The sequence below is a fragment of the Coregonus lavaretus genome, assembly GCF_964263955.1.
Source record: "Coregonus lavaretus genome assembly, chromosome: 13".
In the NCBI taxonomy this organism is placed as follows: domain Eukaryota; kingdom Metazoa; phylum Chordata; class Actinopteri; order Salmoniformes; family Salmonidae; genus Coregonus; species Coregonus lavaretus.
Genome location: NC_140000.1, coordinates 26,689,609 through 26,761,500, shown reverse-complemented (window position 1 = coordinate 26,761,500; position 71,892 = coordinate 26,689,609). Strand labels below are relative to the sequence as shown.

General features: G+C 43.8%; 3 protein-coding genes and 1 long non-coding RNA gene across 9 annotated transcripts; 1 reads left to right on the top strand and 3 right to left on the bottom strand.

Moving 5' to 3' along the window:
* Positions 1-19,238: 19,238 nt before the first annotated feature.
* LOC311140861 (putative transmembrane protein ZNF593OS) lies at positions 19,239-30,408 on the bottom strand. 3 transcript variants are annotated; one of them, XR_014614187.1, is made up of 3 exons: positions 30,339-30,408; positions 24,062-24,179; positions 19,239-20,756 (listed from the first exon to the last, which is right to left on the bottom strand). XR_014614187.1 is itself a non-coding variant. In XM_084176133.1 (3 exons), the coding sequence occupies exons 1-3, from the start codon at positions 25,447-25,449 to the stop codon at positions 20,592-20,594; spliced, it is 492 nt and encodes a 163-aa protein (XP_084032259.1). In that variant the 5' UTR covers positions 25,450-25,523; the 3' UTR covers positions 19,476-20,591. The 3 variants fall into 3 exon arrangements, 2 of the variants coding, with proteins under 2 accessions (XP_084032259.1, XP_084032260.1); XM_084176133.1 differs by lacking the exon at positions 30,339-30,408 and adding an exon at positions 25,241-25,523 and having other exon boundaries at positions 19,476-20,756; XM_084176134.1 differs by lacking the exon at positions 30,339-30,408 and adding an exon at positions 24,937-25,521 and having other exon boundaries at positions 19,476-20,756.
* Positions 30,409-32,697: 2,289 nt separating this feature from the next.
* Positions 32,698-36,517, bottom strand: LOC311139442. The gene is made up of 6 exons (XR_014614085.1): positions 36,313-36,517; positions 34,920-34,940; positions 34,484-34,513; positions 34,325-34,378; positions 33,970-34,020; positions 32,698-33,364 (listed from the first exon to the last, which is right to left on the bottom strand). It is a non-coding gene; the product is annotated as an uncharacterized lncRNA (long non-coding RNA).
* A 1,384-nt stretch (positions 36,518-37,901) lies between these two features.
* Positions 37,902-53,110, bottom strand: LOC311139200 (dehydrodolichyl diphosphate synthase complex subunit DHDDS-like). Of its 4 annotated transcripts, none has more exons than XM_084174094.1 (10): positions 53,057-53,110; positions 52,357-52,536; positions 43,526-43,606; positions 43,278-43,394; positions 42,891-43,033; positions 39,648-39,764; positions 39,295-39,396; positions 39,002-39,116; positions 38,602-38,709; positions 37,902-38,356 (listed from the first exon to the last, which is right to left on the bottom strand). In XM_084174094.1, the coding sequence occupies exons 3-10, from the start codon at positions 43,586-43,588 to the stop codon at positions 38,114-38,116; spliced, it is 1,008 nt and encodes a 335-aa protein (XP_084030220.1). In that variant the 5' UTR covers positions 43,589-43,606; positions 52,357-52,536; positions 53,057-53,110; the 3' UTR covers positions 37,902-38,113. The 4 variants fall into 4 exon arrangements, with proteins under 4 accessions (XP_084030220.1, XP_084030221.1, XP_084030222.1 ...); XM_084174095.1 differs by having other exon boundaries at positions 52,357-52,499; positions 53,057-53,108; XM_084174096.1 differs by lacking the exon at positions 52,357-52,536.
* A 1,018-nt stretch (positions 53,111-54,128) lies between these two features.
* On the top strand, positions 54,129-71,603 carry LOC311139483 (protein argonaute-1; the record flags this gene model as incomplete). Its single annotated transcript, XM_084174366.1, has 19 exons — positions 54,129-54,190; positions 58,634-58,820; positions 61,567-61,687; positions 61,867-62,048; positions 62,706-62,842; positions 63,332-63,466; positions 64,258-64,345; positions 64,871-65,018; positions 65,131-65,250; positions 65,512-65,634; positions 66,893-67,026; positions 67,435-67,619; positions 68,269-68,428; positions 68,652-68,742; positions 69,546-69,740; positions 70,060-70,194; positions 70,394-70,495; positions 71,061-71,260; positions 71,495-71,603. The coding sequence occupies exons 1-19, from the start codon at positions 54,166-54,168 to the stop codon at positions 71,601-71,603; spliced, it is 2,577 nt and encodes an 858-aa protein (XP_084030492.1). The 5' UTR covers positions 54,129-54,165.
* Positions 71,604-71,892: the final 289 nt, after the last annotated feature.

The following is a 71,892-nucleotide window of genomic DNA, read 5'->3' as shown; positions in this document are numbered from 1 at the left end:
GCAAAGTGATATACAAGCCCATTTTTGTGTTGGTATCATCTCTCAAACAGTTGATGTGTCCATGGAGAAACTGAGTGACCCATATAGCGAATAAGGACTAACAGATCAACACGTCTTTGTGGTACTTTATCCCCATCTCTTTATCCATACACACATGGATCCTCAGACTACCGACGTATGGTGTGTTTCGCTCATCACCAAAAAACTCTAACCAAACTGAAGTCATCTGATGACTCCTCACCGTGCACTCACATACACCATGATCCATTACCCAGAACGCATCTCAGAGTTAGCGGAACACCCACACACCATGGGCTACTGTAAGACCAGTCGTTGTTTATGGCTGTGTGCAAAGTATCCACTTCCATACACCTCATAGCATTGCTAAATTGGTATGTGGACCTTTGCAGATGTCAATACATCTGTGCTCCTCCCTTTTTCCTTTACCTTTCGTTATCTGAATCCCAAATCATACCTCAGCTCCTCCTTTCTAGTCTCTAGGCACTAATGGGGATCGGAAGGGATTGGATAGGTGTTAGCAATATGGCCAAATTCCACTCAGTCTAATAAGGTGAAGCAAGTGTGTAGAGCAGGGTTCTTCAATTCCGGTCCTGGAGGTCTGAATTAGCCCCTGATTAGAAGGAGAGGATGAAAAACAGAGGTGTTTCGGCCCTCCAGTACCGGAATTGAACAACCCTGGTGTAGGGTGATGTTTCCCCTAGATCTTGAGTCAGTTTTGCATTTTCCCATTAATGGAAAAGGTTGGGATTGGGAAGATGATACTAGATCTGTACCTTGAGGAAGCTTCACCCCAGAGCAGAAGCAAGTACCATACTGCTTATACCTAGCCTATGTAAAGAACGTCACGCTGCTTGCTTAGCAAGTACCGCTTCCTCCTGATTCGGCTCACACCGAGGCTCGAACCCAGGACCTCTGCCTTGCTAGCTAGTGTGAGGTGTCTTACCAGTCAGCGCCACGCGAGAAGCTAGCTATTAGCTGGCCCAAGTGGGGACACTTCAGGCTGAGGAGTACGTTTCACGCCCCCATAAGCTACACCTTCACCTTTAGATCTAGGAGTGCCCAGGGAGCAGGAGCTGGAGGATGATTTGGGATTCAGCTTATCTCTCCCTTTCTCCACTCCATCCCATCGGTGTTCATTCTGTGATGTCGCTGTGACACTGTCACACAGACCCTCTTATTGGTCCCCTATGATGAAATTGACAAGCATGTGCATGTACGACATGGATCCGCATTTAGCATTCTGCACCTGGCTGTTACTGTAATGTACATACAGTACATTCACCATCAGTACGTGCACAGAATGTTCCCCATCGAAATAGCACCTTATGTAAAGAGAGCAACCGTGGAAGGATTCCAACTGGCTGACCCTCCTCTCCATACCAAACACAGTATGGTTCCTATAGTCAGAGCCTAGTGGCTGGATTGGACTGATATCAACTCTTCCCAGGGGGTCCTGACAGGCTGCATCCCACATTGCACCCTGTTCCCTTTATAGTGCACTACTTTTGACCAGGGCCCATAGGACTCTGGACAAAAGTAGTGCACTAGGGAATAGGGTGCCATTTGGTACTCAACCTTGGGTCGTCCTGTGTGTCCAGTGACAACTTCCCCATCAACATGTTGATGCTAAAGACAAATATAGATGGAAAACCAATGCAAACCAATGGTGGGTTTGTTCTGCACAAAATTACCATTAGTTTGCCATCTACTGTATATATGAATACTTAATTATTGCACAGTAATTGCCATATACAGCTATATCAGTTGATAAAGTCATAATCCAAGATGATAAACAGGATATTGGATAATCAAAGCATTGGAACACAGAGTCATAGAGTTTATAATGATTAATAAACAGTAGCTGTTTATGATCAAGTTGATATTTCTTGTCATATGACTGACATTCAAACCTACTGTGTTTAGTTTCAAATAAAATAAAATAAAATAAAATTGTATTGGCCACATGCGCCGAATACAACAGGTGTAGACATTACAGTGAAATGCTTACTTACAGCCCTTAACCAACAATGCATTTATTTTTGTATAAATTTTTTTAAATAAAACAACATCAAAATAGTGTTGAGAAAAAAAGAGCAGAAGTAAAATAAAATAACAGTAGAGGGGGGTACCGGTGCAGAGTCAATGTGTGGGGGCACCGGCTGGTTTAGGTAGTTGAGGTAATATGTACATGTGGGTAGAGTTAAAGTGACTATGCATAAATAATTAACAGAGTAGCAGCAGCGTAAAAATATGGGGTGGGGGTGGGGGGGCAGTGCAAATAGTTTGGGTAGCCATGATTAGCTGTTCAGGATTCTTATGGCTTGGGGGTAGAAGCGGTTGAGAAGTATTTTGGACCTAGACTTGGCACTCCGGTACCGCTTGCTGTGCGGTAGCAGAGAGAACAGTCTATGACTAGGGTGGCTGGAGTCTTTGACAATTTTGAGGGCCTTCCTCTGACACCGCCTGGTATAGAGGTCCTGGATGGCAGGAAGCTTGGCCCCAGTGATGTACTGGGCCGTACGCACTACCCTCTGTAGTGCCTTGTGGTCAGAGGCTGAGCAGTTGCCATACCAGGCGGTGATGCCACCAGTCAGGATGCTCTCGATGGTGCAGCTGTAGAATGTTTTGAGGATCTGAGGACCCATGCCAAATCTTTTCAGTCTCCTGAGGGGGAATAGGCTTTGTCCCTCTTCACAACTGTCTTGGTGTGTTTGGACCATGATAGTTCGTTGGTGATGTGGACACCAAGGAACTTGAAGCTCTCAACCTGTTCCACTACAGCCCCGTCGATGAAAATGGGGGCGTGCTTAGTCTTCTTTTTTTTCCTGTAGTCCACTATCATCTCCTTTGTCTTGATCACGTTGAGTGAGAGGTTGTTATCCTGGCACCACATGGCCAGGTCTCTGACCTCCTCCCTATAGGCTGTCTCATCGTTGTCGGTGATCAGGCCTACCTGTCACGATCGTATCAAGGAGCGGACCAAGGCGCAGCGTGATATGCGTACATCTTTTTAATGTGTACTTAGCAACACGATACAAACAACAAAAACAACAAAACGAAACGTGAAGTCCTCGGTCATAAACACACAAACCTACACGGAACAAGATCCCACGAATCACAAGTGCACAAACGGCTGCCAAAGTATGGTTCCCAATCAGAGACAACAAGCAACAGCTGATTCTCGTTGCCTCTGATTGAGAACCACCCCGGCCAACATAGAAACACATAACCTAGAACAGAACATAGGAAACGAAACATAGACACTACACAAAGAAACTAACACCCTGGCTCAACATACAAGAGTCCCCAGAGCCAGGGCGTGACACTACCTCTGTTGTGTCGTCGGCAAACTTAATGATGGTGTTGGAATCGTGCCTGGCCATGCAGTCATGGGTGAAGAGGGAGTACAGGAGGGGACTGAGCATGCACCCCTGAGGGGCCCCCGTGTTGAGGATCAGTGTGGCAGATGTGTTGTTACCTACCCTTACCACCTGGGGGCGGCCCGTCAGGAAGTCCAGGATCCAGGAAGTTTAGTTATATATTTACTCAATTTACTGCATACCTGCTGTATTTACTACCATCAGAGTGCTATATTCAACCTCACAGGCTAAATGATAGTCAATGAGGTAAGAACTTCATTGGAAATTCTTTATTGACACTACCACCTCAGGCAATGCATGTTACACAAACAAGTCACATACCATGTAACTATGATCCATAAAATAGGAGTAGGACAGCACTCCTAATATATTTCAAAGATTGATTTTGACATGCATCTACGCTCTACTCATCTTTACAAACACGTAGAGTCAAACATACACCCAGCACAGGAGGCTGCTGAGGGGAGGACGGCTCATAATAATGGCTGGAATGGAGCGAATGGAATGGCATCAAACACATAGAAACCATGTGTTTGATGTTTTTGATACCGTTCAACCATTCCGCTCCAGCTATTACCACGAGCCCGTCCTCCCCAATTAAGGTGCCACCAACCTCCTGTGACACCCAGTAACATGTTTGCTGTGAGCACACACAACATAGATGCAGAGTTTGCAGGGTCCAAGTTCTCCAAACCTCCCTGTCCTTGGCTCAGCAGAGAGTTTTAAGTAACTGCTTCGGGGAGGCAGCAACATTATTAGATGCCACACATCTGAATGAATGAGGAAAACAAGTACGCTGTCACACTCACACTCTTCCGTGTATTTGCATAATGCTCCACATGGGATGCCAAGAAATAGACTGATAGAGGAGCGTTGTACTGTAGTTAGTGGTCCTCAATGACTGTGAGGATTGTCACTTGTGTTTTCCCATTGAACTGGTATCGTGGTGTTGTCGGACAAAGATAGTGTTGATTCTTTAACCTGCGTAGCCCATCTATGTCATACATCATGACTCATTAAGAATGATTGGAACACTATGATAGGGGTTCTGTATACATACAGTCCCCTATGTATGTTTTCGGACAGTGATGCAGTTATAATTTTTTTTGTCTCTATACTCCAGAATTTGAGATTTGAGATCAAATGTTTCATATGAAGAGACAGTACAGAATGTCACCTTTTATTTGAGGGCATTTTCATACATATCTGACTTACCGTTTAGAAATGAAAGCACTTTATAGATCATTTGATGTCATAAGTATGTGGACAGATTTCACTTATAGTGTACCAAAGTAGTCCAAAGTTTAGCATTTGTTCCAATATTCCTAGCACGTAATGACAACATCAAGCTTGTGACTCTACAAACTTATTGGATTCATTTGCAGTTTCTTTTGGTTATGTTTTGGGTTACGTTTTGCCCAATGAAGAGCTTGGGACTATGAGGTTCTATTTGCATTTTTTAAAAAATTGAGTCATTGACATAGCCTTGTTCTGTTCAATGTTCTCTACCTGTATATGATCTTTGTCCCTCTGTAAATGTCTCACTCATCATTCACGATTCATTCATGATTATCCATAATCATGGTAGCATCCACATTCATGTACACACATAGGATCTTAATTTGAGCCAGTTTGCTACAGCAAAAAAAGAATCCTACAGCAAATGTGAATTATTATGTTGATTATAATTAATGGACATTTTTGTAGGGGTTGATACATTTTTCATAAGGGAAAAATCTATCTGAATTTTCTAAGTGGAAATTACAAACTTCAGAAGCCTTTTTACACTACAAGTAAAACAAGTCCTGCATAGCAGGAAAATTCTCCTGCAACAGGATGATCAAACATCTTATTTTCTTACTTACAATAAAAGTGACCCCCAAATGATACAATACATTATTCACCATTCACTTCCTATTGGACAAAACATCCGAAACACAACCAAAACAAGCTGTAAATGCATCCAAGTTTGTAGTAGAGTCACAAGCTTTATGCAGTCATCGTGTGCAAGGAATATGGGATGAAATACTACACTTTTGACTACTTTAATACACTATAAGTGAAATTTGTCCAAATACTTAAGACATCTTCAAATGGGGAGACTAGATATATAAAGTGCTTTCATTTCGAAACGGTAAAACAGATATGTATGAAAATACCCTCAAATAAAAGGTGACATTCTGGAAATGCTGGTATAGAGACAAATTAAACATTTTAGCATCACTGTCCAAATACATACATAGGGGAATATACACAACATGTATCACAGCCCATGAACAGAGTATGTTCCGTATGTTTAGAATCTGTAGAATGTATACAAACCTATAAATTCACTCGGGAAAACATGATTTTGGCATTATAGTACAAGTTTATGTAATCTGAAATCGCAAATCTTGATGGAAAGTACAACAAAAATGGATGTCTGTTTTGGGACGATTAGAGAGGTGAATGGGCACTTCATAGTTTGTTACGCAACAGTTGGAATAGTAGTAGCTAGGAAAAGAGCTAATTCTACTGCCATTCCCAACAGGCACTTAAAACATGAGCAGCCACACAGCATACTGCTGTAGAAGTGTGTGAGTGTGTGTAAACCTGTTTATAGGACACAAGCACACGTTTGTGTTTGCTTAATCACACAAACGCACACACACACACACGCACACATGCGCGCACACACACATGCTGGGTCCAAGAGTCAACTGTGGTCAACACCCCTTGCATAGTGGATCGGGCACTTACCCACCTACCCACCCAGCTGGACTGTGTGCCAATCTGTATAAACTTCAGCCAACTCCATTGTCGTTGTCAGGCCAAACCTGTTTGAGAACCCGGGTTACCGACCATGACCATAATGCCATTGCCAACACTCGTCCCATATAGCCCATAGGTAACATACCTCCAGACCTCCAACCCCTGTGTTTACCCCAAAACACACCCACAATCCATAAATCAGGAGGCAAAAATAAGCCTGGACGAAAGGTAAAGAGACTGAGGGAGTAAACAATGGAGCATTCTGGGTGAGAGCCTAAACGGCTGACATTAGTGCCCTTTTCATCACAATAATGACCACTCACAGAGTTACTACAAACACAGGAGACATTCCTCCAGGCCCAAGCTACTGATCTGTGGAGGTATACTCAAACACTGTCCGGTGTGTAAATATACACGTCTTCCTGCCCCTCACCCTATAGGGCCCCTGTGAGTTACATTACTAACCATCCCCCATCTCGTCCACCTTGACGTGAAGTGTATGTAGCCTATATGTGAACTTGTTGACATGCAAGGGAAAAGTCTGCATAGTGAAATCCTAGCCCGTCTCCATAGGCATTAGGAATACAGCGACTCGTCCCTTAACCTCCTCGAGTCCAGGCTGCAAGCTGGAGAATTTCTTATATGCCTGGTAACATTCCGTCACTTAAAGTCATGCTCCTGAGTGACTTTCCCCATCTTACATAAAACTATGAGCACTTGGAGCGCTTGTAAAAAGCACTATATCAACGCAGTTTATAATCATTATTCCCTTTCTAGATGCAATGAAGAACTAATAGTCCTTCAAGGATCGCTCATCTGTCACAACTGGCCTTCATTCACATCATCACAATGTTTCTGGCAGGTCATAAGAGAACATTGGCGTCAGGTTTGGCTGGGGAAAGCGGCTCAACCTTTGTGGGGGTGTTTATTTCGGTGGAGTTTACTGGGGTGCACATATGTGTTCCTGTGTTCCTGGACAAGCTGGAATGACCTTTGTGCTAATTTGACAACTTGTTGAGGGAAACAACGGGGTGAGATTCAGGGGTTGCAGTAGCAAAATAGCCCACAGTAAACTGAGAAGCTCTGTGTTGGCATCTCTTCGTACTCTAGCCCCCCTCCTCTGCTCTGTTTTTCCCTTTCGGGATAACTTGTTCAAACTGGCTGAGGAGGGGCGGGTTACACAGCAAGTTTGCCTGCGTAGTTACACGTACATATCCTACACCGGGCCCTCCATCTATGTCTCAGCACGGTTAACGTCTCAGTGGCCGTTATTGAAAATCACACACACATACTGTATTTTACTGTACAGACTTCCAGATACACACACAAACACATATGGGTACAGTGAGTTATGACCGCAGCCTTGGCCCAACTGTTTACGGTAATGTATGTTTAAAGAGGCCCAACGCCAGCTGAATAAAGGTGCTCTCCATACGTGACACACAACATGCATAACGCATATGAGCCTGGCTCCCCTGTACATGTAGAATCCTTCCTCTACATTCATACGTGTCAGTGGGTAATATTACCTTGTCACATGGCTGTAGAGTAAGGGTCATATATGTGGGCTGTGAACTATGTTATATTATATGACTGCATGCACAAAACATGAATTGAATATCTTGATATCCAATTCTAGAAAATTCTTATCTGACCAGCCCTCTTGACATTGAAAAGCACAAAAAGGGCTATATACAGAAACAACTACACCGTACAGTTAAATTCATCCTAATTCATTTTATGTAAGGCAAGTGACCTTTGGGTGACACACTTAAAGCGAGAGTTCCTCAAAACCATCCAAGCCCTTTAACTATGTTGGTATGCCTCAGGGCACTGGCTTATGTTTATACTGTCATCACACTATTCACTTTGATCCTTTGAAGGGATTTCACAAAGAATTTGGTTGTCCAAACTATTTCTTTGTAGGTGACATATCCATAACAAGATAAATAGTTTGTTAGAGAGAGAGAGAGAGAGAGAGAGAGAGAGAGAGGAGCCATGATAAAGAGACAAACCGGTGCAGACTATTCAACATCGTTATTTACATACAAGACAGATCCATAGATCAGATTAAGCAACACAACCATGTGATTCAACTCAACCAATCATTTAACTCCTATCCAGCCACAATGCATGTCTTCAACTGTTGTTGGCTTAATGGAGCACATGCAAACACCAATTCCCTTCCATTCCCAGCCAGCCAATCCTGACAGATCTGCTTTTAAACATATTCATGATTAACAGCTCTCTGGACCAATAAGGAGGCAACTCAGCCCACAACAAAGGTATCGGCATCCAGAGAATGGCTGTAAATCCCTTGGGCCCGCTTTTAGAGATCTCTGCTGCTGCTGACTGTCACATTTGGCTACGCTCCCCGGGTGAACAGTAACTGCATCTCTGCCTCTCCCTCAACATGCCGTCCCTACATACGGGTCTGATCCGATGTCTATCAGATGGCCATGTGCACCTGTCCCCTTCACATGTGCTTTCTAAAATAAACCAGTGCTGGTGTGGAATAAATCACTCAAGAGAGCAGTGCCAGGTGGGAGATGGGGGGAGAAAGGGCTAATATGTATCTTTCAACTCCTCATCCTCATCATTGTACTTGCATCTGCAGTTGTTGGAGGCGGGGGTTACTGTGGTGCATATTCAGGTCTTTGTAGAATGACCAGGGGCCATGGAAATGGACAAAATGACAGGAAATTGTGGGAAACAATATACATGCACGCAAACACACACACACACGCCTGCTCACACACACACACACACACACACACAGATCTACACAAAGATCTACACTCTGCAATCACAATATGCTGTAGTAATTACGCTCCACAATACAAAACCCACACAATCCTGGTGGACTAGGTGCCTTTGTTTTCCCCTTAGTCAGCAGTGAGGAAACCAGAGTACTCAGCAATGTCAGTCTATGTCACTCTCTTTGGGGAAAAGACTGCCTGGCATGGGGAGGGCTATATACTGCACAATGGTCAAACAATGATCATTGCTCACTGCTGTCCTTCATTTTTATATAGAGGGGAATGTTGTTGTAGCGATGGATGTTGTTAAGTGATCACTTGAGTAATCCTCCATTTATGAAGCAATGTGAGTAATGCCACCCCAATGAAAGACTGTATTTGCATAATTAGGGGTTATGGCAACTTGTGCTAACCACAACCACTTCAGTTCAGTTTAGCAGTATGTTCGATTCTACCACATGTACAGTATATACAGGTGAAGTTATACTCTATACTGACTGCTCTCTTAGCTAAATCTATTGCATGCCTTTGCTCATGATCCAGATAAACGGTATATTCTAAGTATATGTCCTGCAACTATAATGTAAACCTTACTGTAACTAGGCCTACAAGAAGTATAGGGTTTGGTTCCATGTTGTCGTATTAAAACAAATATAGATCAGGGTACATATAGCAGGTGTGAGTGAGTGCTACTGTCATGTCATAACCAAATCAACTGGATCCATATCATTTTGACCCTACTGTAGAAACTAGGCTGCCTTCCTAAAGGGTATGTGGGCAATGTATGTCCTGTATATGTCAGCTATTGACAATGACATGTTCTAGAGTCAAGGGGGAAAGAACAGGCTTTGCTGATCTCCCTAGCAAGCCACACCCTCCTCTCACATTGCAGAGACTTTTCAGTCAACTCTTTGAACTGGGCTGGACGAAGCAAACTGTTGCTGCTGTAGACTAGAGAACTATGTTCTTATGTTTTCATGTATATCAAAAGTGAAGATGTTTCTTACATGAACTTATTGAGATACACAAAGCCTCCAACATTCCTATCTACAGTGCAAAGCTAATGACCCTACTTAGACACAGGAATATCATTTGATTTAACAAGCATGTCCAAATAAAAAGGAATCTTATAATGACTGTAAGCCACAATGATAAGGCTGTTTTGCTGCTATACTCAACCACCTTCCACTGGGAATTTCAACAGCGTTTAAGAAATATATTACCTTCAACAGTGTTACCTTGTGATCAAGCCATCAATGTTATGTGATTATTGGTGTCGTAAAATTTTTATCTAACGGGTTAGCAATTAGCATGTTTGACATTTCAGTGGAAATACTACTATTATCAGCTTTTTGATAAGCGGTTTAGCAAAAAAATATGTCCCGTATTATCGGCATACGGCCCCCAGTTATTGGCCACCTTACTATTTTGTTCAATTACAAGATATATCCGTTTAATTTTGTTCAAAAAAGAGACATAATCAAGGTGTGAGCCCAAGTTTAAGAGATTAGACAGTGTGTACCTGATAGATGTTATCGGTAACCTTTTACTTGAAGAGGGTGTACATAAGGCATTCATAACACTTTTATGACACCAGTCATAGCACCTCGTTTTGGTATCATAACAAGCTTCATAATGCATTTATTCAACATAATTCATAAGGCATTTTCCCCCTTCAAGTGCAGTAAAGTGTTACATGTCACCTATTTAGGGTCGTTTGTAGACACGTATCTGAGAACAGAATCAAATAATGAATGATTGACTCTACTCTAAGTTTCCAAACTTGTTATTAACTGTTGAGTGGAACTGAAGTCTTGTTCTTCGGCCAGAATTAAGAGCTGGTGTATCAGATTGTAGGGTGTCAGGTGGTTGTGATTTGTCATGTCAGAGCACTTCCTGATCAGGTTTAGCAACATGTCCTGGCAATGTCTCTCTGCCCCTTGTGTTTTCTCTCATCTCACTTACAAATGTAGTTGTGCTCATGAAATGGCTGTGATGAAGGAGTTATGGGAGGGTTACCCAGATGGTCACTTTTTGTATGCTCATACTTAAATCCCTCAGTGCATGAATTCTTACGAAGAAACAGGGGAACATTGTAAGGACATTTCCCAGCCCAACATTGACATAAGATGTTTGTCTTGTGGAATCTTTGTTCAAAAATCTTTTGAACAAGGATGGGGTTATCTGCGCCAAAGATGACAACTGGCAAGATCCCATTCCGTCCTTAGGCCAATCTGGTTCATTGTAGAGGTAGATTTACACCTAACCAATAATCACTTTTAGAACTGTGATCTTGATTCCCAGTAGAGGCTGCTTTCTTTTTCTTTATCTCTTTTCCAGTAACAGGTACCAGACAGTAGCTAACAAGACTAAAAAGAAAAAGCATAAAAAATAACCACAAAAAAACGGAGATATATGTATACATTTACATATGTGGTTCTAATAAAAACCATGGGAAAACCATACCAGGCCATAAATAGATGAGAAAATAAGGTTTGAGTCCGGAGAAATAAGCAGCTTTCACAAAATACTGATGAAAAAGTAGTGATAGACAGATCGTAAAAAACAGTTAGATTATGAGGGGGAACATGCTGCCCTACATTAATGGCTCACCAGGCCAAAGGCTGCCATGGCAGAGGGTGGAACTGATCTAAGGTCAGTTTTTGTATTTCACCAGCTAATGTCAAGATTTGGGCAGGGTGCACTGATCCTCGATCTGTGTCTTGGTAACAGAGTAACAGTGGTGGTGATGCCGTCAGGGTCGTATTCATTAGGGCCCACTGTAGCAAAACGTTTTGCAAAAACAAGCATTTCTTCTTGGACTAGTTTAGGTAGTCCCTCCCCTTTCACTTGGTGCCTAAAGAATAGCATCATTTAAGGACAAAGAGGGGCTCAGTTCAGTATGTTCCAGACAGAGTGGCAGACTGCAGTCACAACACTGGCAAACTGTCACCCCGGGCACTGACTAGCCCCACTTCTACCCCAACTCATCACATGCACTAGCCTGGCACATGCGTCTCGCCGTCTCTTCAGCTCCACTATACTGATGCTAGCAGTGGAGGCTGCTGAGGGGAGAACGGCTCATAATAATGGCCGGAATGGAGCAAATGGAATGGCATCAAAAACCTGGAAACCATGTGTTTGATACAATTTTACTGATTCTGCTCCAGTCATTACCACGAGCCCATTCTCCCCAATTAAGGTGCCACCAACCTCCTGTGGATGCTAGAGACTGACCGGATGGGGTGTGGGTGCGTATTTGTGAAAATAAAGGTCTGTCACGATCGTTGTAAGAACCGGACCAAGGCGCAGCGTGATAGGCGTACATCTTTTAATGAGTACTTACACAATAAACAAAACGATACGTGAAGTCCTAGGTTAATACACCAACACAAACCTTACGGAACAAGATCCCACAAATGACAAGTGCAAAACAGGCTGCCTAAGTATGGTTCCCAATCAGAGACAACGAGCCACAGCTGTCTCTAATTGGGAACCACCCTGGCCAACATAGAAATAAACGATCTAGAAAGAAACACATAGAAAACAAAACATAGACACTACACACCCTGGCTCAACATTTAAGAGTCCCCAGAGCGTGACAGTACCCCCCCCCCAAAGGCGCGGACTGCGACCGCGCCACACAAACTCAAGAGGGTAGGGGCTGGGTGGGCATTCCGCCTCGGAGGCGGATCCGGCTCCGGGCGTGACCACCACTCTCTAGCTACCCCCCCATAGCGCCCCTGGTCTGGTCTGGCCCCGCTGGCTGGAGCTGGACTAGACATCGGTGGAGCGGATTGCTTAGGCTCCGGTGTGGAGCAGCTGACCGGTACCTTACCAGGCACCGGTGGAACAGGCACGGGCCGGACCGGGCTGACGACGTGCACCACTAACTTAGTGCGGGGAGCAGGAACGGGTTGGGCCGTACTGGGAACACGCACCCCTAACTTAGTGCGGGGAGCAGGAACGGGTTGGGCCGTACTGGGAACACGCACCACTAACTTAGTGCGGGGAGCAGGAATGGGTCGGGCCGTACTGGGAACACGCACCACTGGCCTTGTGCGGGAAGCAGGAACGGGTCGGGCCGTACTGGGAACACGCACCACTAACTTAGTGCGGGGATCAGGAACGGGCCGGACCAGACTGGTGACACGCACCACTTGCTTGGTGCGAGGAGCGGGACTGGGTTTCCTCATAAACCTCCGCTCCCTCACCAGTTCCTCTCGCCGTGCCTCTACACTCTCCTTCTCCCTTATCGCCTCCAGTAGTTCCTCCCTCTGACCAACTAACTCCTGCTCCCTCATGACCAATAGCCCCCGTAACCTGGTGGCCTCCTCTCCTATTCTGCAGATTCGCCCTGTAGCTGCCTCCTGCTGCCCCGTTGTCCAAGCCGTGTGCCCCCCCCCCCCCCAAAATGTATTGGGGTTGCCTCTTGCGTGTCCGACGTCGGCACGGTTGGCGCCGCTGCTCCTCTCTATGGCGCGCCTCCACAGTCTCCTCCCACGGACGGCGATCCATACCGGCCTGGATTTCCTCCCAAGTCCAGGATCCCTTCCCAAGTCCAGGCTGTCTGCTCCTGGACACGCTGCTTGGTCCTGTTTTGGTGGGATCTTCTGTCACGATCGTTGTAAGAACCGGACCAAGGCGCAGCGTGATAGGCGTACATCTTTTAATGAGTACTTACACAATAAACAAAACAACAAAACGATACGTGAAGTCCTAGGTTAATACACCAACACAAACCTTACGGAACAAGATCCCACAAATGACAAGTGCAAAACAGGCTGCCTAAGTATGGTTCCCAATCAGAGACAACGAGCCACAGCTGTCTCTAATTGGGAACCACCCTGGCCAACATAGAAATAAACGATCTAGAAAGAAACACATAGAAAACAAAACATAGACACTATACACCCTGGCTCAACATTTAAGAGTCCCCAGAGCCAGGGCGTGACAAGGTCTTATAAAACACTTATAAAGTCAATAAGTACATGTCTGTGAGCAGATACTGTGTCCTTTTGAGCGGTATTCATTTTGCAAGCCTTTTCACTGTCCCATTAGCTATTAGTTTACTTCATCCATTTGTTTTAGCCATGTTACAATTTTTTTGAAATAACAAAAACTCAGGACTAGAATCAATGATCACAGATACAGAGGACTAGCAATACAACAAATCGTTTCACAGGGAAAGGGCCAGGGTTTGGCCAACCCAATCAGGCACCTCAAAGTAATATAGCATTTGCACAAAACACACACACCACCCCAAAAGATGGAGGAATGGGTATATGGTGCTTCCACACATTGGTACCATAGAGGCTGGGCTAACAGAGGGAGACCGATACTTCATGAGCTAGACAGGCCCATAGGGACATTTTACATTTTAGTCATTTAGCAGACGCGCTTATCCTGAGTGACTTACAATTAGAGATGGCCTAGAGACCCCCTTGTGGATTATTCAGTGTTGGCATTACAAACCTTACACAAATTCCCCCAAAGCTCTCTCCATACTTCTCATTCAAACTCCACTGCTTTGTTTGGGCAGAGTATTTTACACAACTACAACAGAGAACAAACTTTTGACGTTGCATACACAAAATCTATACCATTCACACAAACAGTATTTCAATGTCTGGGGATAGTTAATTCATTTAGAAATAGTTCAATGATTGGATACAAACATAAGTGGATGCATTTCAATAATTGGATACAAACATAGGTGGATGCAGTTCAATGATTGGATACAAACATAGGTGGATGCATTTCAATGATTGGATACAAACATAGGTGGATGCATTTCAATGATTGGATACAAACATAGGTGGATGCAGTTCAATGATTGGATACAAACGTAGATGGATGCATTTCAATGATTGGATACAAACATAGGTGGATGCATTTCAATGCTTGGATACAAACATAGGTGGATGCATTTCAATGATTGGATACAAACGTAGGTGGATGCATTTCAATGATTGGATACAAACATAGGTGGATGCATTTCAATGATTGGATACAAACATAGGTGGATGCATTTCAATGATTGGATACAAACGTAGGTGGATGCATTTCAATGATTGGATACAAACATATGTGGATGCATTTCAATGATTGGATACAAACATAGGTGGATGCATTTCAATGATTGGATTCAAACATATATAGATGCAGTTCAATGATTGGATACAAACATGGATGGATGCATTTCAATGATTAGATACAAACATAGGTGGATGCATTTCAATGATTGGAGACAAACATAGGTGGATGCATTTCAATGATTGGATACAAACATAGGTGGATGCATTTCAATGATTGGATACAAACATATGTGGATGCATTTTTCATAATGATCTTTACACTTTTACCCCTTGGCTTTCTTCATGCGATGGACAGTTTCAGCCAAAGCTAAGCCACTTTTACATGAGTGAAATCGGGGTTGAATTTACATACCTACAATCATCTACAAAGCCATTTCTGGAACTTTATCTTACAAATCCTCTCACTCAAGAATTGTTACGTTTAGACTTGGAAGGCCACTTTGTTCTCACTTCTCTCCTAAGTGCTATTCTTTGACCTCCTTCCTCCCTTATGGTTAAAAAGGAAACATGTTGGAGCATAATAGCCGTAAATGTTTCCCCCGCCCTGAATCCCTCCCACCAACCTGAACCCCATCCCTTTGTCTCTGCGGCTCATATCTGGGCCGATTTCTGTGACGCTTCACCGGATAGCCAATGGGAACGCTGCTTTTAGGTTTGTGTCCCAGGCTTGCATCATGGAGACACCAAAGTAGTGTTTTTGCCCAGTGATGGGTGAGACAGGATGGTAGGGCGGAGGGAGGGAAGGAGCTAGGGCCATGGGCAGAGGGGCACGTGTCACCCAACGAGGCCCTGTCCCTGGCCTGTCACAGGGCATCACATCTGCCAGTGAGCGTCTGAGCGAGCAATGAGCATGCATTCTCTGGCTTTAGCTTTCGCCCCCGCCCTGACTCGTTAGTTGAAGAGGAAACGTGCAGAAAAGCAGGCTCCAATCTACCTTCTCTGGGCTTACCACAAATAAACAAAGCGATTTTGGTGTGATCCCCAGTTGATCAAGCTATACGCCTGACTGGAGATAATTCGGAGGGAAAGCGACAACATTTTGTCTACTGCTAAAAGTGCTAACAGTTCCATTATTGCTAATGGTGGCTTGGGCATAAACAACAGAGTAATCTATCAGACTGGTTTCTAAAAGACAACCAAAACAAAGCCAATTCAGACTTCTCCATTATGTGACAAGTTAAACAAATTCATTGAACTATTTGAACACAGATTCCTAAAACTCAACATGGAACATTCCAACACTACACGTACTTTCTCCTAGTTCTGACAAACATCACTTAAAAGCAAGCAAGCCAACAAGCAAGCAATGATCCTTATATCTTTCAGATGTCTTCAGAGGTCAATATCTATCTCCTATATACCAATCTTCCTAAACTTTAGAGGGGGGCAATGAGGAAATAAACTATTCCTCAGACCCATTGTGCCAACGCTTGAGTGTGCCATTCAACTAATTTTCTTATTTAGTACTGACAAGACTTCAGCATTCTTCAAAATAACCTGTATCAAGAACTGGACTGGTGAATCAACAAGCCGTACACAAACAGCTTTCAACCCCTGTCCCTCTTATCTGAAGTCCTCATGAGTCACCACTACCCTATCCTCTCACCCTCCCTAACATGGCCATTCTATAAGTACCTCAGGATGCATAGCTTCTATACAGTCTACCCAGCTATAGAAGAGAACATTCTGTAGAGATAACATGGAACAGACAACGAGGGGCCTCAGAACAGCTGATGTTGAACTGGTGCATGAGTCTTCCTCCAACCCTCAAATATACTGGGATGGCAGGATTTCTCAAACATGGATTTTGTAGAATCTGCACACGTTCTAAAATGCGTGCCATTGGAGAATATATCAATTCAAATTTGACTGTTTTTCTGTATTAATAAACTGTCTGACAGTTAAAGCAAAATATACTCAACAAAAATATAAATGTAAAGTGTTGGTCCCATGTTTCATGAGCTTAAATAAAAGATCCCAGAAATGTTCCATATGCACAGAAAGCACATTTATCTCAAATTTTGGGCACAAATTTGTTTACATCCCTGTTAGTGAGTATTTCTCCTTTGCCAATATAATCCATCCACCTGACGGGTGTGGCATATCAAGAAGCTGATTAAACAGCATGATCATTACACAGGTGCACCTTGTGCTGCAGACAATAAAAAGCCACTCTAAAATGTGCAGTTTTGTCACACAACACAATGCCACAGATGTCTCAAGTTGAGGGAACGTGCAATTGGCATGCTGACTGCTGGAATGTCCACCAGAGCTGTTGCCAAATAATGTAATGTTCATTTCCCTACCATAAGCCGCCTCCAACGTCATTTTAGAGAATTTAGCAGTATGCCCAACAACCGCAGACCACATGTATAAACGCCAGCCCAGGACCTCCAAATCCAGCTTCTTCACCTGCGGGATTGTCTGAGACCAGCCACCCGGACAGCTGATGAAACTGAGGATAATTTCTGTCTGTAATAAAGCCCTTTGTGGGGAAAAACTAATTATGTTTGGCTGGGTCTGGCTCTCCAGTGGGGTGGGCCAGTCTCCCAAGTGGGTGGGCCTATACCCTCCCAGGCCCACCCATGGCTGCGCCCCTGCCCAGTCATGTGAAATCCATAGATTAGGGCCTAATGAATTCATTTCAATTGACGGATTTCCTTATAACATACTGTAACTGTTGAAATTGTTGCGTTTATATTTTTGTTCAGTAAAACATTACCCTGTGATTTTGCCACCACTGTTAAATTGGTGCAAGAGGGGTTACGGATTTGAGGGCAGACTGGTAGAGACCACAGTCAGCTACAGATGCCCCAGTTATGAGGAAGACAACGGCTGTCTGGAGCCCTGAACACTTCCTGTTGTGTGCAGACGGCACGCTCCTGCGGACACCAGACATCCTATGATACAGGAAGTGGTGCAACAATGCAGTCTAATATGCCAAATCCAACCAAGCAGCTATTGAGCTGAACTGGTGGGGCAATAGCATTGTTTCACAGAGAAACACCATAGTGCCCTCTAAGCTCATCACTAAGCTAAGGATCCTGGGACTAAACACCTCCCTCTGCAACTGGATCCTGGACTTCCTGATGGGCCGCCCCCAGGTGGTAAGGGTAGGTAACAACACATCTGCCACACTGATCCTCAACACGGGGGCCCCTCAGGGGTGCGTGCTCAGTCCCCTCCTGTACTCTCTGTTCACCCATGACTGCATGGCCAGGCACGACTCCAACACCATCATTAAGTTTGCCGACGACACAACAGTGGTAGGCCTGATCACCGACAACGATGAGACAGCCTATAGGGAGGAGGTCAGAGATCTGGCCGTGTGGTGCCAGGACAACAACCTCTCCCTCAACGTGACCAAGACAAAGGAGATGATTGTGGACTACAGGAAAAAAAAGAGGACTGAGCACGCCCCCATTCTCATCGACGGGGCTGTAGTGGAACAGGTTGAGAGCTTCAAGTTCCTTGGTGTCCACATCACCAACGAACTATCATGGTCCAAACACACCAAGACAGTCGTGAAGAGGGCACGACAAAGCCTATTCCCCCTCAGGAGACTAAAAAGATTTGGCATGGGTCCTCAGATCCTCAAAAAATTCTACAGCTGCACCATCGAGAGCATCCTGACTGGTTGCATCACCGCCTGGTATGGCAACTGCTTGGCCTCTGACCGCAAGGCACTACAGAGGGTAGTGCGTACGGCCCAGTACATCACTGGGGCAAAGCTCCCTGCCATCCAGGACCTCTATACCAGGCGGTGTCAGAGGAAGGCCCTCAAAATGGTCAAAGACTCCAGCCACCCTAGTCATAGACTGTTCTCTCTGCTACCGCACGGCAAGCGGTACCGGAGTGCCAAGTCTAGGTCCAAAAGACTTCTCAACAGCTTCTACCCCCAAGCAATAAGACTCCTGAACAGCTAATCATGGCTACCCGGACTATTTGCACTGCCCCCCCACCCCATCCTTTTTACGCTGCTGCTACTCTGTTAAGTATTTATGCATAGTCACTTTAACTCTACCCACATGTACATATTACCTCAACTACCTCAACTAGCCGGTGCCCCCGCACATTGACTCTGCAACGGTACCCCCCTGTATATATAGCCTCCCTACTGTCACTTTATTTTACTGTATATATAGCCTCCCTACTGTCACTTTATTTTACTTCTGCTCTTTTTTTCTCAACACTTTTTTTGTTGTTGTTTTATTCTTACTTTTTTGTTTAAAATAAATGCACTGTTGGTTAAGGGCTGTAAGTAAGCATTTCACTGTAATGTCTGCACCTGTTGTATTTGGCGCATGTGACCAATAAAATTTGATTTTATTTTATTTGGAAATGTCGAGCTTGAGAGAAGTTTCCCTTAGCGAAAGATAAATATTGGATAAAATGGAGCTTGTTCACATTGGTTTTTCCAGAATTCCCAAACACCTTAAAATCATTACTAAACTGCCACTGTTCTTATCATTCAAAAGTCACAGCTTTATTCAATATTCATAAACATCACAGACATATACAATTTATGGTTATCATTCTTTTAAAAAACGAAACGTGACAGTATTATGAAATCTTGAGTTTTATGTAGAGATTAAAAGCTGCACACCCATGCAACGTTTACTGAAGTTAGAATATTTGTGGTAACACTTATTAGATATTGCAGATAGAGTTCTTTAAAAGAAAGCCACCGATCTTTATCAAGATTTAAATGGATTAATCTGGAAACATTGTGAAAAACAAAAATAGTTGTGATTTGGATTAAGTGCCTTTTTTTGTAGATTTGGATAAGCAAGTTCCTAAAATACTATGTTTCACCAGTACTGTACGCTTGTTTGTCTGACATCAACAGATATTGAACATGTGGAATTATTGACCAGTTTGAGACTCCTACTCCACATCTAATTCACATTACTCACTTTTATTTTTTTAAACAACAAGGAATTACAAAAACCTAAGAGGGTTCCTTTCTCCTCACTTTCAGCCACGTCTTCAGTCATTACTAGATACATCTCAAATGCAGATAGCCTTCCCTTAAAAAGGAATTACTGTTCAGTTATTTTACCCCCACTAACATATGCTTGGAGCACTGGCAGGATTCACAGTACATTAGAATAATTTATTTAGTATTTTTTTATCCCTTTTTAGCTCAGAACAGTATTGACGGCATCTTGCACGCACGTACCTTGGCAACGGCTGAAGCTCGGGCCCAGCCTGACCATAGGTAGCTGGTTGTACTTTTTACCCCCCAAACCAGCTCACAAAACCTTATCAGGACCACACAAACCCCGCCGTGGGTCTTTCCCACATCCGCCCCCCTTCACAAGGTCACCCCCGACACCCATTGGGGCGAAAAATTAACAACAGCAGCAGCCCCCGAACTCTCTTTGCATGGTGAGTGATCCCAGTAAAACGCCAGCGTCTGAACGACGTGACTACGACTGATTGGTTGTGAAAAGGTGCTGTTCTGGACACAGACACCGTCATCTCCAGGTCTCCTCTCCTCATCTCCTCTATCCACAACATCTCTGCGTTGGTTCGTCTTCTCTCCGGGTTCAAACCAGACCGGCGCACTGGGGGTCTCCTCAAGGTGTATGGGAGTCTCTTCTCTTCTGGAGCCTCTGGACCTTCTCTGTCATCCGTTTGGCACTGTAGTAGGACAGGCTCAGGCCCATGATGGCCAGCATCATGGCTATCTGGTTGACCGCGCGGTCATGTGGCTGGGTCTGCACCTCACCGGCCACCTGTCTCTGTAGAGAGAACATACAAAAGGCAAAAAGGTGAGTTATCAATGTATGGGTCGGAGAACATATCTCAAACAAATCTGGAAAAATCATGACCAATGCCAAAATTTTGCCTAAGTCAACAAAGATTCTATAAAAAGATAATTGAACGTGACGAAACATGAAGATTTACAGAAATAAAAACAGGCAATAAAGCTTCTTCCTTTCAAAAACGATACCCAAACCCAACTTCCCCAACAACAGCAGTGTTCCACATAACCACAGTGCCCTGTCATGTGCCCATGCTTGTGGTTAGAACAGTTATTAAACATTTAGAAGGCAAGGAAATATTTAAGCAAAAGGGGGGCGCAATGTTCTTGGTACACGAGACTGGGAAAGCCTAAACTCTTTGCACGCTATACCAAAAGGGCAGGTGCAGAAGGTACCCTCCCGGTGTGAGGGGATGTGGACTCTGTACAACACAGCCCCCCTCTTTGCCCTCCATTATCCCTGGAAGGCCTTCAAGCAAATAAGATAGGACTCCATTTTAAGCTCAGGCGTTTTGAGAGCACTGCCATATCTTCAGTGAAAAAGGCCTCTGGATACACCCGCAAGATTACAACTACACTACATGACTAAAAGTTTGTGGACACCTGCTCATCAAACATTTCATTCCAAAATCATGGGCATTAATATGGAGTTGGTCCCCCCTTTGCTGCTATAACAGCATCCACTCTTCTGGGAAGGCTTTCCACTAGATGTTGGAACAATGCTGCGGGGACTTGCTTCCAATCAGCCACAAGAGCATTAGTGAGGTCGGGCACTGATGTTGAGCGATTAGGCCTAGCTCGCAATCGGTGTTCCAATTCATCCCAAAGGTGTTTGAAGGGGTTGAGGTCAGGGCTCTGTGCAGGCCAGTCAAGTTCTTCCACACCGATCTTGACAAACCATTTCTGTATGGACCTCGTTTTGTGCACAGGGGCATTGTCAAGCTAAAACAGGAAAGGGACTTCCCCAAACTGTTGCCACAAAGTTGGTAGCAAAGAATCATCTAGAATGTAAGTGTATGCTGCAGCATTAAGACTTCCCTTCACTGGAACTAAGGAGCCTGAACCATGAAAATCAGCCCCAGACCATTATTATTCTTCCACCAAACTTTACAGTTGGCACTATGCAGTCGGGCAGGTAGCGTTCTCCTGGCATCTGCCAAACCCAGATTTGTCCATCGGACTGCCAGATGGTGAAGCGTGATTCATCACTCAAGAAAACGCGTTTCCACTGCTCCAAAGTCGAATGGTGGCGAGCTTTACACCACTCCAGCCGACGCTTGGCATTGCGCATGGTGATCTTAGGCTTGTGTGCGGCATGAAGCACCCAACGAACAGTTCTTGTGCTGACGTTGCTTTCAGAGGCAATTTGGAACTCTGTAGTGAGTGTTGCAACCGAGGACAGACGATTTTTACGTGCTACGCGCTTCAGCACTTGGCGGTCCTGTTTTGTGAGCTTGTGTGGCCTACCACTTCATGGCTGAGCCGATGTTGCTCCTAGATGTTTCCACTTCACAATAACAGCACTTAGAGTTGACCGGTGCAGCTCTAGCAGGGCCGAAATTTGACAAACTGACTTGTTGGAAAGGTGGCATCCTATGACTCCCGGGTGGCATAGTGGTCTAAGGCACTGCATCTCAGTGCTAGAGGCATCACTACAGACCCTGGTTAGATTCCAGGATGTATCACAATCCAGCCGTGATTGGGAGTCCCATAGGGCAGCGAACAATTGGCCCAGGGTCATCCGGGTTTGGCCAGGGTAGGCCGTCATTGTAAATAAGAATTTGTTCTTAACTGACTTGCCTAGTTAAATAAAGGTTGAATTAAAAATAAATATTTAAAAAATGACAGTGCCACGATGAAAGTCACTGAGCTCTTCAGTAAGGCCATTCTACTGCCAATGTTTGTCTATGGAGATTGCATGGCTGTGTGCTCGATTTTATACACCTGTCAGAAACGGGTGTGGCTGAAATAGCCGAATCCACTAATTTTAAGGGGTGTATATGGAAGTGCGAATAGAGAGGTCTCAATTAGGATTTTAGAGACATATGTGATTGCCTATGCCCACTTGAGAGCAATCTCGCTAATGGAGAGTCTTGATTTACTAACCAGATGGATAACTTATTGTATCTGAAAGCATTTTAACCATCATAAACCCAACCATAAATCCATTCCAGAATGCAGAAGTCCTCACTTCCTTCACACATATTCAAAGCCTCCAACTACAAAGCAAATCAATTGTCACAGCAACATGTGGAATTTTACATAACAGCGAGTCACTTTTCATAATGTCCGTTTAGCATTTGAGTCCACGAAAAACTGTACTGGTGTCTTTGTTTTCCAATTCCAAAAAGATCAGAGGAAACACTTCACACAAATGATGTGTCACGTTCATGACTGTAAAGGATTATTGCGGCGGAGAAGGAACAAAAGGGGGAGGAAATCATATCACTAGCGTCGATGCTAATCATATCAGTGGCTTTGTTGATGAAAGCGGATTGTGGGTCGCAGATGGGGGGGTCCTGGGGAAAGCGGCTGCTATTATACATTAGGCCCAGATTTCCGCCTGGCTGAATTCAACATGGACTGACAAGTTGATGTTGGTAATGCCGTTTTAACTACTGGTCACTTGCCATATTTATAGTCTACAGTCGAACTCAGGCAAAAAGGAGGAAACTACTTAATTTTAAGAGGATTAGAGAGGCAGTTTTCATTAGCTTTTAGCTACTGGATGTGAGCAGGGAAACCATGGACCAACGCTCAAATACTCTGAAGTGGTCCATTTTGCTTACATCCAGATCTGAGCTAAGGGGGAAGTTAAACCCTGTCACGCTACTCTTACATTCCAAGTCAAGTGAATCATAACTCCCTCATAAGAGATACATCTGAGCTGGCATTTCCTAAGTCAAGAAGGACTCTATTCAAAATCGGTCATGGCCATTATTGTTATTCAAGCCTAAAGATCAGCAAAGTGTTGTAGGGCAAATTGGAATTTCATTGACTTAATTGGGATGGGTGGGAGCAGAGATGGTGCCCAGATGATTTACTTCTAATGCATCTGCAACTCTAACACAATACTGTGTAAATGTATGGTAATCTGTTTTTCTGAAAGTGTTGATGATTCCATATGGACTGCATCTTTACTTGATTCTGTGCTGACTCACTGAAACAAGTCATATCAATAAGTAGAGTGAGAGAAGTGTCAAAATAATTCCTTGCACATGCATTCATAGAGTATTAGGCAAACCCAAAACCCCAATGAAAGGCCATCAACAGTTTACACACCTGGAGGAGACGGAAGTATCCAGGGGTCAGTCTGCCCAGTCTGATGATCATGTCTGCAGTGGGCCTGGGGTTGGGTTCTTTGTGCAGTGGTGTGATGATGCAGCTCTGGTCTGGAGATCTGCAGAGAAAGAGATAATGGAGTCACTCCATCTGACCACTAAGCCAATAGGAAACCAGAATTCAACCCATGTGTAGAGGCATACTGACGCATCAATACAGTGTCTTTTCAGAACAATCCTAGTTGAAGACAAAACCATGAAACTACATTTTGTTGAACACTGAGGAGGAAAAAAAGTGTGCCTACAAATGAAACCAAAGCCTCCTCTTCAAGTTTGATACCGTTGACAGACTGGCATAATGAGAAACAAGGCAGTTCTCTATGCTTGCAAATAAACTGAAACCATCTGAACGGCGTCGAGGAAGGGAACAGTTCTTGCCTGAGGCGAGGACTATGAACAAACCCGTCTCCCTGATCCGGTCAAGTCCAGTGCAGTCTCGTTACAGACAAACCCATCCAGAAAAAAAGTGCCATCGTCAGAACTAACATCTGGTCTGGTTTTGGACCTGGCACCGTTTGTCAGAACCTTTAAAAAATCTCAATCAGCATGTCTGAACTAGATCTGACGAGGGCAACAATGCTGCTATTCACGAAGCCGTGAACTTGACTCGAGTCAAAACGTTCGATTCATTCAGCCTCTGAAGATAATCACATGTAATGAGTAGTCATCTTGATTATCATCATTCCAATTCAAGGAATTCCCTCCAATCCCTAAATGCGGAACAATTTCCAGATCATATTCACTCAAAAGTGACATCCCTAATTGGAAAGAGCCAAGTTCTATCCTTTAAAGTGTTCAAGTGTCTTTTTTATTTACCTCCAAATGCTTGAGTGGCTTGTCTTGAAGTACATTTCTGCGAGATGTGGAAATCTGAGCGATAGCGCTCCAACTCACAAGTCAAGTAAACAGATGTGGGGGGGAGACACCAACACTAAAGAGATCTTAACTCATTATGCCACCATCTAAATACATCTCTCCATGACCAATAATATGGGTCTTGTGTCGAAGTTCACCAATCCGTGAACATCGCATCAATAACAACAATTTCACTGGGGAGGCAAGGGGAAAAGCTGGCAGTGTGCAGGGAAGGTAGAAACACGTGAGGGATTCATCTGCCAACCTGGTTGCGATTACACCCTTTTGCTCAGGCAAAAGGAGGAATGCGGTGAAAAATATCCTTGAAATTCCGGGTTTCTGACTTGCTCCTGGGCAAAAAGCGGTCCGGAATGTGGTCGTAAAACAATTGGATCCTCCACACCTTCCACAGGCTCTGTGGTGGTAAAGAGCCTTTATATGATACTCCAACTGGCCAGTCTGAACTCCAACCATCTAGCGCCCAGCCAACCAAAGAGCACCAGGTAGTTTGGGTACCCAACAGTGTGACGGGAGACTGGATCTACTGAGAAAGCTTCTACTTTGTGCTCCGCCTTTTATATAGCCCGGTCTCACCCAACCAGATCTGCCGGCTTGCCCAACACACACACACAGCTGTCGAAATGCATCACTCTCTCGGTGGCTTGCGCTCTAACACACATAAGTCCAACCCACCTCCCCGCCACAATAATATAAAAACCCTTTGCGACCTGTCAGATGGTATTTGCTCATCCAGCCAACACATTGGAAAGAGAAAAATGTTCATAAGCTTAACAGCACGTCTAAGGGAACATGTGTGTCAACGTGTTGGATTACGTAACAACGTTGACCTGCCCTCTTAATCTCCTCCAAGAGTAGCAGAAATTATATGTCCGAAAAATCTGATTTGCCTTCCAGAACTCCTCATTCACATTGACTTGGAAGAACAACCGCCTTCATGATTGTGGAGTCATGGAGTTTGTTTTGGTGTTACATAAGCTCCTTCCATTTCAGTGGGCTAATAGCTGCAGTTTATCTTCCAGAAATCTAACAATGATGTAACCAATGTTTACTCCACCTAATCCTTGAGTCTTCACCAGAATCTTACTTTTAATTATGTTCATGGCTTCATGCCAAATGATGGTATTGCTTGACATCCATACTGTTGATGGACAAGGACAACATCACAACCTTGTAGTAGTATCCCATCATGCCATGCTAGAGCAATGTCCTTTTGGGCAATGCTGTATATATATATATATATATTTTTTTTTTGAAGGGTTGCTTCACTACTCAACCATCAAAGATGTGTTAGTACGGAGATTTATGGCCAAAACCAGCTCCATCACCTTGTGGCCAAGATCACACAGTAGACCAATCCAAAGCTTTCTTTAAATCTGTCAGCAAAGCAGGGGTCCGATAAACAACCTTAAAATAAAGTAATCTGATTGTTGGGTCTCCTTTCAAATAATCAGATTAGGAGATTAAATTAAGTCAAACTCTTTGGCTTTGAACAGGTTCTCTGTCGACATTCTCAAAGCTATTAAAAGAACATACCGATCTCAATAGAATTTCCACACCAAAAAAAAGCATTTTTTGTTATTATTTTTTTTGTTATTTAGCAGACGCTCTTATAATAATAATAATAATATGCCATTTAGCAGACGCTTTTATCCAAAGCGACTTACAGTCATGCGTGCATACATTTTTGTGTATGGGTGGTCCCGGGGATCGAACCCACTACCTTGGCGTTACAAGCGCCGTGCTCTACCAGCTGAGCTACAGAGGACCACACTTATCCAGAGCGACTTACAGGAGCAATTAGGGTTAAGTGCCTTGCTCAAGGGCACATTGACAGATTTTTCACCTAGGGGATTAGAACCAGCGACCTTTCGGTTACTGGCACAACGCTCTTAACCACTAAGCTACCTGCCGCTGGTAAACCAATTTGGTGAATTGGAGCTAGAATGTTTTGAGTTTTGGATATAGACTATATCTATTAAAATATATATATATATATATATATATATATATATATATATATATATATATATATATATATATATATATATATATATATATATACACATTTACATTTTAGTCATTTAGCAGACGCTCTTAACCAGAGCGACTTACAGGAGCAATTAGGGTTAAGTGCCTTGCTCAAGGGCACATTAACGTCATTTAGCAGACGCTCTTAGCCAGAGCGACTCACAAATTGGTGCGTTCACCCTATAGCCAGTGGGATAACCACTTTACAATTTGGGGGGGGGGGGGGGGGTTAGAAGGAATACTTTAGCCTATCCCAGGTATTCCTTAAAGAGGTGTATATATATATATATATATATATATATATATATATATATATATATAAAATGCCAGCCTAAGACTCGCTTTCAGACCAGGAAGAGTGGGACAGAGAGGCTGTAAAAACACACAAAGGGGGATGGGTTGGGAATGAGCGCGAGAGCAGTCTCCCTCTCTTTTAGGAGCAGTAAAACTGTCATTCTGTTTCTGCTGCACCAGTCTCGTGGGCACATACAGCAAGCCCCCAAACTCACAGCCAATGACAGCCTTCTAGAGCTCCTTCCTCCCTCCCCGTACTGCTCCCATCCAAAACAAGTCAGGGGTTTCTCCACTGAGTGACAAAGGCTGATCACGGTGAGCGATAGAGGCATCAGCAGCGTGCTACAGTCATAGCTTCGATCTCTCCTCAGAGCCACGGATCTGATGGCAACGGCTCCGCAGCAGCATTACATCACATTATACAATCTGATAGATTTAAAAGTTGTGCAATCTCCATTCTCCCCAGTGCTTACTGGGCTGAAGACCTACCCTCCACTTCACATGACCGTAGCGTGTGCACACTACAGTTTCCATGGTTTCCTCATGCAAGCAGCAAGATGAGCAGCGATAAGCCTACGTATAGACGTAGAGCATGCTCGCATTGACTGGCTTTTCTTTGTTTCTGTGGCGTAGAGTGGAAATCAGATCTGGTCAATGGGCTTGCACAAGGTCAGAATAATTTAATATTTCATCAAAAGGGGAAAGCAACACCACAACCCCCTATGTCTGTGACTGTCGTGTTTCACAGGCAAGCCACCAGCTTTCAAAATGAAAGGGGACGGGGCTGGTGTTGAGAGATCTTCTTGGACAGTGTGGAATTGTGGGAGTTTTTCCACAAGTGACACATGATCTTATGTGCGCGTCTTGCTCTGAAATAGGAGGGCCACTATTTCCATCACAGAACTTTGCAGTGTGGCTTGTAAACAATGCTATTGGCCAATCAAGCAATTAGCACAAGCCATTCTAAGTAAATGAGAACCAACTGGGCTGGCCATAATGTAAATAGGGCAATTTGAATGCAGCTTATGACACTTACCACCCAGAGTTGACATGTCAGTGGAATAAAAGCAGGAAGAAGGGCGTGTGATGACAATCATCAAATTGGCATTGAGACATTGATTACATTGCTTAATGTATGTAAAGATCACAAAATGTATGATGCTTCTAGGAATCTCACATATCGCCATATTATGCACTCTCGACTAGTGTGGGAGGGGTGGATGGAGGACGTATAGTCTTATCGGAGATACAGCATCAGAAGTTAACTGGAGATCAACATGTGAAGGGTTAGCTATCAGCTAACCCTTCAAAGTATAACAGGTTAGTCCTGCATAAGGTAAAACGTATGCATGACTAGATTGTATAGTTAATGCATACAGTCCATGCATGCAACCATATAGGCCTAGAGGCATTCTAAACAAGACCAAAGTTGCAACTTTTAACCAACATAGCTAGTACTTGGTGAGAGGTGAACATATAGGCCTATTGTGCATTTTAAACACGACAGACAGCAAATTCCAATGACAAACACCTACATTTGTGAAATTATGCCAATCCCTGGCATGTAATTAACTGGAAACAGTTACAGAATTTCACATACCATGTCACCCCTCATCCCCCTATGGGACCCCTCACTCCAGACATGCCAGTGCCATTTTAATCACCCCATTGTTCTCCCAGCTTTCCCCAGTCAACGCTGCTATACCACTGCCTCAAACATGGAATGGAGGATCACTGCTGCCACCTGCTTCTTGCATGTGTGAAAAACTATCATTACAGTTGTTACAGTATTTGGACATATAGTAGTACTTTTCTCAGTTAAACTAACAAATGTAGTACAACCTTATTGATTTACCATGTTTTCTGAAGACATTTACACAAGAGTTTCATAATCTTATGAAATGCAATGCATCAATTCCCATCAAATCCTTCCCTTATACATCTAGTGCACAGAACCAGCTTTCAGCAGTTTCTCCAAAAAAGTTGCACCATATTTCATAAGCAGTTGAAACAAGAAGATGCTTTCCAATTTAGCAGACATCCAACAAAATGACAAAAAATACTATGAATACTTTTAAATAAGCAGTGCTGCAGGGCAATTGCTCTCAATTTTGATAAACTGCAAAAGCTAAGACTGTTTACACGTGCTGCCCAATTCTGATCTTTTTTCCACTAAATTCGTCTTTTGAGGAGTGGCGAATGGCGCGGCGCAGTGGTCTAAGGCACTGCATCGCAATGATAGCTGTGCCACTACAGATCCTGGTTCGAACCAGGCTCTGTCGTAGCCGGCCGCGACCGGGAGACCCATGGGGTGGCGCACAATTGGCCCAGGGTAGGGGAGGGAATGGCCGGCAGGGATGTAACTCAGTTGGTAGAGCATGGCGTTTGCCACGCCAGGGTTGTGGGTTCAATTCCCACGGGGGGCCAGTATGAAAAATAAAAAAATAAATGTATGCACTCACTAACTGTAAGTCGCTCTGGATAAGCGCGTCTGCTAAATGACTAAAATGTAAATATCAGATCTTTCACGTCAGACCTTTTTTAGAACTGATCTGATTGGTCAAAAGATCAATTGTGAAAAAAATAGTAATATTGGGCTGCCTGTCTAAGCAGCCTAAGTGGTTCCATTCCCAATTTAAAAACCACACCTATTAATTCCAAATGAGAAGTACAATCAATGTTCGATTAACTAATCAAGAACATCTATCCCATTGCGCAGTTATACTTTCCAATTACTTAAAAATCGGTTAATTGTAAGAACAACAAAAAAAAAATATTTGCCTAGTGGCTCCATCCATATTGTTAACCAACAAAGTCATATTGGGGCGTAAAATCAGTTATCTCCCTCCAAATGTAATATAACACAATTCAACCATTTTCTACCCCCCCAGTACGTGCTCATTTACATTGTTAGCTAATTAGTCATTGAGTCAACCAATTACAAACTGTTAGCAATCAATTGTGGATACATGAAAAATATTTAACAAAAACTCATTTAAAAAGCTGTAGTTTGAACTGACCTGCAACTCCTGCAACTGTGCTCGGGTTGAGCTGGTTGAAATGTGCCCAAGCAAGTGAGGTAGTAAAAGCACACGATGTTCATGTATCAATCTATATAGGACGCTAGGCCAGCCTATAGAGACATGAGGGGGTGGGGCAGTCTGAGCAATGAGCGCACAAGACATGTAAGTGTACATAGAAGTCACACAGACCCCTCTGAACAGAATGTGCTCGCCTAGTGTGATAACATGTATTTCTAGTCGGGGAAAGAATGTTTCTTTATTGGTAATGAATACGTTTGTCCTATACATTAAATGTATGTTGTAGCCCTAATGAAACGGACACATATGCAAGTATTTTATCGTGTTTAGTCGATGTGGTTGAGTTTGAGGTTCCCACGTTCCCATTTCGGTTTATAGGTTACATCATTGATTAATTGATTGACTGTTGTTGGAGTATTGCTTCGTTGACTGATAATAGATTTTTGGCCAAACGCGCAACAGACAGACATTTAGCACACAAATGGTTAGTTTAGTGCTCTGCTGTGTAGGCTAGTTGTATGTAGTTGAGCAGTAGTCTAATGCAGGGATGGGCAACTCCAGTTCTCGGGAGCGTGATTTTGTCACACTTTTGGCCCCTGGTCTAATGCCATGGTGATGGAAGGCAGAAGCTATACATTAATAGACCTAAAGGAATTTGGAATGTTCATATCCATTCCTCTTGTCATCACTATCCTAGAACAAATAGCAGAACTCTCAGCAACCCCCACCTTCCTCTTTCCTTTTAGGTTGCTTTCCCCTCCCCATAAGTTGTTCTACTTGTGGGAAACTTTCACACTCCCCTCCTCTCCCCAGCTAGTACCCATTTGGGTAGTTACCCTCAAATGACTGCTAGCAGGCCTATGTATATAGCCTAACATTTGTCTTTGAGGATACCATCCCCTTCCACTTCATGCTAGTCACATGAACTCAGCGGATTGTTTGACAGGGTGGACATGGACAACCATCCCTTGTGGTGTCTCACTAGTTCAGTTGTTTCATAACAAATTTACAGTGGCTCTGTTTCTTTTCAATTAAAAGTATGATTTCACTGTGTTATCATTTGTTAAAGGACAAGAATGGGAAATTAAGTGACTCCTGACTATAGGGAATTCCACTAGGCATACACTATTTGAAAAGGGCACACCAGTCCAATGTGTGAGACCTGCATGATAGAGAGCACCTTCAGTATCCCTGACCCGAATGACGGTGGAGTGTGAAATCCTCTCCTGTTCATTTTGATACATGACATACAGGCCAATCCCACATTTAGGTCCAACCCATCTCGTATAGGCAGCGTCAAGGCCACATGTTTCTATGTGGACTGTTTGTATAGTCCTCCGCTGACTCGGGTTTGTATTGGATACTGTACGGTATAGGCTTGTGTTGTGGATAGCGACACTCACAGGTTTACATCTTCTTGCCAGTCATATTGGCCCCCTGGTTCGTGGAGCGAGTGTTGTGTCTGTGTGTGACATCCCACTGTAGGGAGAGGCACATCATACTCTCCTACTTGGTTGAAAAGATATAGCCACTTGCCTCACTATGTTTCCAAATTCCCACGTTGGGATGGGGAGGCTATCCTTCTAATTTACCAAAATGTGTTAGGGCCTAGCCATGCTGATATTGCAAAGTTTGGGAGGCAAATGGTTGTATGTATTTTTGAACCCAAGCCCATAAAATGGCTATATATTAACTATAAAAGATTTTCTGAAGTTGAAAACACTAATAGGTCTCTCCTTATGTAAATTCTAACATGCTGTAGTTAAGAGAGCCATCTGGTGGACAGGGAAGCCACAGTGATTAAAGTCCCTTAATTCTGGTCAGACACTGCCCTCTATTGGAGGCAAAAAGGTATCACACTGAGGTCTAATGTGAAATTGAAATCGTCAGATTCTATACACCTCAGCCCTGCACTAAATTTATGGTCGTCAAAGGGATGGATTGGTGTTTGAAAAATGACAACACAGAACTGCCACATAGCAGAGAGAATTTACTTTTGCTGACACAGTAGCAGATACCCAACAATAGCCCTATTGGTAATGCATTTTTATGCAAGTAGAGAAAAGGCCTCAATGTTATAATCCAAGAGAATAATACAATCCATCCACTTTCATCCTATGTATTGTTCTCACAGGAAGGAGAATCAAGTGACCAGGTCTGGGGTTCCCCATCTACAGATTGAGAGGAAGCAGTTGCGGTGTCTGGCCCATTGCAGGTCTAGCAAACGTGTGGATTTGTGCACAAACTTGCATAGAAAAAACAGTGACAAAGAATGTTTGATATAGTTTGCTGAATGATTTGTTATGCGATATTGAAGTCTAAAGCGCTCAAACAAAAATAGCCTTTGTATCATTTTATTCAAGAACATTTAAATTTCATAGGAGTCACAATAGCTCTTTCCACTGTTTTTACATAACAATTTAATAAAATAAACAATAGAACAAATGATTAAGTTCACATTATTAATTTTCTGGGTTGATTTTGTGTGCTGACCTAATACAAGTTAGTGATTACTTTCAAACTGTGTCTTCTGTCTCCTGAATGAGAAGATCCGATGTTGATTCAAAACATTTGGTAAGTAATTAATTAATATTACTTGTACAGTAAAAAACTAAAAGGAGAGTGGCAAAAACCCTATTCCTCTTAAACATTTTAGAAACACACTTTAGCTGCCTTTAATGTTTGGATTTATGTAGGAAAATAACATTCAGCAGTTTAAAAAAAAAACAGGTTTAGAAGGGTATTTTTGTATCTTTTACTTTGACAGGATATGGACGGTATTCATTTAAACAAGGCATAAAAATGGATATGAACGTGAGAAAACCCCTTGGAACAGCTTCATTACCTCAAATGTAAGCCCACAATGAACTATAAATGATATCTTTTAATATAAAAAAAACTTGGTAAAAAATACTTATTTTAAACTGTACAGTCACCAAGTACACAGAATGATCACAACTTCAAACAGTTCTTCATTTGGCGTCTCCAGCGGCCTCAACCTTCGCCTAGAAATAAAGAATGGACTTATTTCAGACACAAAAACTGTATAGAACAACCCTGGGAAGTTAGTTATTTTTCACCTGTTATTTTCAAAAGAGAATAGAAAATAAGAAACCGACTAACTAATTACGTATATTTAAGTGCATCAAACTCTGTAGGCCTACTGTATTGTTGTAGTGAAAATTATATATTAAGACAAGTTATTTTTGTGCAAATCGATTCAATTACATGCACCAACTTATGCCAGCACAGCAGAAAGCAAGGAAGTGTCCAGAGGTTCTATGTAATAATAGTGTCATAACAATTTCCACAGAACTCTGCTTGGTCAATATCATTGCATAATTCACACATAATTGAGTTGGGTGCCCATCAAATAAGTAATGCATGTATGTATGTAGAGGTGGGCTGAATGCAAACAGTTTAATTTGAATCACATCCCCTAAGAGGGTGAATCCCCATCAAGGGACAGTGTGGTTTGTGGTTAGGGTGACTGATGGACTGCAGACAAAGTCATGTACAGCCTAAAGCGAAACCAAATCTAAACCCCAAGGGGGGAGAAGAATCACATAGAATATTAGAGATAGCAAACAGATCCTTTCAGGAAACAAACCTCAGCCTTGGCATCACCGTTCTCAGCTGCCTTCTTTCCTTTGGCTGCCTTCTGAAAAACAAAACGTTAGCTAGCCATTGTTGACTACTGAAAGAGTAGGTGTATTTTCTCTCACTTCCTTCAAGATGTTATGCATATTGTCAAATGTGCAGGAGTGCCAAATACTTGAGATTCTTTAACTATAATAAATAGGACAACTTCTAAGTTGATGCCAAAGGTCATGAATCAATAACGCTTAGGCTAAAGGTTAACACAACAGCTAATAAACTCTAGATGCAAAAACAGCACATTGAAGAACTCTAACAAGTTAAACTGTATTAATAAAATACAGATTAAAGGAAATTATTTAACATACTTTGGGTGCTGCCGCTTTTTTGGGTTTTGCCGCCGGCTTTGGAGCAGCAGGTCTCTGCAAAAAATAAATAAGACAGTAATTAGGGTAAGTAACACATGAGTTTGCAATACAAAGAAATGTACAGATTCTAAAGTAGCCTGTTTCAACGGTACTACTTACAGATGACAAACGTGCTGAACGTCTTGCAGGCTGAAAAAAAGAAACACATTTTACAAATCTAACCATAATGACTCAGCTACTACTATAATGATCCCACTTTAAACAAACTACAACTTTTAAAGCATGACGAAGCCTTCATAAATAAAGCTTATATAGATGTATCAGCAAATGATCATTCATAAGCAAATGTCATGCTTTATAAAGGGTTTCAAAAGAGTAATGCCACATTTGGCAAAGCACCAACCTTTCTGTATATAACTGTGTTTACAAATGATCTGTGAAGCACTTATAGACCAAATTGCTCATGAAGACTTTATGCATCTCCTATTCAGCCTTTATAAGTTGTAGTTTGGTTAAAGTGTGAAAATTATAACGAATACACTAGTTAACAGTTTATAATTAATATTGCCCTAATTGTGAACATTTGTATGCATACCTCATCGCCCTTGGTAGCACTCTGAAAACAGAAGGAAAAAAGCAGAAGAAAAATGTTTAGAAACTGGGAGGAAATTAATTCCTAAAGCAAATGTTAAATAGGTGTAATAATAAATAAATACAGTGAATGTATCAGACAGTACTGTATATGTCTGGGTAGTACAGCATAGGTAATTTTCAAAAAGTAAGGTAACTGGAGTGGATGTTATGTCCATTGTTGCCCTCTTATTCTATGGAAGGGCCCTTTGATCACAATGAAGCATCACATCCCCAGAGAACATGCTGGGCTGTTGTATAATGTATATTTTTGCATAACGCATTACATACACCACCGTGAGTGAGTGAGCCATACATTTTTGATGACATACATTTCCGCTGTTCTAGGCTCTCTCTTACTTAGAAGGAATTCCCGCTCATATTCAAATTCAAATCTGTCCTGTCACAAGTCGGGCGCGCTTGGCACTTCCTTTGTTTTGCGTCAATTCGCGCCCGACAGCCGTCAACAAGATGAAGTTCGCGCTCAATAAATCTACCTAGCAACATTATTTCGACGAAGTCCAAGCGGCTAAAGATGCAGCGATGTGGTTTTTATGATAACTTTGAGGTTCAACGATAAACCCAATAGAAAATGTAATTGAAAAGCACCCGCGCATATGCTGCTTGGACATTCACATTAGCGATGCTACCTAATGTTGGCTATGCAAAGATGGCAGCCTGATGTTGAAATTTGCAGGGCAGGGGCAAATTACTGAAGTTAACGTTAACAACTCTAACTAAATGTTAGTTGAAAAAAAAATGCATTAGCAAGGAATTACTATTTGCTGGTAAAGTAGAGGATTTATAAGATTGCATTTTTTAAGTGTTGCTTCGTGTGCAAACTATTGAAAAACGACCAAGCATCTTTTCCCACCAATTTTTGTGGCTCACTGATTCAAGGCTGCCTGAACATGAATAGAAAATGAGACACCAAAAAGATCGCAGGCAGTACATTGAACTACACAAATTAATAGTTAAATCTTTATAATATGTATGAAATACATCAGTTGAGCCCCGCGAGCTGCTTCACAACTTCCAAGAAACACCAAGCGCGTGATACACAAATCGTACTTAGCTTGAGTGCATGGACTCGTCATAGGTATGGTCAATGTAAAGGACGAATAACCTTAATAAATATGGCTAATATCTTTACACCTTATTTCTTATGTAATTGTCTTTTTTTATACGGTTTCTTTGACATATTGATGACTGCGTTGAGAGGATACCCGTTTTGCCGCCATTTCTAAACGACGACATACAGTACTGATGAAGAGACCAAATGCAATTTTAAACGGGCAAGATGCAAGCAAAAAAAAATACAAATATATTTGTTAGCTGGAGAATAAAGCATTCCTTACCTTTCTTTTAGGCATGTTGATGATTGTTCGGGAATTGCAACAAAATTAAAAATGTTTTTTTTCTGTGAGTTGTTGGCTTCTCACTAAGCTCTTCTAGCCACGTTAGCAATGCAACAATGGTGAATGTAAAATAATGACAGAATGTAAAATATAAGATAGAAACCGGTTTGAACCAGTTTTTATATTTTGAAGTCAGACATTGGATGAAAACAGAATCACGTGCTTGTGGGCGTCTCCATTTTCTTAAAAAGATAGTGCATGAGAAATACCACCGTTGTAACGAGGTGGCGTTCTTTCTGCAGGATCTGCAGCAAAGACAGTACAGTATGAAGATAGGCCGAAACTGCTTCTCCAATAGAAATCCCCGATTACGCTTGTAGGCGACGTCGGCTAGCTGAACTCATGCGCAGAAACAAGTCATCAGGTCTAAGGGTCGTCTCGCGCCAAACTGCGCATGTGCAGGCCGTCAAATCAAAGGCACCCCTTCGATATAAAGTTGTTTTTGACGAAAATGAAAACGTGTCAGTTTGTCAATTTCACGAGGTTGGAGTAACAACGTTTAACTACTTAATACATTGGCTCGTATACAGGTTGTGCCTACATTTCGAGAAATTAACAACTAAGGAAGAATGTTTCACTTCTCTCATTACCTTCTTTCCCGGCAGTCTCGAGACGTTGCGCTTGAGTTAAACTTTGTGTCTGCAGTGTACATCACACCTTCAAAGATACAATATAAAACATCCTGGTAAAAAGTTTCCTATGTTACAAATCATCCATTTGGATGAACTATTTGTTATGAATCTAAGTAACGCAATGTACATTAAACTAAATTAACAATCACGTTTATTCTGCAAGATAAAGAAACATGGTAAAAATATAGTTTTCATGTTTTACATGTCAAATATGGGCATCCATGACCATAAAACAGTTATTGCACAATGACATTCATTGAGAATTTTACTTGACCAGTCCAGCACACATACACTATATATACAAAAGTATGTGGACACCTTCAAATTAGTGGATTTGGCTATTTCAGCCACACCCCTTGCTGACAGGTGTATACAATTTAACACACCGCCATGCAACCTCCATAGGAAAAAACATTGGCAGTAGAATGGCCTTACTGAAGAGCTCAGTGACTTTCAACGTTGCAATGTCGTAGGATGCCACCTTTACAACAGGTCAGTTCGTCAAATTTCTACCCTGCTAGAGCTGCCCTGGTCAACTGTAAGTGCAGTTATTGTGAAGTGGATAGTCGAGGTGCAACAACGGCTCACGAATCAAGCTTGACCATCTGGCAATCGGACGATCAAATCTGAGTTTGGCGGACACCAGGAGAACGCTACATGCCCCAATGCATAGTGCCAACTGTAAAGTTTGGAGGAATAATGGTCTGGGGCTGTTTTTCATGGTTCGGGCTAGGTCCCTTAGTTCCAGTGAAGGGAAATCTTAACCCTACAGCATACAATGACATTCTAGACGATTCTGTGCTTCCAACTTTGTGGCAACAGTTTGGGGAAGGCCCTTTACTGTTTCACCATGACAATGCATTTGATGGACACATTTTACAGAACAACTTACAACTATTAGCTATTGACCAGACGTATCTTTTTATTAGACTTTGATCAGACTTCTCTTTTAGACTACACACATAAATATCCCACATACAGCCCCATAGGGGTAAAATCACTCATACAAAATAAGAAGTTTCAAACCACTCAGCCCTTTAGGGAAGAGGAGAGATTGGATTGCTCCCCCAATTCAAGATGGAGAGCATTGTGTTCCCCTCATTCCCTCTTTATGCAAGAGCAGCTTGGCTGGTTAAGTCAGTAAGGAAGGAGTCTCTCTTGTGCTGGAGTGCACCAAGGAAGTCCTGAACCCGTTCCTCTCGGCTGGCAGTGTAGTTTAGCAGTGCTTCCTGTCTCTTCTGGGCATCCAGGGGCTTTCCATTGCCGTGGTGCTGTAGGAGGTCTGCTACACCGGCCCGGTCTGCCTCATGCTGCTGTAGGGTCTGTCCCTCTCTGTGTTGATCTCTGGCTTTCTGCAACACATACATTGGGATCAGTCACTCAAGCAGATCACAGTGATCCATACAACACAGTAGTTTATTACAGGTATTCAGATGATCCTGCTAATGAATTCTCACTCAATGCTGGAAATGCAACTTGAAATAATGTGCCAAACATTTGTGGCAAAAGTGCACACACGTTTAAAGGTTGGGTAAATATCATACGGTGGAATGTATGTGGGGGATGAATGAAGGAGAGACAGAGAGATAGATCATACCTGAAGAGGTCTGTAATTGAGCTGATACTGCAGAATGGCATCACACAGGTTCCAGAAGGAGTACTCTGGCCACAGGACTGACTGGAACACTAAGCAGGAGTGGGATGTCTGCAGGATAGCACAGACAAAAAATATTACATTTCTGTCTGCAGCGTTCTATAAACATTGCACCCCACTGAATAATCCCCATGGGTAACACCAGACAGCCTACATTTACAAAGAACAAGTCACGAGGTAGTGGGAGAGGCAGCTAAACCAGAGCATCCACTGTATGTCACTGAACAGGAAGTAGGCCTTGTCCTTACCAAAGAGGATGCTTGGCATGAGGCTAATCTCGTTAGCATTCAACGTCACGCTGGTAACAGTTAACCACCTTAGTAAGGAGTGTCTTTGTCCTTACCTGCCACAGCAGGAAGTCACTGAGTCGCACCTCTCCAGACGTGCGAATGAGCAGGTCAGGATTGGGAGAGTTACTGCTGTACAGACACTGACTCAGCAGGGCCTCCGACACATCACTGGATACAACAACCGAGACAAGACAATAGAAACGAGCAGAAAATAAATTGATTAACTGCCAATTCAGAAAACAAATCTTGATCTGTGATAATGCAAATTGAACAATTATATTTGAGAGGGCCATGAGTGCACACTTATATAATATTCCTCTTCTGAATCTCTGTTGAAGTAGTTTACCTGGATTTGATAAGTCCCTGCTCCACGCCCCAAGCCATCTCTCTGACGGCATTAGCGATTTCATGTCTTGAGGTGTAGGCAAAGCACACATTCAGAAAGCATCTGTTGGCAAAAGAAGTTGGGTCATTAATAAGAAGCCACTCTAGAAGACATCTTAGATGACTGAACTGAAGCTCATGTGTTGTTTTATGCATAGAGAGATTGCATTGCATTATAAACAACTGCAGTCCAGCATCTGCAATAAACCTAGATGCATTTGTCAAAGCTGCAATGTTTTTCAGATGGCTGCACACCAGCTCACAGCCACCTAAGAGAAGTGAGAAGCAGCAGGATGATGAGGTGGCGGTGCCTACTTGTTATGAGTCCTGGTAGCCACCACAGCCCGGGCTATGTGCTGCTGCAGGTCCAGAGGCAGTAGAGTCAGGTCTCCCAGCACCCGGATGCACACCCCATGCTTCTTCAGATTCTCCCTGGATTGGAACAGAGTAGACATGGCCAATTCATGGTTTCTGTTATCTGGCAATTGCTGGCTTTAGGTCAACAACAAAAAAATGAAAAGCTGATAAATAAAACTGTTGCTGGCCAAAATAACTGGGAGAAAAAAAATCAAATTGTAAAATAATTGATGTAAATACATTTGACAGTCATGCTTATAGGTCTATAGGTTAATTTGCATAATTTAGTGGAATTAAATTGGCGTGTGTATTTTCGTTAGTCGTGATGCATCTTATTTATCCAACACAACTATCCCATGCGCACAGCATACAGAGCCTATTTTGAGAGGGATTTCTCCTGCAGCTACTCAACTGGTTGCTGCTGGAGTAATACGTGCTTTTATAAGCCCATTCATTGCGCAACAATTCTAAATGCAATCGCGTGAAAAAAAAAAAATAATTGGGGTACAATTAAAAAGAGCTACTATATTTGTCTTCTCAACTGGTAATTGAAGAGCGCCTCTCATTCACCATTTAGGTGCAGGCAACAGGCTATCAGCGCATCAACATGTAAGCTGGAGCCAGTATGCATTTTGAAAACATACTTAAATTATTAGAAATCTGCATGCTTTACTACATATTATGAGGCAGGTCTTACCTTGCTTCAAAGTAGCCTATAGGAAAAATCCGACCATGGAAACCTGGAGGCAATTATTTTACAAATACTTCATAGGCAGCGCGTGATTTTTAAGTTTGGGAAAGCTTACAATTTATCCAACCATTTCTACCGATCTGCCAATTATGATTTTCAAGAGTTTCATTTAAATAATAACGTTTTCGTTTTTCAAAATCATTGTCACGTGGTTAATTATACAAATCTGAATTAAAATGATAAAAATCTAAAAGTTTAAATTCAACTAATGCGAGAGCACCAGAACCTGCCATATGGACACATTGATACACCGTGATCCATTGGCGGCTGAATAAATGCGCGCATTGAACTCATAGCCGCATTGCCTATAGGCCAATGCAGCAGTATGCCTATAACTTCAATTGTCAACAGTAAAAATACATATTCGACAAATGAAAACATTAAAATATGATAAATTCAGGTTCTTTCAAATCACATTAATCTCTCTACTCAGACTCTCCTGCCTCGCTTTCCATCATCTTGATTTGAGCTATCGCTATTGTAATGTGCAACATGTCTGGGCCGAAGCTTTCGCTAGTGAACTTGCAACATTTTATCAACTAGCCTATTCCAGGCCCTTAGAGTTTCGCGCGCTAGTGAGCTCGGGACAGAGCTGTTTTTGCCTAAGGGAAAAGTGTTCGGGTATTTTATTACGTTTCCACTGGATATATGGGCTCATCCGATCATAATACTCTGGTCTTTCACACCGATGCTTGGTGATTATCGAGGGGGAGATTGTTGGAAATACTTTTCAAATACTGTGAGGAACTATAGTTTTAATAGGCTAGATTATCTTTTGCAATAGATGTTAAAAAAACAGACTTCGTTGATTTTCCTACATTTCCGTACTTATATGCGTGCTCAGGCGCGCACGCTCCCTCAACATTAACAGCACAGAGAAACCAGACACATGCTAATCGCTCACATTGAGCAAACAAAAGACAATGAAAAATTAACAAAACTCGTAAATTATGGTGATGAAATCAATCAAAAACATGTTTCTCACAAGTGTAGCAAGTTCTGAACTCTGCAAACAACGTTTCCACTCCGAGAATTTGAACGGTAAATGACTAATTAATACATGCAGTAACAGGAACTAATGTAACCAAATGACAGGGATTAACGGTATATTTACTACTGGTGACATACACGGTGTATACAAAACATTATGAACACCTGCTCTTTCCATGACAGACTGACCAAGTGAATCCAGATTAAAATTATAATCCCTTATTGAAGTCACTTGTTAAATCCACTTCAATCAGTGTAGATGAAGGGGAGGAGACAGGTTAAATAAGGATTTTTTTGCAACTCAATATTAGGAAGGTGTTCCTAATGTTTGGTATTCTCAGTGTACATATGTAATGGGGAATTGATAAGAATAAACAATCAAAGGGCAAACAATTCACACAATGAATGGGCAAGAATTGATGGGAGACAGTTGAGCCATTCTGGAAAGAGACTCGCCTTCGACACATTATTCCCCTTATTCTTGTGTCAACATTTTAAATTATACTCAAGACACTTTTCCTTCATAAATATTTAGGTGCTTTTCACCGACAGCCGCAACTCAATAATCAGCTAGGCGTATTGCCACGCGCGCTGCCCAAATTGCGTGCTTCCCAAATAGACAAAGGCCTACGAGCTTGTGATTTGAAACAATCCACAGCAATTTTACTTCCCTAGTCATACATTTACGTCATTTAGCAGACGCTCTTATCATACCTTTAGTATGTTGGCTAAGAGCTTCTCAAGGACTTTCAATTCACCTTCCTTTATGCCATTTCTCTCCTGTTCTATTGGTTCATACTTTCTTTCGTTGTTCAGAAGCCAAAGGCTCAATCCTAGTCATATTAAAAACCCATCCTAGTTGTTGCATCTTTAGATTCCCCCTCTTTCTACAGTACATTTCTAAGGGAGATTTTAATCTTTGTCACATATGGCACCACTCATCAGATGCGCTGTTTAGAATGGTGTTTTCCTGCAAATTCCATTTTGGCAAATGTTTGAAAATTACGTTTTATTGGCTGCTTCATTACAGGAGTTGCATATTCTGTTAAAATGAATTACCATAATCGAAATGTGATTTCTGTCATTCTGAGCACCATGGGTGGATGCCCTAATGGTTTACGCACCCAATACATATGGGTCCGGTACATTTCTCAAATTATGGGTCCGGTACATTTCTCAAATTGCCTGTACATTTTAATCTTCCTGGTCACGTTGTCCGGCGCCAAGTGAAACCCTGTGCCAAGTGTATTACTGAAACATCCTCCTTGTCGAGTTTTTAATTAAAGTGTCTGTAAAACATCTGCCTTGAGCACTTTTAGCTTTTCTCCCAGTCCTTCTGTGACTGGGGAAAGAAAACCCTTAATTTAGCAGGTAGCTATGCTGCTTTGTCTCCCACTCACTGGGATTCCCACACCTATGCATCTTTAATGGCAGCACTCTGGCTCTGTTCTAACACTCACTGTTCATCTAGCAGTCTGATGAACTTCTGCTTGGCCAGCTCCATCAGGCCGTCCACCTCGTCTTTAGACCGCTTGAAGTTCTCGATGCTGAAGGCGTACACTGTGACCTCATGGATGTTCAGGTTCAGGCACCAGCGTAGTGTCTAAAGGAAGGAGCCACCAAGGTTGATCATCAGTAAAGCCAACATTAAAGTAGTATGTATTTCTAATGTATTTGGTGACAGCCCTATACAAATACATTTTATGATGGTAATGGTGAAGGATATGGTTGAAGTGCAGTTGCCTACTTTTCTAAGACAATGTGAATGCTCATGCAAAAGGGTCAGTGTGAATGAGAACAACTATGATAGAAAGAACAATAACTACATCATGACCTGGGAACCTCACCTCTGCCAGTTTGTCAAAACCCTGTGTGTGTCCCTCCTGGCGCTCCACCTGACGCTTGCGAGCGTAGCGCCGGTTGCCATCCATGATAAAGGCCACATGTTTGGGCATCGGGCCAGCCTGGGAGAGACCAAGGAGGGGTGGATGGATTCCATAGAGATAGAACCATATTACATATCATAAAAATGTGGTTGTGATTAATTAATTCAAATATCCTCAGAAGGGATGCATTTGCACATAGATAGTCATACCTTCAGTATGTTGGCTGAGAGCTTCTCAATGAGGTTCAATTCACCTTCCCTTATCCACGACATATTCAAACTCTGACACCCCTGTGGAGATACATCATAGATGCATGCATTACATCTTATTACATACATTAGAGATACATATAAACAAGCAATTTATTAACAAGGTTAGCCGTTACGATTGTTTGACAAATTCAGCAGTCCCTGGTTTGTATAGCCATGAGCTGCATTAGACACAGTAGTGAGAGGTATGTAGCATAGTTACATATAGAGCATAGGCCTAGTTCAGTGGGGTGCATCAACAAACGTAATGGCAGTGCATTCATTGATAGTTAGTAGGATAAGGTCTTCAGAGGCCACTACTTTCTAGTCTTGAACTGTGCTACAGGAGCCTGTTACCACATACCAGACATACAGTGAGGTCTGAAATTATTGACACCCTTGATAAAGATGAGCAGAAATGACTGTGTAAAATAAATAATTCAAATACTGAGATATATTATATGCTCAAAAATATTGGGAAATTATATTATTTTATACTAATACAATTGCTCAGAGAGAGAGAGATTTTGTTTAATAAGTTTATTCTCAAAAAAGATAAGGGTCAAAATTATTGACACCCCAGTTTTGAATACCTTTCAATACCTCAACTTGTGAGGATAATGGCACAGAGCCTTTTTTGGAGAACACATTGGGAGGGATCTTAGACCATTCCTCCATACAGAATCCTTCCAGATCCTTGATATCCTTCGTCTGCGCTTATGGACTGCCCTCTTCAATAGAGCCCCACAGTGGAGGTGTCATAATACCCATAAAACGTAGCAGTCAAACAGGTTCCAATCTTTTTTCCACCATTCATTTTTCCCATAGGGGATTTTAGAAACACTTAAAATAAGGGGTAAATACAGGAGAATATATTGATAAAAGTCACCTTGTCCTAGAGAGATTTACACAGGTATCAAAACGTCACGCCAGGGTAAGCCTACACATAACACAGCCCTTATTTTACGTTTTTCTAAAAAAAACCTATGGGAAAAATGAATGGTGGAAAAACTATTGGAACCATTTCCCCGTTTGACCGCTAGGTTTTCTGGGTATTATGACTCATACAAGAAGAGAAGACTCAGGACGAAGAAAACGCAGTCGATTTTCCAGATCATCGACGTCGTCCTACAATGAGCACACCAAGCTTATCCATAGGGTAAGTATTTAACAAAAGCTCTTTTCAGAGCTCAATGTCGCTGTTCCCCTTGGCGGCTGTCACCCCCCCCGACATACAGTGGGGAAAAAAAGTATTTAGTCAGCCACCAATTGTGCAAGTTCTCCCACTTAAAAAGATGAGAGAGGCCTGTAATTTTCATCATAGGTACACGTCAACTATGACAGACAAAATGAGATTTTTTTTCTCCAGAAAATCACATTGTAGGATTTTTAATGAATTTATTTGCAAATTATGGTGGAAAATAAGTATTTGGTCAATAACAAAAGTTTCTCAATACTTTGTTATATACCCTTTGTTGGCAATGACACAGGTCAAACGTTTTCTGTAAGTCTTCACAAGGTTTTCACACACTGTTGCTGGTATTTTGGCCCATTCCTCCATGCAGATCTCCTCTAGAGCAGTGATGTTTTGGGGCTGTCGCTGGGCAACACAGACTTTCAACTCCCTCCAAAGATTTTCTATGGGGTTGAGATCTGGAGACTGGCTAGGCCACTCCAGGACCTTGAAATGCTTCTTACGAAGCCACTCCTTCGTTGCCAGGGCGGTGTGTTTGGGATCATTGTCATGCTGAAAGACCCAGCCACGTTTCATCTTCAATGCCCTTGCTGATGGAAGGAGGTTTTCACTCAAAATCTCACGATACATGGCCCCATTCATTCTTTCCTTTACACGGATCAGTCGTCCTGGTCCCTTTGCAGAAAAACAGCCCCAAAGCATGATGTTTCCACCCCCATGCTTCACAGTAGGTATGGTGTTCTTTGGATGCAACTCAGCATTCTTTGTTCTCCAAACACGACGAGTTGAGTTTTTACCAAAAAGTTATATTTTGGTTTCATCTGACCATATGACATTCTCCCAATCCTCTTCTGGATCATCCAAATGCACTCTAGCAAACTTCAGACGGGCCTGGACATGTACTGGCTTAAGCAGGGGGACACGTCTGGCACTGCAGGATTTGAGTCCCTGGCGGCGTAGTGTGTTACTGATGGTAGGCTTTGTTACTTTGGTCCCAGACTCCAAGGAGTACTGTAGTGAGTGCCTCTCATAGCAGGCTGCAGTCTCAGTCAGGAGACATGATGACGCAGCCGCTATTTGGGGATGGCGCACTATCGCAGACTAAGGTCTCGGTTAGTGCGATTCAGACCCATGCTGCGTTCACGGAGGGCCCGATTACCACGGTGACGAAGGTTCCCAGTGTATCGGCGCCCCCACTTCTTTCTGAACGCGCTAATACTCACCACACTGAGCGTAGTTCAGCCCACCAGAGGTGCAGAGCTGAACGCACACAGGAGGTGAAGGGAGGAAAGATACCAAGACACCGTCTTGGCTTATCTCAAAGAGACCTCACATTACAGACCCTAAGGAGTACTGTAGTGAGTGTCTCTCATAGCAGGCTGCAGTCTCAGTTAGGAGACATGATGACGCAGCCGCTATTTGGGGATGGCGCACTATCGCAGACTAAGGTCTCGGTTAGTGCGATTCAGACCCATGCTGCGTTCACGGAGGGCCCGATTACCACGGTCACGAAGGTGCCCAGTGTATCGGCGCCCCCACTTTCCTTTGAACGCGCTAATACTCACCACACTGAGCGTGACTTAACCCACCAGAGGTGCAGAGTTGAACACACACAGAAGGTGAAGGGTAAAACGGTATCAAGGCGCCGCCTTGTGTTACCTCATAGAGACCTCATATTACAGACTTCGAGGAGTATTGTAGTGAGTGGGTCTAATAACGGTTTGCAGTCACCTACGATGACGCAATCGCTTGCTGGGGATGGTGCCCTGTCGCAGGCTGTGGCCTCGGTCAGTGCAATTCAGACCCACGTTGCGTTCGCGGAGGACAGGAATACGACGGTTACAGGTTTAACTGACGTTTCTGCCCCCCCTTTTGGTTCAGAACGCACTAATGTTTCCTCTCCCTTTCTTGGGAGGCCCGCCTTGGGCTGTTCCACCACCTCAGTGTTGGAGAACAGCGGCGGCTAGGGCCATAGAGGAATACAGGTCCTTCCTACTGGATGCGCCACAGCTTCGTGCTCAGCCGCTTTCTCTGCATTGCTGGCAGTGGCGAAGAAGCTGCACCCTCTCACGCTGGCTAGAACAGACGTTGCAGAAGGGTTATGCTCTCCAATTCCACCGGACCCCACCCCCGTTCAGGGGAGTGGTGGAGAAGGTGATGAAAACGCCAGACAAAGTGGCCGCTCTGATGACAGAGATTACGGAACTTTTGGCAAAGGAGGCGGTGACAGTAGTTCCCCGGGAGCAAAGGAACAAAGGGCTATATTCGCCTTATTTCCTAGTGCCCAAAAAGACGGGGGGAGTGAGGCCGATTTTGGACTTACGCATTCTCAACGAGAGCATAACCAAACGGCCCTTCCGAATGCTAACGACAAAACGTCTGCTGGAATGTGTCAAGAGAGGGGACTTTTGTACGAGCATAGACCTAAAGGACGCGTACTTTCATGTGCCGGTTCAGCCGCGTCACAGGAAGTTTCTGCGGTTCGCCTTTCAAGGGGTGGCGTACGAATACACGAGGATGCCATTTGGGTACGCCCTGGCACCTCGCACATTTTCCAAGTGTGTGGAGGCGGCATTGGAACCGTTGCGTCGTCAGGGAATATGGCTACTAGCCTACCTGGACGATCTACTGGTTCTCGCCCCGTCAGCAGAGCTGGCGATCACTCACACAACACAGACAGTGATGCATCTCACAAGTCTGGGGTTTGCTGTGAATTGGAAAAAGAGCGCGCCCTGGCCCACCCATCAGATTGTCTACCCGGGGATACAGCTAGACACTGTGAGGATGAGGGCTCGAATTTCGGACCCCCGAAGGGTAGCCTTGTTGCTAGCCCTGAGGAAGTGTCGTCCGAATCACACGGTGACGGCGCTGTCGATCATGTCACTTTTGGGTCTCATGTCGTCAGCCCACTCTGTGGTTCCGCTGGGACTCCTGCATATGCGCAGGATGCAGCGATGGTTCGCCCAACCAAGACTAGACCCATTGCGTCAACGTCATCGGTTGGTGGTGGTTCCCCTCTCGCTCAGTGCAGATCTGAACTATTGGAGAAACCCGCGCGTTCTCACGCACGGAGTCCCGATAGGAAAGGTGTCCTCTCACATCCCAGTATTCACGGATGCGTCCCTGACGGGATGGGGAGGGACATGTCAGACCCAAGCGATAGGAGGTGTGTGGCCTCAATCAGGTCGTCATATCAACCTCTTGGAGTTGGAAACGGTTCGACTGGTTCTGACCCACTTCGCGTCTACCCTTCGGGGTCGCGATGTGCTGGTCTGGTCAGACAACCGGACCACAGTAGCTCACATAAATCGCCAGGGAGGAGTCAGGTCTCCTGCTCTCCATCGGGCGGCAGAGGAATTGTGGCTGTGGGCTCACGAGCACCTTCGCTCATTGAGAGCAGCACACATTCCGGGCTACTTGAACGTAGGAGCAGACCTCATGTCAAGAGGGGGTCCTCGAGACGACGAGTGGTGTCTGCATCCGGACATTGTTCTCCAGATTTGGGAACAATTCGGGAGAGCCGAGGTGGACCTATTCGCGTCACGCGTGAACGCGCAATGTCCTCTGTGGTTCTCTCTGAGGGAACAGGACGAACCGCCACTGGGAAGGGACGCCTTTGCGCACCAACCGTGGCCGAGAGTTCTCCTGTATGCATTCCCTCCGCTGTCCTGCATTCTCCCACTGCTAGCCAGGGTGAGGTCAGGGGGGCTGTCAGTGATACTGATAGCGCCCGATCGCCCGGGGGCTCCTTGGTTTGCGGAGATGAGTCAGATGTTGATTGCGCCACCTTGGCCAATTCCACATCGACGGGACGCGTTGTCTCAGGCGGGAGGCACGATAGGGAAATTGCCCATAATCGGCCAACCACTGAAGGCCTGGCTGCTGAGAGGGACAGGCTAGAGCGCCGTGGGTTATCTGATGCAGTGATCAGGACCATACAGGGTGCACGTGCCAGTTCCACTTCTAAGATGTATGCCAGTAGATGGAACGTGTTTTCACGATGGTGTGTCACACAAGGTGTAGACCCCATGAGCTGTCAGGTGGAGAGTATTCTCTCTTTTCTACAGCTCATGTTTGATAAGCAAAAATCGCCTGCCACTATTAGGGTGTTTGCAGCAGCGATTTCAGCTTGTCATGAGGGGTTTGGCAGAGACAATGTCTTTAGCCACCCTCTAGTGAAACGCTTCCTATTAGGAACGCGGCGACTTAGGTCAACACCTAGAGTCACGCTTCCTCAGTGGGATTTGGCTTTGGTACTCGAAGCGCTATGTAAGTCGCCGTTCGAGCCATTGAATCAAATACCCCTCAAGATGCTGTCTATTAAGACAGCACTGTTGCTCGCTTTGACTACAGCTAAGCGGGTCAGTGATTTGTGTGCTCTTTCGACGAGACCTGACTGCTTGGCCATCAATGGTGACCTGAGCAGAGCAGTGTTACGTCCTAACCCGGCATTTGTGCCGAAGGTTATTAAGAGTTCATATAGGTCACAGACCGTGGAGCTGTGGGCTTTTTCTCCTCCTCCTCATAGAGAGAGGAGTGAGGAAAAGCTCCATCGCCTGTGACCGGTACGCGTTTGGGCGTGTTACGTCGAGCGCACAGCAGCGATTAGGTCATCGCCTCAGTTGTTTGTGTGTCACGGTGCGGCTGCACTAGGTAGACCACTTTCAAAACAGCGGTTGTCTCACTGTCTTTGTGAAGGCATTGAGACAGCTTATGAGGCAGCGGGCGGCAATTGCCTCAGGGTATCAGAGCTCACTCCACTCGTGGAGTAGCGGCTTCTACTGCCCTTTTCAGAGGAACAGGGGTAGAGGATATCTGTAGAGCAGCATCATGGTCGACGCCATCTCCATTTATCCGTTTCTATCTCTTAGATATGTCTTCTAACTCTCTGGCTCGATCTGTACTCAGCGTGGCTGAAGGGAGATCTTGAGCAAGAAAGAGAAGAGAAGCAGGACTGTGGACACAGGTTTCCATCAGGTCCGCTTTGGTTAGGAAGACGTGTTTTTGACAGATGTGTTTTCTAACTCTTTGGCTCGGTCTGTACTCAGCATAGCTGAAGGGAGATCTTGAGCTAGGAAGAGAGAAAAAAGCAGGACTATGGACAAGGTTTCCATCAGGTCCGCTTTGGATAAGAAAACATATTTTGTGGCATGACTCCTGACTGACAGGTTCAGTACAGTAGAGGCATGCGTTGATTGACAGAATGTGAGGTCATCTATCTGCTTGTTCAGTTTAGTATGACCCATGTTTTGTTCCTGCCCACTAATCTTTGGGATTCCATTGAGTGAGTGAGGCGGTCTACCGCGTTCACAATGTAGAGTGACACTTTGTGTCATTCCATTAGTGGTCGGTAGTGTTTTCACAGGATATTGAGGCACATCTATCTGCTAGTACAGAGTAGTATGGCTTCTATTCTGGTGATCTGCCCACTAGTCATTGGCATTGCCATTGGACTAGGTGGGGCGGGTCTTTAACCGATGACGCGGTATATTGTGACGCCCGTATGGGTTTTTAGTTGCAGTACTGCGGGACTTGGTCGCAGCCATTGCTAGGCCTGACCTTTTCGTTTCGATGGGAAGTGTTGGGCTCGGCAGGGAGTACATTTTGGAGCGCTACGCTCCGCCTTAAACCAATAGGAGCAGAGCTCCCCTATGGGGCGGAGCTCCACGATATAGAACGATTAGTTACCGGAGTGTAACTCCAGTTCTATGAGTGGAGCGGAGCCCCATAGGACTTAAGGCCCTGCCGACCCTCTCTAGTCTCGCTGAAGATAAATATCTCGGGAGGCAGATTGAGGGGAGGCATCCCCTCTTATAGGGACACCTGTACTCCTATTGGCTGCAGGTGTGTGCATAATTTTGTCTCCGGCTGATGCTGCCTTAGGGCAGAGGGTAAACCAATAGGAGCAGAGCTCCCCTATGGGGCTCCGCTCCACTCATAGAACTGGAGTTACACTCCGGTAACTAATCGTTCATGATGCTGTTGACCTTAACAAGGAAGCAGTGGAAGCAAAATAGCCCCATAACATCAAAGATCCACCACCATATTTTACCGTAGGGGTTATTTTCTGCTCATGCATTCTCGTTTAGATGCCAAACCCACCACTGGTGTGTGTGGCCAAATAGCTCTATTTTCATGTCATCCAACAAATGTAAACACCTGGAGTTTGCTAAACAGCATTAGCATTTGGATTGGAACCGATGCTTTGGTCAGATGACATGAAAATAGAGCTATTTGGTCACGCACACAACAGTGGTGGGTTTGGCATAATGTTGTCACGATACCAGAATTTCAACTTTGATACCAGGATTAGTATCACGATACTCGATACCATCGCGATACATGCTACCAAAACGATACCACGGCAAAACAAGAAGGCGTATTAGCCAAAGTCACAGAATGGCACTTCATCCAGACAGATCTTCTGAGTTCAATATCATTTGAAATGTTTCATGTCCATTTTTCAAATACAGCCATTCATGCATTAATGCAGGGCTCTCCAACCCTGTTCCTGGAGAGCTACCGTCCTGTAGGTTTTTGCTCCAACCTTAATCTAGCGCACCTGATTCTAATAATTAGCTGGTTGATAAGCTGAATCAGGTTAGTTACAACTGGTGTTGGATTGAAAACCTACAGGACGGTAGCTCTCCAGGAACAGGGTTGGAGAGCCCTGCATTAATGAATCAATGATAGTCATACAACTAATTTGACTTTGTTTTTACCAATCTAACTACATAACAACATAATGGTAATATTTATTTGAATGGTAAATCGCTATTGATAAACTGGGTAAATCAAAATGTAGCCGAGGCCTATTCACAATACAGGTGAATGCATAGTGTGTGTATGCATTGAGTTATTGAGGGTTAGGTTAAAGGGTTAGGATTCGGGGAAGGGTTTACTAAAAGGGTTAGGGTTAGCTAACATGCAAAGTAGCTAAAAAGTAATGTCTTTGCTAATTAGCTAAAATGCTAAAGTTGTCCATGATGAGATTCGAACAACCATCCGCCCGACCAACCACCCTGCTTTCGTTTTTGCCTATGTAACCCTACCCAACGTAAAATATCATACTAATTTGAGTGTCCCAGATTTATGTTTACTATGTTACGTCTAGTCTATGAGACCAGTCTGAGCTACTGGTATCTTCTTGCATTGTAAAGTGTTCAAGCCTGTAATGAACATTGTTTTGCAAACAGTAATTAACAGTTGCAACATTTCTACATGCTGTGTTGCATTATTCAAGTGTGTTAACTTCTGTGCAGCATGAGTGTGGAGCTAACATGATGCAGCCAAGACTCCCAGTGAGTGCAGTGGTTGCTCAGCACAGGCTAGAGCTAGCAATGAGTAAGTGAAGCAGGCATGATGCGCTCGCGCTATAAGGGGACATCAGCTGCGCTGATAGACAGACTTGATCCTCTCTCAATCAGTAGATGACGTGAGCCAATTGATAGAAGTACTGAAAGTTAAAAATAAAATATAGTACTGAACCTTTTTTCATGTTTTAGTTTTGAAAAAGTACAGAAGTTTGTGTTTACCGTGCAACACTAGTTTTGCGTCGAAACGAGAACGCATGAGCAGAAAATAACCCCATACCTACTGTAAAATATGTTGGTGGACATCCACGTCATTGGCACCCGGGGAGCAGTTTTTGTTGAGGGTTAACTGCCTTGCTCAGGGGCAGAACGACAGATTTCTACCTTGTCGGCTCGGGGATTCGATCCAACGCCCCTACCCGCCAGGCTACCAAAACAAGGGTGTCAATAATTTTGACCCTTACCTTTTTGAGAAAAACATTTATTACTTGTTAAAAAACATTTCTTTCTCTGAGCAATTGTATTAGTATAAAATAATATAATTTACAAAAACATTTCAGCATACAATATAGCTCAGTATTTGAATTATTTATTTTATACAGTGATTTCTGCTATTCTTTATGGATGTTAATAATTTCGGACCCCACTGTATCTGATTAGTTCTGATACATACGCCACTAGTCTACATGCATGCATAAACGGGATATATTTACCAACTAATATTCTGATAACTAGCTATATGAGTATGCATCTTTGATTCATGTGGATCAGGTCTTGGATAGCTAACGTTTGATAGTTATCATAGCTACTGTAGCTAGCTAGCTAACACAACTCAGGCAAACCTGACAGGGAGCGATAACCAATGATGAACACTGTTTGAAATGTACAAAGCAATTGCACTAAAATGGTAGATTTAATTCATATTGTTGAAAGAGATCATGAATTATCAACATTATGAGCCGTATTTTTACATATTGCACATACCTTCCAAATCACAGTTTAAGATGACGTCCCTTTCCTTATTCGACGGAGTGACGTAATCAAAGACCGACCACTTCCTCCTGGAACTGTTTGTACAGATTTCTCTGCATGTGGATTGACAGAAAAATGGTTCAGGTCAATTTAGCGAAATTCAATTAGTGCAATTGGTGTTCTGGGGGCCGAATATGTTATTTAAACATCTACTGGATAGGTTTCAAATTGTACTCTTGAAAATTACAGAATAGTATTACATTTTTTCATGAACCCCAGCCAATGTACCGCGTCAGTGTTATCCGGGATCCTTGGGACGTCCATACCCTCCGTTGAAGTGGAATTTAAAATAGTTAAGGTTAGGGAAGGGTTATGGTTAGGGGTTTCCCAAACTCGGTCCTGGGGACCCCATCGGGTGCACGTTTTGGTTTTTGCCCTAGCACTACACAGCTGATTCAAATAATCTACTGATCATCAAGCTTTGATTATTTGAATCAGCTGTGTAGTGCTAGGGCAAAACCAAAAACGTGCACCCCTTGGGGTCCCCAGGACCGAGTTTGGGAAACGCTGCGCGCGGCGGTAGGGACGTCCCAAGAATTCCAGATAGCATCATGTACAGCTCCGCTGCTACTCCAAGAAAACCCGTATAGCCGCCTCCAGTAGAGGGCGACTACAACAACTCGTGTGCAGAATGCAACATCATTTAAAGTCAAAGAAGAGGTTTCAGAATTCGGGGAGGGGGGCTGGCCCTTTTTGTTCTGCTGGAGAGTCGTGCTTGAACCGTGAGTAGGAGCATAACAGACCGATAAGAAAGCATAGCGCCACGGACAATCTTATCAGGCCAGGCAAAGAGCGTTCAACCCGGAGGAAAGAAGACCGACGCAAGGTTTCGCACTAGAGCCGTTCAGACAGCGGTTCTCGGGTCATCAGACAGGCAGCTTTTATCGTTTCAACTCTGCGTGTCTGGGGGTACTGGAAGGGGTGGGGGTTTAGCGAGTACGGAGAAGACTACACGCCGAGAGGAGGGGGCTGGAAGTCTGCAACTCTTCTAGCCTGAAGGGGCCGGCGCTGTGGCCATAGAACCCTGGACTGTCTAGTGCCCGCGCGGTTAAGTGGATGGGATGGAGCCGGGACCATCTGGCGCTGGTAGGTCTCTCTCTTTTCTCTGTCAATGGTGGAATTTTTGCTTATCTTCATCTATAGCAGCAGATGGTAACATGCAATTGGCCACATTTTTTAAAACGGGCCGTCATATCTGGTGCAGCATTCTCTTATGCTAGCAGGCTGGCTGAAAAACCCGTCCATCACAACGATTGTGGGAATTTTTCAACCATAGCTCGTGCACTATACGAAATTACTTATCATAGCGAGAGACGGGTCTTTTGGGCCCACTGACAATGTCCAGGGTCAGGGGCGGGGGCAGAGGGACCGTGGGAATCTCTGGCAAGGAGACACGAGGTAAAGTCCGCCTCCACTACTCAGCACCCCTCTCACTCACACACCCCGTCTGTTTTGGCAGTCTGGGTTCTACATACATTTTTGGAATGATAGAAAAGTGCACTGATCCAAATATTATTTATTCACACTCCACCAAAATGAATACACAATGAACTAACTCAAGTCTATGTGAACACCACAATTAGTTATGTATTTGAATACTGAAATGAATGGCTATTGGACAACCTCCTTACATTGTGATTATTATTTAGATTAGTGCATACTATTGAAATTAAACCACACCATTGTAAAATGGATGTCAACATTTTTACATCAAGGTCATTCCAATTTAATGTTCATATTGGGTAATGCAAGAGTTATTTACAGATTAGTAATTTAGCAGACACTCTAATCCAGAGCGATTTACAGTTAATGTATTCATCTTAAAATAGCTAGGTGGGACATCCACATATCTCAGTCATAGTAAGTACATTTTCCCTCAGTAAAGTAGCTATCAGCAAAGTCCGTGCTAGTAGGGATGGGGGGGAAGTCAAGTGTCAGTGTTAGTTCACAAAAGGCAAGATATGGTATATCAAAAAGCATGTGTTTCGCTTTGGTTACTTAATTAAAGTGGGCAGACAGCCATACAACTCTAGATATTATGATGACCTGTGATATTGGTCCCGTGTAGCTCAGTTGGTAGAGCATGGCGCTTGCAACGCCAGGGTTGTGGGTTCGATTCCCACAGGGGGCCAGTATGAAAATGTATGCACTCACTAACTGTAAGTCGCTCTAGATAAGAGTGTCTGCTAAATGACTAAAATGTAAAAATGTAAATATTATGACGCTGTGCTTTAGTCTGGTCTGAAGTCCAGTGTGTGCATAATCAAATCTCATGTAATTTTAGTGACACTCTAACCTTTAGTGACAAATGGAATACGAAAAGTTGATATCACAAAGATTGGTCCCCAGGTATTTGTGTTAATCACAGTTATGTTAGCTAAAATTCACTGTCATTCAAATGGAGTAGGCCTATAGTTTGACAGCTTGTTGACACTCAAGTATGGAGTTGTTTGTTTTTAGAGAGGGGGAGGGGGACAAACAGCTAATGGGCCCCCAGACCTGCCCATCTCCAGAAGTAGGCTTCTCTGACTAAAGCTACATATACTTTGTTGTGTATCTTTAAGCAACTACATTGACTGACTGGCCTCCAGATTTGCGACTAGTAGGATTTTGCTGAACCTGTATAGGACACCATTTACACATGAATATTAGTCAGTTAACCAGTAACACTTAAAGGAAAATTCCACTCAAAATCAATCTTTTGGTATTTGTTTCATTAGTCCACTGTTGATCATATGATGCAAAACGCAGCATACTGTGACACTTTCTGTATTTTCAAAGTTTTATATCTTGATTGCTGACATGCAAAACATTTTGGGACTGTATCAGCAGTGGATGAATGAAACAAATACCAAAATATAGTTTGAGTGGTATTTTCCTTTAAAGGTCCAATGCAGCCGTTTTCTCAATATCAAATAATGTCTGGTAGCAACTAAGTACCTTACTGTGATAGTTAATTTTTTACCATTTTAATTGAAAACAATCTTCTTAGAAAAATGTAATTTCTCAAGCAAAAATGTAGCTAGGACTGTTTGGGAGTGGTCTGAGAGAGGGGCCTAATTGGAGGAGTGTAATGTGAAGGATGTGTAACCTGAAAAATAGCTGTTATTGGCAGAGAGGAGGACAAACTGTCTTTGTTATTGGCCTATTAGCTTATACCATCTGGTGATGTCACCAGGCGGTCCAAAAACCCCACCCAGCCAAACAAGCTGACATTTCAGGCGGTCTTTTCAAACAGCTCTTACACTAAAAGTGCATTATCATAATTTTCACAATATTATTCCAACCTCATAGTGTGGAAATATAAAAAAACACAGGAAAATCATGTTTGACTGCACTGCCCCATTTAACACGGACTCTGTCCTCAAGACTAGAGTTAAGCTACTAAAATGTTTTATACCTGTACCTCAGGACAGCATTTTAATATTTATATTAACCTAAACCTATAAATAGTTAAGTCTTAGCTATATCACCATTCCAGACAGCTATTAGACATGGCATCATCTCTAGTGATGTCAGCACGGAATGGATGTGGGAATAGTGTGTGTAATTCCATTTTTCAATGGTAAAGGAACCCAGCCTAAACCAGACTCCAGAGAGATGGAAAGGGCCCCAGTGCCAGGGAAAGACTGCTATTGTCTGGGGATGTGTGAGCCCTGGCTCCACTTCTCACCATCTGCCTACACTGGCGTGGGGCGTGCTGCCGGTGACGTGTGTGTGTGTGTCTGCAATTGTGCATGTGTGTCAGTGTGTTTAGCCTACTCTGTGTCAAGACTGTTGAGACTTATGCGTAGGCGTAACACACACACACACACACACCTCACTGTTTGTCACCTTCAGTAGAATCTAGTCTTATGTTATTTATCATGCCAGATTGCCAGTCCATAGTTGGCTGCTTTTTCAAGGCCTAGTGAGCGTATACATCCATGACTGACTGCTATGCTTGACTAGAGGATTTCCATGCTAGCCTTTTAAACCACAAGCTCTCCACTCAGCTCAGCTATAGGCCCTGCATGTGAGAGAGATTAATGACAGGGGAAGAGGCCGCTCGGTCCTAATGTGGAAACACTAACACTGCTTCAGGATGAAAAGGGTTCGATTCCCACAGGGGGCCAGTATAAAAAAATATGTATTCATTAACTGTAAGTCGCTCTGGATAAGAGCGTCTGCTAAATGACTAAAATGTAATGTAAATGTAAAAAGGCCAAGGTCCCCCCCCCCCCCCCCCCCACACATACACTACCCCTCCACCCACCCACCCACTGCCCCTCCAGGTTTCCTGATCTCCATGACAATGCCAGTGTTGCTGTGGAGTCTCCATGGTAAGGCTGGGAATGTTGGGGGGGACCCCTGTGTTTGTGTGTGTGGTAGTGGGGGCTCTCCCTCTCTCCCCATCCCCCCCTGTCTGTGTGATGGAGGAGGAGGGCAGCTGGGGTCTTTGTTGTGATTGTGAGAGGGCTGGTCTCTGGGGAAGCAGAGGTTAAGACATGGGCTGGACAGGGCTGGGCCCCCTCTCATGCAGGGAGGAAGGCAGGAGTCTCACATTTGCCAGGCCGATCTCGAAGTCATACACCTCTTGAACTTCACATACTTGTTTTCCTCACTGCAATGCACTAGTTAGTGCACATTACGTTTGTGTATTGTATTCACTCTCTGCTCAATACCAAAGTTTCAAATTATGTGTTTGAAAAGAGGCTAGCAGTAGCATTCATGTCAAACTAAAACATCTTAAATGCAGGCTTTTAGTCGTCTTCTGTGACCGTTGGATTGTATACCTATGCTACTATCGCTAACTAAGGCACATTTGTCATCGCACCATCTTATATAGGCTGAGGTCATTTGATTATTTTTAATACATGTAGGTGTTTTAAACAAAATCACACTAGAATCCCTTGTGAGGCTAGCCTACTCTACCAGTTTCTAAACGTGCCGGTGTGTTTAAGGAAAAGTCTATCTTTCTTTCAGTGTGTCCGGCTTGGTGAATCCAGCGTCGCCCTAATGTATTCTTTTTCTCTCTCTTACCCTTAATTCTCATTCAACCACCAACCACCCCTCTCCCTTCCCTTCTCTTTCGTTCACACCCTCCCTCCTCTCACCCTAATCGCTTTGTTCCTCCTCCCCTCTCTCCCGCTATTATCCCTCGTCAATATCCTCCTCTTACCCCCCTCTCTCTCTCCCACATACCCCATATTTTGCCGCTCAACCTTTTCCTTCCTCTCCGTCTGTTGCCCTTTTCTTCCTCTCTACTTCTTCCTGTCTCTTCCTCTGACTCGTCATCCCATGCCCCCTCTCTCTGCCCGTCATCCCATGCCCTCACTCTCTGCCCGTCATCCCATGCCCCTTCTCTCTGCCCGTCATCCCATGCCCCCTCTCTCTGCCCGTCATCCCATGCTCACTTTTCTTTCCTCATTACTCCATTTATTTCCTCATCTCCCATACCCACATCCCTACCGTTTCTGCCCTTGCCTAAACTTCCCATACACCTTCCCTAAATTGCCCATTTCTACCACCACACCCCTGCCCCTCCAGTGCCCATGGGGCCCTTCCCTCCACCCATGCAGCAGGTGTTCCAGGCACCCCGCCGGCCGGGCATGGGCACGGTGGGCAAGCCCATCAAGCTGCTGGCCAACTACTTTGAGGTGGAGATCCCCAAGATGGACGTGTTCCATTACGAGGTGGACATCAAGCCTGACAAGTGCCCCCGACGGGTCAACAGGTAGAGTAACATGTCACCCAGCATAGTCTCGTGTACCAGATCTTGTCCCCTGTGAGTAATAGCCTGGGGATTGAGGTTACCCAACTCAACATCTGTCACCCAAGTGTCCCCAACTATACAGTACCAGTCAAAAGTTTGGACACACCTACTCATTCAAGGGTTTTTCTTTATTTTTACTTTTTCATTATTTATACTATTTTCTACATTGTAGAATAAAAGTGAAGACATCAAAACTATGAAATAACACATATGGAATCATGTAGTAACCAATAAAGTGTTAAACAAAGCAAAATATATTTGAGATTCTTCAAATAGCAACTCTTTGTCTTCATGACAGCTTTGCACACTCTTGGCATGCGCTCAGCCAGCTTCACCTGGAATGCTTTTCCAACAGTCTTGAAGGAGTTCCCACATATGCTGAGAACTTGTTGGCTGCTTTTCCTTCACTCTGCCGTCCGACTCACCCCAAACCATCTCAATAGGGTTGAGGTCGGGGGATTGTGGAGGCCAGGTCACCTGATGCATCACTCCATCACTCTCCTTCTTGGTAAAATAGCCCTTAAACAGCCTGGAGGTGTGTTGGGTCATTGTCCTGTTGAAAAACAAATGATAGTCCCACTAAGCCCAAAACAGATGGGATGGCGTATCGCTGCAGAATGCCGTGGTAGCCATGCTGGTTAAGTGTGCCTTGATTCTAAATAAATCACAGACAGTGTCACCAGCAAAGCACCCCCACACCATAACATCTCCTCCTCCATGCTTTACGGTTGGAACTACACATGCAGAGATCATCCGTTCACCCACACCGCGTCTCACAAAGACACGGCAGTTGGAACCAAACATTTCAAATTTGGACTCTAGACCAAAGGACACATTTCCACCGGTCTAATGTCCATTGCTCGTGTTTCTTGGCCCAAGCAGGTCTCTTCTTATTATTGGTGTCCTTTAGTAGTGGTTTCTTTGCAGCAATTCGACCATGAAGGCCTGATTCACACAGTCCGCTCTGAACAGTTGATGTTGAGATGTGTCTGTGACTTGAACTCTGTGAAGCATTTATTTGGGCTGCAATTTCTGAGGCTAGTAACTCGAATGAACTTATCCTCTGCAACAGAGGTAAATCTGGGTCTTCCATTCCTGTGGCGGTCCTCATGAGAGCCAGTTTCATCATAGCACTTGATGGTTTTTGTGACTGCACTTGAAGAAACTTTAAAAGTTCTTGAAATGTTCCGTATTGACTGACCTTCATGTCTTAAAGTAATGATGGACTGTCGTTTCTCTTTGCTTATTTGAGCTGTTCTTGCCATAATATGGACTTGGTCTTTTACCAAATAGGGCTATCTTCTGTATACCCCCCTACCTTGTCACAACACAACTGATTGGCTCAAACGCATTAAGAAAGAAAGAAATTCCACAAATTAACTTTTTAAGAAGGCACACCTGTTAGTTTAAATGCATTCCAGGTGACTACCTCATGAAGCTGGTTTAGAGAATGCCAAGAGTGTGCAAAGCTGTCATCAAGGCAAAGGGTGGCTATTTGAAGAATCTCAAATATAAAATATACTTTGATTTGTTTAACACTTTTTTGTTTACTACATGATTCCATATGTGTTATTTCATAGTTTTGATGTCTTCACTATTATTCTACAATGTAAAAAATAGAAACAATAAAGAAAAACCCTTGAATAAGTAGGTGTGTCCAAACATTTGACTGGTAGTGGTAAGTAAAGCAGTGGTCCACTTGATCACTAACATTTCCCCATTGTTTTTAAGAACCACAGAATATGGACTGTAGAACTGCGCCATAATCAGAGCTTGGGAGGACCACACTCTATATAGAAGTCTTATTCTGTAGAGGTTGAACAACTTCTCAAGATGATTCAGAGATCAGGATTTAACTGAACAGATATAGACTCACAGTTCATTAGCGCACCATGACTATGACACACTAGTCCAGTATCCACCATTACCTAGGCAGGATATGATTAATGGTCTTAGAGAGCCCCATTGTAGGGTGGTCATCATTGGCCAATCTATTCTAAACCCCAGACATTGGTTTCAATGGTTGGCCAATTGAGCTGCCAGTGTTTAATTCCTCCGATTGATTTGACTGAGGATTTATTTCAGCTGTTGTACAACCTCATAAAGTGTAACTCAACTGTTTTTATTTCCAACAACAAAAATACTGGACCCAGAAGAGAAACTTCACTCACTCACTCACTCACTTGATTAACAGAAAAGCTGAGTCAAATCTGAAGTTTTACTTTGCAAGATGAAAATGTTCCATACTAAGTACACACACCAAACACATCTTAGAGCTTCCTGCTTCATTCTTACTTAGTAAGAGTTTTTTTCAGACAAAGGGTCCAGGCAGGCATGCGAAAGGTCAACCCCACATGACCTCTCCTTTTCAACCCGACCACTCTACCCCCAGTTAGACGAAGGCCAAGGCACCATGTATTCGGAGGTGCTGGGTCCCCACAGCTACCTCCCCTAACTCCCTTTCTCCTAGGGATTCCCCCACGACCATGAGACCATCACCTCTCACCAGCTGTATCCTGCTTGATCAATAACCAATCGAATCGGGTCTTCCCTGCTCCCCAAAAAACATCCATCCAGATTTCTGATAGGATGTTGGGTTTAATTTGGAGCACTACATTTGTTGTCAGATGGTGGTCTTTTGTGGTTTTGTCGGCTCTGGTGGTCATGATGGTAACCCTGGTGTGTTTGACTCTGTCGCCCCCTGCAGGGAAGTGGTGGAATACATGGTGCAACACTTCAAGCCCCAGCTCTTTGGCGACAGGAAGCCGGTGTACGACGGCAAGAAGAATATCTATACGGTGCTAGCGCTTCCTATCGGAAGTGAGAAGGTAGGCGTTAGGGAGGGAAAGTGTGTGTGCTATACATTTGAGCAAGTCCCCTTTCTACTTCTGTCTAGCCATTCTATCGCTTTGTCCTGAAACCCCCTCCCATCTCCCCTCCACCTAAACTACACACCCTCCGTTGTTCCATTTACAACTCTTGCTCATCCCTCTCTCTCTCCCTGAAGGTGGACTTTGAGGTGACTATCCCCGGGGAGGGGAAGGATCGTATCTTCAAGGTGTCTATCCGCTTTCTGGCCACGGTGTCATGGCGTCTGCTCCAGGAGACGCTGGTCAGCGGGCGCCTGCCGGTCCCCCTGGACTCTGTCCAAGCCCTGGATGTAGCCATGCGCCACCTGGCCTCCATGAGGTACGGTACACTGTGTACATTAAGCACATCCACGAGTGGACACCAGCACACACGTGTGCGTACACACACACACACACACACACACACACACAGACAGACACAGACACGTAGGAGGGTACACACACACACACACACACACGCTATGAAAATGAAAAGAAAGCAAAGGCAGAGAAGCTTGTGGCTAATTACAAAGCTAGGATCTATGATGCACAGACAGTCAGAACACACACGCACGCCACAGGACAACACTGTATGCATGTTGTCTTCAAACAAATTGAAAGGCATATGTTTGCCTTGAGGTGTGAATGTTTAGTTATTTTAGATTTTTTTTTAAATCTCAAACAATAGCAAGACATTCCTGTCAACCTTGTTGAACAGCGATTTAGTTTTAGATTCTATTATATTTACATACCTAGAGGAGATGAACGGAACAACAGATGCCTGATAACTGAGAACTGTGTAAAGGTGTCACATGGACAGAATGTAATAATCAGACAGTTACTTGGAAGCTTGACTAGATCACAAGCTGTTCAATCATTCTATTGGGCTTATGTCTGCGAAGCCTTATAGGTGACACAGAATTACTGGACATTGAATCATGCTGTGGTGCTGAGACTCAAATGAGTCATTCTCCATAACGTCATTTTTGTCATCTAGGTACACTCCGGTGGGACGATCATTCTTCTCCCCACCTGAAGGATACTATCATCCCCTGGGTGGGGGGAGGGAAGTGTGGTTTGGTTTCCACCAGTCTGTACGCCCTGCCATGTGGAAGATGATGCTCAATATTGATGGTGAGTCGGCTGAGACCCACCAGACAAGATCTAGTCTAGGGTATGAAGTCTCAGATCTTGTTGCATAAAAAGTTGCGTCTATATTATGGAATGAAAATGTATGATGACTAGAGGTGATATCTTAAGTATGCTCTTACAGTTACATTCACAGTGGTCTATGATTCAACATCTGTTTTGTGTGGTGTAAAAATTCACCTCAGATCAATGCTTAGAAATGACTTAATTCTATACTATTGGGTTGTGTTCATTAGGCACCAAACGGAAGAAAACTGACCGAAACAGGCAGGAACTACCTGGATTTGTCCTATAAGAAACTCTCCTTTTCTGCTGAAACATTTTCTTATATGTTTTCCGTTGAGTGCCATAGCGAACACAACCCAATGTTTAGGAATAACGTAATCCTATACCACTGGGCTTCTGTCTGCGCTGCACCTCACTTCCATTCAGAATGAATGCATTACTTACTTACTGCTCTCTGTCTCCCTCTAGTGTCTGCCACGGCCTTCTACAAAGCCCAGCCGGTGATCGAGTTCATGTGCGAAGTCCTGGACATCCGCAACATAGACGAGCAGCCCAAGACCCTGACCGACTCGCAGAGGGTCCGCTTCACCAAGGAGATCAAAGGTGGGCCGTTGAACAGTGAGTGAGTACCTTCCACACGCCATGCCGCCTGCCTCTCACCAATGCCCCCCCCCTCAGACGATCCCCTCACATCACTCCTCACTCCACCACTCACCCTTCACCACTCATTCCTTCCCTACTCACTCCTTCCTCAATCACTCCACTCCTCTACCACTCACTTCACTCCTTCTCTTATCTCCTCTTCCTCACTCACTCCTCCACCCCTCACTTCACTCCTTCTCTTATCTCCTCTTCCTCACTCACTCCTCCACCCCTCACTTCACTCCTTCTCTTATCTCCTCTTCCTCACTCACTCCTCCACCCCTCATTCCACCATTTCCTTTTCTTCACCTTGTCTTTGACATTCATCCTAATGGATCCTTCTCTCTACCATGCCCCCTGTTATTTTCTACCCCAGGGGTCTCCCCAGAATGTTTTCATAGTGTGAAGCTCATCTTCAGAAAGTAGAAATCCTCATCACCTCTCTCAGTCCACTCTATCCTGAATTCTGCATTTCTGAATTTCTCTAAACAGCGTGATTGAAAGCACTATTATACATTTTGTATTAGTTTTCATAAAGAAATACATTTGAAAGTCCATATAATGGCACTAAAGAGTGAACGACTGAAAGATTGGTGGAGCGGCGCCTCTGTGCATACAGCCTATGGGGAGAACTCTGATGTCCTTCCCTTCTCCTCCACCCTCTCCCCATTTACGTCTGTCCCCGTGCCGTCACTACTGTGGCCTCTTATCTTTGTGTGTGTTTGTGCCCTGCTGTCGGTGGGCGTTGCCAGGTCTGAAGGTGGAGGTGACTCACTGCGGTCAGATGAAGAGGAAGTACCGCGTCTGCAACGTCACGCGACGCCCCGCCAGCCACCAGACGTGAGTAGTGTCACACGGTTGATCTGACTGATTCTCCCTGGAGAAGGGATGGTTTGGGTGGATTAGATCTTCCCAATAAAAGTCATTACCTATAAATCATCGGTGTCAGTTGGGAAATTGGTCTTTGTGATTTCTGAGTAAGGATATGGTCCATTACAAGGATGAATGTTTTTGTATTATCCACCTTTTTGTAGTATTTAGTAAGACACCAGTGGTTTTATAGAGGCGCTTGCATCAATGTGAGACATATGGTGACTATGGAGGGGCGGCAGGTAGCCTAGTGGTTAAGCAACCAAAAGGGCGCTGGTTCAAATGCCCGAACCAACTAGGTGAAAAATCTGTCGATGTGCCCTTGAGCAAGGCACTTAACCCTAATTGTTCCTGTAAGTCGCTCTGGATAAGAGCGTCTGCTAAATGACAACAAAAAAAAAAAAGTACAACAAAAAGTATTCTGTGTTAGAATTGTACATACTGACATTATTATCAAGTCATTTGACATCTTCTTTATTACACATTCCCTACCAGGTTTCCTCTGCAGCTTGAGAGTGGACAGACAGTAGAATGTACGGTGGCCCAGTACTTCAAGCAGAAGTACAATCTGCAGCTAAAATATCCCCACCTGCCCTGCCTCCAGGTGGGCCAGGAGCAGAAACACACATACCTGCCCCTGGAGGTGAGGAATATGGGACCGCTGACTCTTCTAGAGTGAATGCATTCAATCCAATCCAGTTGCTTTATGTGTTTGAGAAGAAAATTTAATGTTTTTTGTTTTTGTTTCCCTGCAGGTGTGTAACATCGTAGCGGGGCAGCGCTGCATCAAGAAACTGACAGATAATCAGACGTCCACTATGATCAAAGCCACGGCTCGCTCTGCACCCGACAGACAGGAGGAGATCAGCCGGCTGGTGAGTCAGTGGCGCCGCCTGGTGACTGGAGGCTGCAATGCGAAACAACCAGCTATGAGCATGAGAATTGCCATTAATGTGTTAATGAATTTAACACAGGCCATCCAACACAGATTAACACGTACTACTACTAGACTATACATAATAACTGACTTCCTATTATTCCTGTCTCTCCACAGATTAGATGTGAATTGACAGCACAGCATTGTGCAGTGTGAAAGAATAACACACATCCTATCTATTTTCCCCGTCTGTCCACAGATGAAGAATGCCAACTTTAACCTGGACCCGTACATCCAGGAGTTTGGGATCAAGGTGAAGGATGAGATGGCGGAGGTGACGGGGAGGGTGCTGCCTGCGCCCATCCTACAGTATGGAGGACGGGTAAGAGATATCACACTTGTATTACGGCCACATTAAGCATAATTTCAATTGTGTGTACTTGTGCTAAAATAATGCTGTGTACTTGGTCCAGCAAAGTAAATGGAGGAGTAATTAATTTGCTACTTGCATTGGGCTCTGTTTTTTTGCACAATTTACTGTCCAGATATGTATGTATGTATGTATGTATGTATGTATGTATGTGTGTGTGTGTGTGTGTGTGTGTGTGTGTTATTTATAATATATAAATATATATTGATACATTGACAGTAACAACAGAAGTAGCCCACATAACTACTCACCAGTAGGCTATAGAGTGGTGAGGAGGAGTCTACGTGTCCGGAAGCGACTTCACCATTCGTTTTCTGGATTCAGGTTCACTCAAACATCGTTTTAAGCTTTGTTTTACTGCAGATTTTCGGGATTGTATATCGATTCGCTCTCCTTAAATATTTGTAATCTGATGTATTCGTTTTAGTCTCTGAATTGTTTAATCAAACTTTTCACTGCCAGCTCCTAATATCAGGGTATAAAAACTAAAATCTTTGTCCTGAATTAGCCTAGTGTGCATGTGCGCCCAGCTATATCCTGCTGGCTAGCCAAACTTCATAAATACTGCACCCTCAACTTCAAAACTCCTTTGCTAGTTATACAATCATGTAACTAAGAAATTTGCTGAAAATGATTTATTGTTTTGTTGAATAGTCATGACTGGTTCGAGCGATCTGTCGTAAGACAACTGTGGCGAAGGATATCATTGCTACTTAACGCGGATCCAAGTTCAGTTTTGCGATCCACCGGCGTCATTGGCGTAGGTTTAGCTGGACGTTTCTGACAGGTCTTGGAACTTGCAACCTCTCCCCACTTTGCTCAACGGGATATGTAGTGATTTTGCCAACACAGCCAGATATGTACACAGTCTTGTATCCTTAACTTTTTATAAACTGACTATCGTTTTTGTTAATTAAATCGGACTTTATGAGTATAAAGAGTAATCCAGGAATGTCACAAGTTAATTGACTCGAGAAAACCCAAGAAAATAGCAACTCAACAGAGCACCAACGGCTACAATGAATGACTCAATTACGTCCGGACACAAAGGGGCCACAGAGTTCCTCCTCCTCACCACTTTATATCAAACCAGGCCTCTGGCTTCAGAAGTCAGTCCCCACTACAGTAGTTGTGGATTTCACAGAGTGCAAACAGCCCTGACATTGATCTGGTTCTGAAGCTTTTGTCTCCCACCTGTTCCACCTCACAGAACCGGGCCATCGCTACGCCCAACCAGGGGGTGTGGGACATGAGGGGCAAGCAGTTCTACAACGGCATTGAGATCAAGGTGTGGGCCATCGCCTGCTTCGCCCCGCAGAAACAGTGTCGGGAGGAGGTGCTCAAGTAAGTACCCTGCTGGGAGTGGGGGTAGTGTGGAAAGGGGTGTCTGAGGTGGATATCTTCAGGCATCGTATTAGAGATTCCTGTCAGAGTGCAACAGTATTTATCTAAAGAGAAAATATGTACTGTTCTTGGCTTTGCTAGGTAGTTTTGTGTGTTAGCGTAGTCTTATTTGGAGCTTTACTTGCTGTGGCATGGGTCATGTTCATTAGTGCACACTACAGGAAACGTTCTAAAACATTTTGCAATTGAAAATGAGCATTCCGTTGGAGAAGTCCAGATGGTACCTCCCTGTTTCAGTCTGTTGTCTTCTGTTTGGTGCCTAATAAACACAGTCCTGGGCTCAGCAGACAGCACCACCATGTGAAACCGGTTCCTTTCCTAACAAATTAATGTCTCCACTTTCCTCAGGAACTTCACAGACCAGCTGCGTAAAATCTCCAAGGATGCTGGGATGCCCATCCAGGGCCAGCCGTGTTTCTGTAAATACGCCCAGGGAGCTGACAGTGTGGAGCCCATGTTCAGGCACCTGAAGAACACCTACTCAGGACTGCAGCTAATCATCGTCATCCTACCCGGAAAGACCCCCGTCTACGGTAAGATTGGCCTTATTCATGCTGAATGATTCACTAACTTAATTCTCTATGTTAGAATTCTTTAACTAAAATGTCAGTTTACTCAACTTGCTTGACCACCACCCTTACACTAACATATTTTATATAATGTATTACCTTTTACTTTGGCATAGTGCAGTAACAGAGACATCTATGATACACTGAATGTACAAAACATTATGAACACCTGCTCTTTCCATGACATAGACTGACCAGGTCAATCCAGGTTAAAGCTATGATCCTTTATTGATGACACTTGTTAAGTTCACTTAAATCAGTGTAGCTGAAGGAGAGGAGATAGGTTAAAGAAGGATTTTAAAGCCTTGAGACAATTGAGACATGGATTGTGTATGTATGCCATTGAGTGTGAATGGGCAAGACAAAAGAGTGCCTTTGAACGGGGTATGGTAGTAGGTGCCAGGCGCACCGGTTTGTGTGAAGAACTGCAACGCTGCTGGGTTTTCCACGCTCAACACTTTCCCGTGTGTATCAAGAATGGTCCACCACCCAAAAGACATCCAGCCAACTCGATATTAGGTGTTCTTAATGTTTTGTACATCGGTGGATAATATCTTCAGTTTAGCATTTATGGACCTGTACTTAATTTCTGCCTGTTATTGGTCCTGTGTAGCGGAGGTAAAGAGGGTGGGAGATACTCTCCTAGGAATGGCCACTCAGTGTGTCCAGGTGAAGAACGTGGTGAAGACATCCCCCCAGACCCTCTCCAACCTTTGCCTCAAGATCAATGTCAAGCTGGGGGGAATCAACAATATTCTGGTGCCCCACCAACGGTAAACTTTCACCAACTCTCTCCATTGGGTTGGGTTCATTATGGCACGCAAAGTCCCTTCCTTTTTCAGTCCGTTTTGTTCCGTTTGGTACCTAATGGATACGACCTTGGTCTGAATGTGCTCTGGACGGAAACCCTTTTATGTATATGAGCACTCTTTAAAATCAGATGAAAACTCCTATGAGTTTGACTGAATTTGTCCCTTCTCCCTTCCCGTCTCACAGGTCAGCAGTGTTCCAGGAGCCTGTCATCTTCCTGGGGGCCGATGTAACACACCCCCCTGCTGGAGATGGGAAGAAGCCCTCCATTACCGCTGTAAGGCTGCCTCTACAATACTACACCATGTTTTAACACAAATGATGATGTATTAAGAGGACATCGTATTTTAAGAGGGAGGGATGAGGAAAAGCATAAGAGGTGTAGAAGGGGAAGACAATGCCACACCGCTGACTCACAGACAGGGAGGAAATGATGTCACCCCGATCCTCGCTATCCCACAACCCTGTGGTTGGCTGTGTGGTTGCCTAGCGATCATGACAGGCTGTTGAGTCACTCAGCCCTCTGTGTGCGTCTGTATGTCCTTCTGTGTGTGTGCGTGTGTGTCAGCGCATGTAGAGGTGGTCAGGAAGGATGACTATTTTTCTCACAGTAACAAGACATAAGGCTACAAGGTTATAGATGCTGACGACACAGAGCTTCTGACACCGCCTATCCTGTGCCTATAGAGGATGCTAGTGCTCACATTGTATCATTGGCTAGAGGTGAATCATAGAACACTGAATTAAATATTGATGTTTTGGGTTGTCTATCTAGTCTTTATGTTTCAGCTCATCTCTGTATTTGCAAAGCTTTTGCTTTTTAGGAGTGGTTTCTGAATTTTGGGCCCGGATTCACAAAGAGTCTTAAGAGTAGTAGTGCTGATATAGGATCAGTTGCTTTTTGGATAATAGTGAATAAGATTACATGGACAGGGGGACCAGATCATAGATCATCACTGCTACTCTGAGACGCTTTCTGAATACAGGCCCTGGTCTGTGTCTGTATGGCTAGTCCCCTCATTTCTCTCTCTCATTCTCACCCCTCTCTCTGTTTTTTTTCCCCTCCCTCTCTCTCTCCAGGTGGTAGGCAGTATGGACGCCCACCCCAGCAGGTACTGTGCCACAGTCAGGGTCCAGAGGCCCAGGCAGGAGATTATCGAAGACCTTTCTTACATGGTCCGAGAGCTGCTGATCCAGTTCTACAAGTCGACCCGCTTCAAGCCCACCAGGATCATCTTCTACAGGGATGGAGTCCCTGAGGGGCAGCTGCCACAGGTACTTACTGGTCTCTGTCATTGGGGGTTATAAATAGTTATCAATAGAGATGGGGATCCATTTTGTATTATTCATAAGTGACAGAGTTGGATTGGCCAGATCAATATATTTTTACTCACTTTGACCAATAGGCCTAGTAGTTTATAGCAGTTAAATAATGGTACATAGTTAATCTCTGAATAAGTATGATCGATATACTATAGCATGTGACAATAATGCACAATACTGGGAAGAGTTACAGAAAGAGGTGAGCAACGCACCTATCTCTAAAGATATCAGTTGGCCAGATAACGAGTAAATATTAAATTTTTCTGCATAGATACTCCACTACGAGCTTCTGGCCATCAGGGATGCGTGCATCAAGCTGGAGAAGGACTACCAGCCTGGTATCACCTACATCGTGGTCCAGAAGCGCCACCACACACGCCTCTTCTGTGCCGACAAGTCTGAGCGAGTGAGTCAACAGTCAGAGCTATTCTAACCATAACTATATCATGCTTTATAGGTTTCACTGTAGAACAGGGGTCTCAAACTTTCGGCACGCGGGCCAAATGCGGCATGTGAGCTTATTTGATTTGATGGCAGTTGTAATGTTAGGATAAGCGTTTGGAATTAAATATCGTGGTCCTGTATTGTCTTTCCTTTTTCTGTAGATCGGGAAGAGTGGTAACATTCCTGCAGGGACCACAGTGGACACCAGCATCACTCACCCGTTTGAGTTTGACTTCTACCTTTGCAGTCACGCGGGTATACAGGTGAGTGGGGAAGAGCTTCCTGCCGCTGTCCAGCTGTGTTTGTCTAACCTGAGCCATTCTAAACCTCCTGGCTCGGGAACCACATGCGGCTCTTTAACGCCACTTTGTGGCTCCATGGCGATTTAATTTGTATACTTTTAGTTAATCCTTTATTTAACCATAGAAATCACATTGAGATTTACATCTCCAACAAAGCAGCATGCATATATTTACACGATACACAACATAAAACATAACAATGAATGTAAGTTAAAACAGTGTATAAGAAAACTTAAAAGAGCAGGTTTAAAAACATATAGTTAGGGCCCTGTGTTTTGCACAATAATGTAACATAGGAAGATTTTATTCTGTATTTTAAGCCTTATTCAGAAATTAGAATTACACCAAAGATTAAAGCAATTGTCTGAGGATGGTGCTGGACCATCTGACATGAAAAGAAAAGGGGACAGTTTGAAGTTAATATCCAGGCAAAACACAGGGCCCTAATACTAGTTATTCATGTTTTCAAATAATCCTCCCTCTTGAGTGTTGAAATGGTCTTTCCACACTACACTCTGCTCTGTAGGGGACTAGTCGGCCCTCACATTACTACGTCCTGTGGGACGACAATCGTTTCACCGCTGACGAGCTGCAAATCCTCACCTACCAGCTGTGCCACACCTACGTGCGCTGTACCCGCTCCGTCTCCATCCCTGCGCCAGCCTACTATGCCCGCCTTGTGGCCTTCCGTGCCCGCTACCATCTGGTGGACAAGGAGCATGACAGGTGAGCATGGTGGTCTAGTTAACGTTTAAAGGGTAATTACACCTAAATATGTTGTCAGATGTTTAAGACCTCAAATGTAGTCTAATGTTAAGATGAATTCAAGTTCCATGGCATCGGTTGTGTAGATCCAGCTGTTTGCCTCAACCCAAAATTAATGAAAAAGATGAGCACTATATAATTTCCAGATCTTATTCGGTACTTATTGCGTCCTGTGTCTTTCTGTCCTTACTGTAGTGGGGAGGGCAGCCATGTCTCTGGTCAGAGTAATGGTCGGGATCCCCAGGCACTGGCCAAGGCGGTGCAGATTCACCACGACACCCTGAGAACCATGTACTTTGCCTGAGCACCACCCCACACTACCATCACCGCCACCACTGCCCTTAAGACTCACCATCCCCCGGTGAGGGGCCTGGGAGCCCACTGGAAGCCTTCCACCTCCCCTCCTCCCTCCATGGCTGTGATCACCCACACACTCCACATGCCTCTCATGACTGACCCACCACAGCCAAACCAACCCAGTACCAGAACTATACACCCCTCACCTGATCAACCCAGGCAGACTGCAGCGTCCTGCACAACGGTTATTATTATCATTATTGATATTATTATTAAGTGTTTATTTGTATTTACTT

What these genes read in the sequence shown, in the direction of transcription:
- LOC311139200 (XM_084174094.1), bottom strand. Translation starts at nt 43,588, where the DNA reads ATGTCGTGGATAAGGGAAGGTGAATTGAACCTCATTGAGAAGCTCTCA. An exon ending in TCTCAGCCAACATACTGAAG is followed by an intron (nt 43,395 to 43,525) that starts GTATGACTATCT and finishes GGTCTCTCCCAG; the next exon opens with GCTGGCCCGATGCCCAAACA. An exon ending in GCTACCAGGACTCATAACAA is followed by an intron (nt 39,397 to 39,647) that starts GTAGGCACCGCC and finishes TTTTGCCAACAG; the next exon opens with ATGCTTTCTGAATGTGTGCT.
- LOC311140861 (XM_084176133.1), bottom strand. Translation starts at nt 25,449, where the DNA reads ATGGTTGGAGTTCAGACTGGCCAGTTGGAGTATCATATAAAGGCTCTT. An exon ending in AAGGGTGTAATCGCAACCAG is followed by an intron (nt 24,180 to 25,240) that starts GTTGGCAGATGA and finishes CTTTCTCTGCAG; the next exon opens with ATCTCCAGACCAGAGCTGCA. An exon ending in GATACTTCCGTCTCCTCCAG is followed by an intron (nt 20,757 to 24,061) that starts GTGTGTAAACTG and finishes TTCTCTCTACAG; the next exon opens with AGACAGGTGGCCGGTGAGGT.